The sequence below is a fragment of the Tasmannia lanceolata genome, unplaced genomic scaffold, assembly GCF_043159265.1.
Source record: "Tasmannia lanceolata isolate RefF3 unplaced genomic scaffold, GAP_Taslan_0.1 ptg000006l, whole genome shotgun sequence".
NCBI lineage: Eukaryota > Viridiplantae > Streptophyta > Magnoliopsida > Canellales > Winteraceae > Tasmannia > Tasmannia lanceolata.
Genome location: NW_027518683.1, coordinates 28,940,582 through 29,012,670, shown reverse-complemented (window position 1 = coordinate 29,012,670; position 72,089 = coordinate 28,940,582). Strand labels below are relative to the sequence as shown.

The window sequence follows — 72,089 nt, the reverse complement described above, 5'->3', positions numbered from 1 at the left end:
TTCGCAGACAGGTCCATTTCACAAACAGGTCCATTTCGCAGACAAATTAAATTTTGTTTAGCTCCCGTCTCGCTGACCTCCAGTCCCGCTGGCCGTGTCTCATTCGCAGACAAGCCAATTTCGCGGACAGGTCAATTTCGCAGACAGGCTGTATCCAACCGCCTTCCCAAGGCATCCTTTCCAAAGTCCCCTGCGGCATTCTTTTCAAAGTCCCCTGCGGAATCATTTCCAAAGTCCCCTGTGGCATTCTTTCCAAAGTCCCCTGCGGCATCCTTTCTAAGGTCCCCCGAGACATTCCTTCTAAAGACCCCTGAGGCATCCAATCCGGGTAACACCCTTGAGGCATCTGACCCTTCAAGAATTCAATCTTCACAAAATCATTTTTTGTTTTCCTTCTTTAACCAAATTTTCGGGGCAGGTCAAAATGCGTCGTCCTTCTGGCTTTGGCATTCGTGCAACAAGCACCCTCTGCCAAAGAGGGGCATCTGTAGACACCCTATTTTGACCTGACCCAAATTTCCCAAAAATTGAATAAATCCCAAAATTTGAGCCCCGAGACCAAATTGAAAGTCCTTCAGAATCAAGTTTCAAGTTTGCGAATCAATTCCGAAACCAATTCCCGAGATCGAATGAAAGTTCTAAAAATCGAGCTCCAATTGCGAAAGAGCCTGAAAAATTCGAAATTACCCACTTGGAAATTATTTCTCAAAATATTCTGAAAGCCCGAGTGATCTCCAAATCCCATTGATATCATCCGTTCCATCGCCCCGACCTTCCCTTTTATTTTTTTGGAATTTACAAAAATTGCAAAATACCTTGAGTTCTTGTATTGGCACCCCTCTATACAAACCTTGGTATTGGCACCCCTCTACACGAACCTCCCAAGTGCAGATGATGCTGACACAATCTTGCTTTGATATTTTCACTAACTTACCTTGTCTTTTAGTGTTTAAATCACGATTAAATGATCATTACATTCTCATGAGTTTAAATAAGAAAAGACGGGTGAGTTGGTGTCGTTATCAAAATACGAATGTGTCAATATCATTTCCCTAAGAAAAGATACAAGAGAAAGAAGTAATTCACTCTTCCCCTTTTCTTGCTTAAACCCTCCCTATAGCTAGAAAATAGGCTAAAGATGGTTGTTCGAGGAAGAAAGGGGAGGCATATATATTTTCCCTTTTTAGAAGAGGGGAGTGAAACAACCAAGTGGGGGTGCCCATTGATAGGAGGAAAAGGCAAGTAGAGCCTAATGGTAGGAGGTTGTAAAATCACCTTGTCCTAGGGGTATTTTGATAAAATGAGTGTTGCTTCCTTTGCAAGCAATAAACATGGGCTTTAGGATCTAAAAAATGAAGTGTAGGGCTTGGATTAGATTAGAGGCTTTTAGATTTTTAGGGTTTCTAGAAAGGCATTAGGGCTAGCAGAGAGAGGGGGATGGCTGAGATGAGAAGGCACCAAATGGAGGGTAGGGATTAGATTTTAAAAAAAATGATAAATATAAACCAAGAGAGGGGGCTCGAGGATTTTTCTGAAAAGGAGAAAAAGAGAGAGGCAGAGAGAGAAAAAAAAAGGAAAAAAGGGAGGACTTCCAGTCATCTTCCCCGTCGACTCCACCGGAGTTCCGTCCCCTTCCTGTAGCAGTTATCACCCCCTTCTTCTTCTTCCCCCATCTCTATCTACGAAACCCTTCTTCCACCGCAACCCTCACCTCTACAATTTTAGCCCCCACCACCATCATCACCCATTCAACCCATCCGAACCACCACCACACCCGCCAAACCTATCCCGGCCATTTCCATCTAATACCCAAACTCTCTCCTCAAACCACCATCCACAAACCCCACTCCATTACCGCTGACCATTAAACCCAAACCCAAACCCACCTCTTAAAACCCACCTCTATCTCCACCTTCATCTCTGCGAATCCGACCACCCTCATCATCTTCTCTCCTCAAACCACCATCCACAAACCCCACTCCATTACCGCCGACCATTAAACCCAAACCCAAACCCACTTCTTCAAACCCACCTCCATTATAGCCACCCCATCTGAGCATCGAATCCTATCTACCAAACCCATTTTCTGCCCATTTAAACCCCATTCCATTTTATCTTCTCCGAGAACCCTCACCGGAATCCGACCGAAACCCCATTAAATCCGATCCTCCTTTCTACCACCTCCTCCATTAAACCCCATCTCCTTTAATCTCTCATCCCCAGTGTCTTTGAAACCCAAAATCAATTCAAAATACCATCAAATCCGGTGAGTCTCCATTAGGTCCTGTGATCTACTAAATCCAGCCACCATTTGCTCCCTCTACGAATTCCGGCAATTTCACGGCTCCGATCGTCATATTCTCGTCATCCGATTAATGACACACAACACAAGAAGAAAAGAAGAAGAGAGTTTTGATTGGTTCGACTAATTCAGGTAATCTAAATTACTTTCGTTCAATACATATTTGAGTTGGGATCATGCCTATTATCATGGAGTGGGATTTGCATCTTGTTGTTGTCACTAGCGAGCTGTGTTCCCCATGCCCTAAAAATTCTAATCGGTTCTGTGAATTAGATTTGCTCTTCTCAAGATCCTCTTAAATTTGCATTTTACACCAAGCTTTATGTCTTGATTGTCTTGATTGTCTAAGAAAGCGAATTTTGGGTGTGGTGTTGCAAGTTTCTTCTAGTGCATTTTCTTCCCATGTGTAAAATCTAGCTCTTAGGACCATTTGCTTTTCCGTAATCTGATTTCAGGTGGTAGTTAACAGATTGGTGGTTCGTTTTGGTTGGATTAACGTGGTATATGATGAAGGTTCTGTTACTATCTTCTTTATGTCGGAGTCCAAACCCCAAGTGGATCTAGTCTGTGAGGGTCTGTGGTGATTGCGGGCAATTTAACCTCATGTGTTTATTAAAGCCAATGATGCCATACCAATATCCCTTTTCAAGGCCCTTAAAATGGTTGATTTCTACAAGAGTTCAAATCGGTTGTGACAAATTAATTACCTGTTACAATTTTGCATCTCTTACTCTTGGTAATTACATACAAAGCATAAGACTGATACCCTATTTTAAACTAGTTTTTCAAAATTTATTTGCTTAAAATCAGTCAGTTGTTCTTAGCCAAGATCGTTTCGGTTGATCTTTTTTCGAGGCAATCATAATGAGCCTCTCGTGGTAAGAACTAAAGTAGGTTGGATATGGTTATTAAGACGAGGCAGTGCTCATGCTAATACTCTTAGAGAGTAGTAGCGTTGGTATGGTGTTGTCTTAATAATTTATATGTAACTGTTTGATCTTTCCATCGCTCTTTGGTAACCTCCGTCGGGTAACGGCGATGACGGAATGATTCTTGAGCCAACCCTTTGCCCTTCACGTCCTCTTTCCCTTCTTGGGATTCTTACAAGGTATAGGGGTTTTCCCTTCTTTCTGAGGTCATCATTTCTTATAGGATTCAGGGGTTCTACCTTGTCTTCTTCTTGGGACTACTCTCTTCACGTTCCTTGGGATACTCTTTGCATTTCGGGATTCCATCGATTTTGGGAACACTTTGCACTCCTCTCCGGGTCAAGGCGACGACGGACGGAAACCTCCTGAGCCAAAACCCCTTTCAATCAAAGGGATAAACAAAAAACACATAAAAATCAAATAGTACAAATCCAAAAACTACAAAAATCGTCAAAAACATCAAAAACATTTTTCGAAAAAGCTGTTTCGAACTACGTTGGCTTGATCCCTTTTCACAGGGTACGTAGGTAGCTTGGGTCCACCCAAGTCCAGTCAAACCTTTTTAATAAATATTTTTCAAACATTTTCAAGCATTTCAAAACAAAAACAAAAATGGGCAAGGATGATGATCGTCAGGTCACTCAGAGTCCCCTTTTCATTCCATTTTTTATTTCGATCGTGGTTTTCCGGTTTTCATCGGTTTTCCGACGTTTTATCGAGTTTTGGGACGGACGATGACGTAGCGTGACCCCTTCACAGGGATTGTCCTCGCTGAGCCCAACGATAGGTCATGACGATCGCGAGACTTGTCCGATCTTCAGCAAATTAGGATCGCTGGGCTTGATTCCTTTTGAATCGCCCTCTGAGCCTATCGTGTGTTCCATTTTCTTTTTCCTGGCAGTTTTTGGTTCTCGCATACTGATGATTTTCTGATTCTTTTCTTTTCTTGCACCTTTTTAGCTTGTCGTGTGCTTGCCTCATATTTCTCATGCGTCGCTTCTAGTTTGTTTGCTTCTCAAACATGTGATTGATTGTTATTTTCTTAACCTTATCTCTCGCATAGGTTCGCATGTTAGTGTGATTACTTTACTGCTTTGGTTGCTTAGCTATAGCGTTTATTCATTTGTCTTATCTTGATTATCTGTCTAGATATAGATCTTTACTGCTTTCCTTTTCTCATTATATCGATCATTGTCTGTTTAGTTACAGCTCTGCATGTGGTTGTTTACTGCTTTATTAGATGCGATAAGTTATGATTTGGATGTTCATTTTCTTTGCCCATCCCCGGGTCATGCATGCTTAGATAGACGTTTTCTCGGGGATGATTGGTCCCATTTCACATGATTTTTGCCCAAGAGTCTTCAAAGTTAATTAAAAATGGCATAAGAGACCAAGTGCTTGTACTTGGGCGAATTGGGGGTGCTCTTCAGATCTTCCTCATTCGTCACCAGACACAGACCTTTGCATCTCTGGTTATCCGTTGCAACAGAGTATTTCATGGGGTTCCAGGGCCAGCTCCCCTGGATGGCGACTCTGAGTTATTTTAGGTGCGTCTTGGTTTCGAGGCTCCTGTCTCCGGATCAAGAGGTATCTCATACATATACATTCGCCACCCATGCTGTGAGTGGCATCATTTCGAGAGTTCCTTGGTAGAGCTCTCCTTCACATCGTGGAGGTCTCAGAGGATTGACGGGGGATCTCGCATCCCTCGCTCACCGTCCTCTCGGGATCGGGATCCACATAGAGGATCAAGAAATGTAGGCCAAAGGATATTGACATAGCGAGGAGGAGCCATGGGTTGACCCAAGGGGTATCACGAAGAGACTTCTATCCTCGGAGAGGGCATTGAGGGCGTAGAACATCTCGATGGTGACCAAGAGAGAGAGAGGGAGAGGGTCATGGCCTTCATTTTGCCTGAATGGATCTAATCACAGGGGTTGGAGTCAAAGGAAAAGACTTGAACACTAGCTGTGAAGGGAGACACTGTGAAGTTTTCCCAGATTGGGCAGTGGCCCTAGTTAGAGAGTTGGGAATAAGTGACAAGTGTGTGACCGTCGCTGCTCAAATCGATATCCAAGAAGGAACTTTGGGTGTACCATATAATGAAAACGCCCACAGTGGCCAGACCTTCGTTAAGCCCAATAACCAAGTAGCGGAATAAAATTCACAGGCCGATCAAAGAATCATCACTTCTTCGAGGGGGTCTTTATTATATCTCTGTCTGGAGGGTCGAATCCCAAAGTTGTTGCAGGTGGCCCGTCAGTAACCAGATTGACGCACAGAAGTTGAACGGGTATTAGCCCTTCAGGAATACCTAGAGCTGCTGTTAGAAATATACAGGCAACTTCACCAATATTTGAGGAGATCATGAACCTGATAATGGCCTTCATATTGTTGTAAATGGATCTGCCTTCACCAATCGCATAAATTATGGTACTGAAATTATCATCTGCTAAAACCATGTCTGAGGCCTCTTTTACAACCTCTATCTATTCCATCTAGGCCCATAGCAATACCAATATCAGCCAACTTCAAAGCAGGGGCATCATTTAGCATTCTAAACATACTAGCCTAAAGTTATTTGATGATTAAAACAGAGTGGGCTCACACCCTCTGATGATCCAAACACAGTGGGCTTGCATTATTTGGTAATCAAGCACAATAGGCCCACAATATTTGGTGATCCAAACAAAGGAAGCCACATTATTTGGCGATCCATGTCCTTCATTCATTTGTTGTGCTCTGTCTTAAACCTGGAAATTATTTCTATAAAATGGTCTTAATTATCCAGCCCATGATGATATTAATATAACTTTAGCTACAAGATTAAAGGGGCATTTCTTTACTGTGTTGTTTGATCTAAACCTTAAGAATCCATAGGATTAGAATCAGTATTATGGAAGGGAATTTGCAGGGCATACCTTATCTAATTCAGGTTTGATAAACGAATGACTTAAGTCACCCAAATAATATATATCCTACTATTCTTTGGGCTGACCTTACACAATAATGCCTTATGTAAATTCTTGCAAGGGTGTCATGACACTCAAGTCTGTTCTAATGAACTTTATAAAAGCACATGCATTGTAATAACGCTAAAAAGGAATAATTTGAACCTAGAATGTATATTAATGAGTATAGAAAATCAAACATGATTTATAAAAATACAAATACTATGATGAGGAAATTGCCGAAAAACTTCACTTACTTTTGCCCTTCCTTGTAAATTTCCTAAGATTATTCCAATGCTTCTGACCTCAATGAGATTCCGTCCAAAGGAGATAATGCCGATTCTTGATCCAATCCGATAGAAATCAAAGTAGCAATGAACAGATCCAAGTGAATCAAGCAAGCTTAAGCCAAACACACGATCTGATCTAAAGCTCTAAGTGACAAATCGACAATTTCTAGGGTTTCTAGCTAAGAAAACGAGGTTGGGATCTCTAGATCTAAAATTGAGGTTTTAATGGAATGGAAGCCTTAGGGTTTGCAATAAGCACAGAGGAAGAAGAGAAACTAGATGAACAAGATGACCAGATCAAGGTCGGTCGAAGATCGACAGGAATCCTACCGGATTTGCCAGAGAAGATGAAGTAGAGAATTAGGGTTTGAGTTTTTATCTAGGTTTCTCTCTCTCTCTCTCTATCTCTCTCTCTCTCTCTCTCTCTCTCTCTAAAAGCGTAAGAAAACCCTCATTAATGATAAATGAGGGTTAAGTTGGTATTTATAGTCAAAGTGGGATGATGATATTGGCACTACTAAGATTGATGGGCGCGCGGTTGCGCGAAAAAATGATAAGCGCGCAATTCGTCGTGTCCTATTCGCCCCCTGCCACGACCTCCTCAGGATAAGTCACCCCCTTATGCATTTGCACTACGGTTCCCATTCTACTTGTTCACTCGGCAAACTTGCTCGGATTTCGACGAAATTTTGCATGGACTTTGGTGGGACCCTAAGCTAGCCTAGGATGGAATTTGGGGTTATAATTCAATGATTTGATGGGGTTTTACACAAACAAATGGGATATAGGAGTTCAATCAAAATGGGGTATCTACACAACTAACCTTGCCTTAAACTTTTCTATAGTTCCATCTACTTTCATCTTCTTCTTGAAAATCCACTTATAGCCTGAGTTTGGATCCAGATCGTAAATCAACTAATTTTCAAGTTTTGTTACCTATGATTGAATCCATTTCATCATTTATAGCCTCTTTCCAAAAGGCTGCATCTTTGGATTTAATGGCTTCTTCATAGGTTTTAGGATTTGTCTCTATGTTTAGACTTAACATATTTGACTCAGAGATCTTATCTCTTGATCCTTCAACAAAGTATATCACAAAGTCAGGACCAAAGTTTTTATCTTTTCTTTTTCTTTTACTTCTTCTAATTTCTACAGGTTCCTTATTACTTTCCTTTTGAGGTTCTAATGAAGATTCTAAAGGTATAATCCATTAGTTTAGGAATAGATGAGAACCTATTCTAAAAAAATGTTGTATCCCTAGACTCGATAATGATATTTATATCTACGAGGTCATTCGGTTCTATTACAAAGAACTTATAGGCTTTGCTATGATTTGCATATCCTAAGAATATGCACTCAATACCTCTTTTTCCTAACTTCCTTTTGTTGAGTTTGGGTACTTGGACAATGGCCCTACAACCCCAAACTTCAAGATATCTTAAGTTAGGCTTCATCTTTTTCCAAAGTTCACAGGTGGTTACATGGATTTTCTTATTAGGTACCCTATTTAGGATGTGACAAGTCGTTAATAAGGCTTCACCCCAAAATCCCTTATTTAATCCAGAATTGATTAACATGGAATTAACCATCTCTATTATAGTCCTACTCTTTATTTCCGCAACACCATTCTATTGTGGTGTATAAGAAGCTGAAAATTCATGGATTATACCTTCATTTTCATAAAAATCGAGAAATTGGTATTCCCCTCTCTATCAGATTTAAGACATTTGATCTTAGACTCACATTAGTTTTTTACTTCTAGTTTGTAGGTCTTAAATTTATCTAAGACTTCATCTTATAGCCTAATAAATATACATAACAATATTTTGAAAAATCATCTATAAAGATCAAAAAAATACTTTTTGCCACTTCTTGTTGAAGTGCCATGTAAATCACATACATCACTATGTATTAGTTGTAATAATGTGGAAGACCTTTCTACACTAGGGAATAGTTTAGTAATCATCCTAGTTTGCATGCAAATCTTACCCTTATCTACCATATTTTCATCACATTTAGGAATAAGTTTGAATTTAACCATATCATGTATTTTCTTAAAGCTAACATGTCCTAATCTATCACGTCATAATGAAATAGAATCAAGCATATAAACAGAAACATTCACTTTATTGATGTTCATCTTAAACATTCCTCATACATATATCACTTCCCTACAAATGTTCTACCCTTGGAAAGTAAAAACCCGTTGGACTCAAATACAAGTTTAAAGCCATTCTTGTTAAGAAGGCTACCAGAAACAAGATTCTTCCAAATATCTTGTACATGGTATACATCGGTAAGAGTGAGGATTTTTCCGAAAGTGGATTCAAGTTTGACTTTCCCTTTGCCTTTGACTTATGTAGTTGAAGAGTTTCCCATATAGAAAATACTCCCATCTTCGACCGGTACATAAATCGAGAATGTGCTTCTGTCTTTGCAAACATGCTTTATAGCACCCGAGTCAATCCGCCATACATCTCTTCTCCTTCGAGGAAACTAATCTCGGATATCATGGTAACAAACTTCTGTTTGTTTCCATCTTTGTTTTCTTGAGTGTTCCATTTTTTATTGTAATATCGACACTCTTTCTTGTAGTGACCATGATAGCACCAACTTCAAAAATTACCTTGTTTTGATGATTAACAAATGCAAATTGATTAGTCTTTTACGGACTAATTGTTTGCCTAGAGTGTTGTGCTATGGACAGAAAATTCACAGGTTAATCTACGATAGCACCAACACACTGTGGGACCCGATCCCGCGAGAGGGGTCGCGACCGCGCGGTGCGCTACACTCTCTCTTGGTCTCTCGTACCCACGCGATTGGCGTGCGCTTTTTATTATTGATTTTAATTACCCAACCAAGCAGGCAGCAACCAAACCATAGGGTGCAAACAAACGTGCAACCCAGTACCCATAAGGGCAGGGGTAAGGCGCCGAGACTAGCAAGGTGTGATTTAATTCATCTTTTCCGTAAACTTGGGATCATTAAGGCAATCCGAATTCCACGCAAAAGAGAGTGACAGAGTCGCCACCTAGATGAGGGATCTAGGACCCATAATTGACCAGAAATCTAGACTCGTTACCTGGTTACAAGAATGGAAGGCATGGGGAGTTACCACCACATACACCATTCCTGCCCGATAATCGGTCTTCAATTCCAAAAGTTAACTCTTTTGAATTTCTTTTAAATGGCTCATTTAACTCTATATTAATGTGCGAACTACGTGACATGCATCCTAAGATCTAATTTCAATGTAATTCCTAAATGTGTATCTTGATTTTCTTAATTTGTTTGAATTCAATCTAAGTGAAAGTTCTCCTAAAATTCTAATTTCATGGAAAGTCCCAAGTGATTTAATTACTTTTAATTTAAGGATTAATATACAAAACCCCACCACTTACGTGTGGAGCCGACTCGGGCTTGGTATGCCACTCAAGTATCCAAGTTGCCTACATTTCCCAACCTCACTGGAATCAGAGTCGATCGTAGTTCGGTGCACCTGAACTAAACTACTTATGCCTAACTCATCTAAGATACCGATCTAGACTGGATTGACTGTTTTACAGTTTAAGAGAAATTATTTAGTTCAAGTTGAGTAGATTTTACTATCCTAGGACCAAAATGCCCCTATTTGACTGTTATACATCCAAATGCGACCAAAATACCCTCAGATTGGTTCACCCCTAAAGGAAAAAATAAAAAATGGAAAGTCTTTGTGGTCAAACTTCAAAAATAGAAACTTTTAAAATTTGGTCCTTTCGGTGAGCAATATTAAACAGGATCATTTGGTATCCCCTGAAAATACCCAAAATGCCCTCAACACTTAGAATTTCCAAATTAAGCGAAACTCCTGAGAAATTCTAAATTTAGCAGGTTTTCCAAAATTCAGAAAATCATTCATAATCTCTCAGACATATTTCGGGGATCAAAAGAATTACACAGGAAAAGACCAAATTACCCCGAGGTGCTAGAATTTGGCGAGACTAGGGAAAACTCTGAGAAATTCTAAAAATAGCAGATTTTCAAAAATTTATGAACGGACTCAAGATTTCTTAGACACAACTTAAGGACCAAATATGATATGTTTGAAAATGTCTAAAATACCCCCGAAGTGCAAGACTAAGAGAAAATCTTGAGAGATCTAAATTTAGCAGGTTTCCCAAATCTTACGAAATTACTCCTAATCCATCAGTCGTACCCTCGAGATGGTTTTGGACATATGAGAAATGATTGAAATATCCATAAGATGATGAAAATGTGGAAGCCCCATGAGTTTCTAAAAATAGCAGCTTTTTCAAAATTTGTAAAATCACTCAAGATTTCTCAAATATAACTCGGGGGTCAAACGAGACACATCGGGAATGACCAAAATACCCTTGCAGTGCAAAATAGGCAAAAATGAGGGAAACCCTGAAAATTCTAAAAATAGCAGATTTTTTTCATTTGCTTGGAAACTTGAACTTTCATCTTCCAGAGGCCAAAGGAACCCCCTAGAAACCTTCAGGATCGCGAATCAACTTCAAAACTCGCATAATGAAATAAAATCTACCCTAAAATGCATGGATGCCTAATCTAATGCTGAATACGGATTCAAAACTCGATGATACTACCGAATCTTTTACTTTTTAAAGCGTAGCAAAATGGGGGTGTCTACACACAGATGGCCTATGCTTGAAGATGAACTAAACAAAGGACAAATGAGTAAGAGCATACTTGGACAAACCATACCTTCGAGGATCAACCAAGGAGAAGCTCAACACAATCATCTAAAAGCATTGAACAAACAAAGAAAGATCAATGAAGGCCAAAGCTTGTGGATCAACAACTTACAAATGAGCTTGAACCAAATGGTGGCATCATCCTTGGAAGGTGTCAAGCAAAGAAGCTCAACCTTGAATATCCCAAATCAAGCCATGCACTCAGAGAGAAGATCAAGCAATGGCTACCTCAAGAGTTCATTCAAGAGTGGTAAAAATGGTAGATTGTATCACCTATCTCTCTTGTATTTTCTCTAGTCAAGGCACATCTTAAAACTCTTAAAATATGTTTTTCAAGTGTTGGTGGTGCACCAACATGTTGGGACCCATATGGCATTCCATCACATTTGAACAAAAACTAAGTTCCGAAAGCCAACCTGGACAAGCAACTAAATCCTATCAAAACTTATTTAAAATATTTTCAAATATTTTTAACAGATAGCTCTCATTTTTCTCATATCCGTAGAGTATAAGAACGTCGAAATCCGACAAGAAACGAAGGAGATATGAATTTTCCAAGTTTGACACTGATTGCTAGAAATCAAGTCTCAAAACTCCGAGAAATGCACCAGGTTAAAAAAAATATAATAATCTGTAACGGTCCACTCGGAGCTCCGAGCGCAGGCTCTGAGAAGACCGTTGGGGTGTCTAAAAAAGGCATATTTGACTCCCCTCTATATAAATGGACCTTGGGGCCTTTGGGAATCAACTCAATAACATAATCTAACATTCCTTGAGCATTTACAAAGGTATTTACATCATTCTAACAAGAAAATCATTCTCCCCTTTTCTCTTGTGCCTTAACTTTTAGATTGTTCTTGAGAGATCATAGGGCTTTTACTTGTTCATCTTTGCTTGAGTGAGAGTGAGTGCTTTTTAATTGTAATCAGCCTATCTAGAGGCAAGTGAGCAACATCCTTCTTCTCTTCATTATATTTGGCAACAAAAGGAGCCGTATTTAAGACCTTGGAGCTTGGACGCTCGGATTGTACTTGGCGGAAGGAACGCCATATTTAAGTTCCTTGGAAGAAGATAGTGGATTCCTCAAGAAGACAAAACTTGAGAAGAGTGGAGTAGGTCTTGGGTTAAGAGCGAACCACTATAAATCCTCGTGTCTCTTGTACGGTACTTATCTCTCTGTCTTCCTCACTCTTATTTGTGCTTGCATTTATACAGTTAGAATTGAGAGAGTAGTTAACATTGGTACTTAACTTGCTTATCTAATACCTTGCTGATTAGGCCCTGTAATCTTGTTAATTAAGTTTGCATGAATCATCACAAAGGGTTTGTCAAAAGAACTAAAGAAGAGTAGATCAACTAAGGTTCCATCAAGTGTTTGATAAAAGGCCTAAAGAAATCATTCATCCTTTTCCTTTATCGTGTTGTGGGATTTACATTATATTTCTAATCTTTAATCATCCACCAAGTATTTTGATAAAAATATTAAAAAAAGGAAATAATCAACTAGGGTTTTCAAAAGTCACCTAACAAGTGTTTGTCAAAAGGTCTAAGAGAGAATATTCAATTTAGCTTTTGAAAACTAACTAATCTTGCAAAAGTTTTTAAAAGGGTAAAATCTTTCATAAGACAACAAATTCACCCCCCTCTTGGGTTGCCTATTAGAATTTCACTTGGTATCAGAGCTAAAAGCTCTTATATAGATTTTTGAACTTTCAAATTTCTTCAAGAGAAAAGATCTATATTGACAACCTAATGGCTTCTAAACTTCCTTGTTTTGATGGAACCGACTATGGATGTTGGTCGATCCGTATGAGGTCTTATCTTAATAGTCTAGATAGTGAATTATTGAAAGTAATTGAAAATGATTCTGTATTAAACTCCAAATCTAAAAGAATTAGTTAATATGATAAAAGATTATATTGCTTGAACTCAAAAGCAATGAATGCCATATGTTGTGCCTTACCTTCTCATATGTTTGATAAAATAGCTAATTGTAAAAATGCTACAGAAATATGGACCTCACTTGAAAATATTTTTAATGTAAAATATTTCATGGCATTAAAAAACAACAATGAAGAAAATAATGATTTAGATAGGGATGCGCCTCTTACTATTGATGAACTTCTTAATGGATGTGAGAAACTAAATGATGCCTTAAATCTTGAAGTCTCCAAAAATCAAAAACTTAAAAACTCTCTCAACTCAATTTTTAAGGAATTTGAAAATCTTGAAAATGACTATCAAAAGTTGCTAAATGACCAAAAGAAGCTGATTGAAGATAACAATATTCTTGAAGAAAATTTTTGAATTAATGGAGGAACTTAAAATCTTGATGGAAAAAGAAGATGATGTAAAGACATCTTCATCTCATGTAATAAATCACTTGAAAATGGATATTGAAGAAATGAGATTGAAGAATGAAAATCTTGAGTTGGAAAATTATTTTCTACAAGAAGAAAAAGATAAACATGTTTGTATTCACTCTTGTAGATCATATTGTCCATCCCATCCATCTACTTACTCATATGCTTCTCGCGATTATTGTGGTAGATTTGGACATTACAAATCTAGATGTAGATTTAGATTTGTAAAAAGTACCAAGTTTGTTTGGGTTAGAAAAGATTCATCTTGTAGGACAAACTTGAGTGGAACCAACATGGTTTGGGTTCCAAAACTCCCAATATGATCTATATGTTACTTATCTTAGATTTAGTGGTATGAGCTTGAATTTGAAAATCTTTGGAAAAATGTAGTATAGATACCATGAGCTTATCTTTAATTGATTCCCATGTATCTATATGTGTATGAGCTTAATGATGAATATCCTTTTGAAAATATTCAAAGTCTATGTGCTTAAACTTATTTACAATAAGACTTTCACATGTTATACTTAATTATAATATCTATTGGACAAGGTTGCCTAGATATCCCATGTTGATATCTAGTTTATGTTTGTGCTTCAATGTGAAAATCATTTCAAAATATGTTTGCTAGATACTTTAGACTTAGTTTTGATTAAAAACACCATATCTAGCTATTTGTGCTAAAGTGTCAAATCTTATGAAAAATATACTTCTAGATACAATGTATACATCATAATCTATGTTTGTATCTAGTTTATGCTTCATGATCACATCTTTTTAAAGAAGTAATTTACAGATACAATAGGCTTGTATTGTTTGATTCTTATGTATCTATATGTACTACTCTAAGTGCACACATTATGACTTGTATCACTTTGCACTTAGTAGTCATCCACAAATGATAGCCACATAGAAAACTTAAATGTGAAAATCATAATCGATCTTTCATGAAAATCCACCACACCATTGCCCATGAGCTCAAGTTAAACTAATAAGTGCATATCTTTTAAATTTGGAACTCTTGATTGGACAAGTTTGGCATTTGCTTGATTGTTAAGTACTTGAATTACTATATATGTCATCTCTAGCAAAACTAAGTAGTTAAATACCATGTCTAGGAAAATCTAATCTTTTCTTAGACATTTTATATGCCCTATGTGAGTAAGCATAGTTACATATTGCCTTGCACCTAGTTGTCCTTCGTACCCTCTCTCTCTAGACTTTCCAATTATACATTAAATGGTTATCATTAAATGTAAAGTCTATGATGGGTTATATGTATGTGTGTTTCAAATACCTTAATTGGATATCTTCTCATGACTAAGTTGAACCTTGACTCTAATAGGTAATATAATATGTATTTTGTTCAAAGAGTCATGAAATTTTCTATATTGGAATACATGTGTCCAAGGTGGTTTGTATTACTTGATATATATATATATATATATGAGAAAACATTTCCTACACACTTGTGTAGGTAAGTTACCTACACACTAGCTTAAAATACAGTGGGGGCCCACATTGTTTGGGTGATCCAAACCATTCATTTGAATGGTCCTCACATAGATAGGGTGTCCACAAAAAATCAGATCCATAGGATCATCCCAACCATTCAAACTATGGAGGCAAAAAATGGACTAATTTGTGAAGGTTTATACACGTCCATTTTACCTCCACAAATCGTAGGGTTGGGATGATCCTATGGATCTGATTTTTTGTGGACACCCTATCTCTCTGAGGACCATTCAAATGAATGGTTTGGATCACCCAAACAATGTGGGCCCCCACTGTATTTTAAGCTAGTGTGTAGGTAACTTACCTACACAAGTGTGTAGGAAATGTTTTCTCTCTCTATATATATATATATATATATATATATGTTCTAAAATCCTTGGATCTCTCCCTCAATACATAAAAGAGTATATTATGTAGGGAAGTTAAAAATTTTGTCTAGGTTCAATGTATGAATCAAATTGAAAATATCTTTTGAATCTATAATCATATTTGGGCATTTATTCACTTTTGTGATTGATATACATACTTTGTGATGAGAACACTTGTCTCCCATACACTTTGGTTTTCTATGGGCTTATGCACCTTGTGCTTATGCCTTATATGTGTATATGTGGTTTGTGGATATATGAAATAGATGTTTGGACCTTGTACTTCATGTATCATGATCACCTTGTCCAAACATGGTAGACTATCTATGGATACTTTGATATGGATCATATCTTTCTCATGAGGTATACTCTCACCTTCATGAGCCATGGATATCTCTCTCTTAGACATGATACTTTATTGTCCATTCTTCTATGTCTAAGTTCTATAGAATTGAGCTCAAATTCTTTTATATATTCTATAGTTATCACCCCTTGTTTGATAGTACCTACATGCATGAGATGTCAAACCTAATCTTAAAAGTTATTCAATCAGTACTTATGCCCTCTTGAGGAAAATGTACCATCATTTTAATTAAAACACCTAATCATGTGGCCTTGTGCCAACATCTCAACATGGAAATGTATATACTTGTGTGATTTTCCTATCTAGTTTATATGATATATACTTAAGGGAAGCAAAATTTAAAATTGTAGAAATTGGTATCACATTTAGGGGGAGCATGAGCTTCAATTGCAATTCTTTTGTGCTAAGATTGTTTATCATGATGAGCTAGACTATGGCTATATTCTTATCATGATAAACCGACACTTAAAGTGTAAGTGTCATTGTAGCCCAAGGGTTAAGTCTTATTTGGTATCAATAGGAAAATATCCAAAATCCCTTGGAGTCTATGTGTTGACAACCCTTTGGATTCATGCATTGCATGATCCTTTTTCAAAGGGGGAGCTTTAAAGTTAATCTTGTCCTTTATGCCTTATCTTATGATTCTAAATATGTATATCATTTCTCATATGATAAGTACACTCATTTGGAGAATGGTTGCTCCATGTGTGTCATTTTGGGCTTGTCTTGTGTTCTTATTTTGGTATCAGAAAGCCCATAGTCTAAACCTTAGTGTTATATCCTTTAGGCCTTTGACTTATCTTGGATGATCATACATGTTATCATATATTCCAAGTATAAGTATTCCCATTCTAGAGCTCTATGTTGCATAGTCTCTAGAATTTCTTTCATAGGACTTCTCTTATAGATGATTATCCAATTTCCTATGAAAATATATTCTTATCTTATGCTTATAATGTGAGTCATTCTATATATCCATGATAAGCTTTATTGGACATGTATTCACTTTCACATCTTTGGCCTACTGTGTCATGTCATGCCTTAAATCATAGGTTTACCTAAGGCTAAAGAAAAATATTAAGGGAGAAAGCTAATTCTTGCTATATCTATGTTTATATGGATCATTGTGAGATGCTGACATTGTATATTATAACATTGCCCCATTAGTGGTGCTTTAAATTTGCTTATCTTAATAAAAAAAAATGGAGGCTTATCATGCTAGTTTTTTATCTTGCTTATTCTCTTTCATGATAAGTATATTATGAGCTTTATATTGTCATATCATTTATGTTTTATGGGTCATAGGGTGTATATGAATAGCGTTTATGTAATTCTTAACTATTCACAAAAAAAAAGAAGCTAAATGGCATGTCTCTTTGTTTTCCCAACATAGACTTGGATTTACATTTGGTATATTGTTCCAATGTTGTGTCTCTTATCATGTCACCTACACTTTGTTTATCTTGTTTTCATGATTAGAAACTAGGAGGCGCATCTAGTTTCAATGAAAATCTTTGATGATTTTTGTATTGTGCTTAAATGTTTACCTTCCCTCTTTGCTAATGCCAAAAGGGGGAGAATGTATGTAATTGATTAGATCCATAATCATATGCACTCTTGTACTATAATTTGTTAAACATAACTTATGCATATGTTGAAGGGGAGTAGTCACACTCAACTTGCTTATCTAATCCTCATAAGAGGATCCTCCCACCTCTCTAATCAATTTGGTTTGTTATCATCAAAACAAGGTGATTGAGTGAACCCATGAGGAACCCTTGGGCTAACAGTTTCTTTGAGTGTTCAATTTTTTATTGTGATATCGACACTCTTTCTTGTAGTGGCCCATTTTCCCACAATGGAAACAAGCTCCTTTGCGCTTCTTGTTCTTTTCAGAACCTTTGCATTGATGCATTCTCCTCTTCTGATTACTTTTCCAAGGTTCAGCAGGGGGATCTAATACATTGGCAATCTCCACCATATGGACTTTATAAGATAGAGGAGCAAGTTCTTCTTTATTATCTTGAAGTCTTGATTCTTCTTCAACTTTGAGGGTTTTAATCAAATCTTCAAGAGTCATTTCCTCTTTTTTATATTTTAGGCTTTTCTAAAGTCCTTCCATGATGGTGGTAATTTGTCAATGATTGAAGGAATGATGACAATATCATCAAGGTTAACCCCCTTGTCGATGTACTTGACTGATGACATGTTGGATCTCATAGATTTGATCCACTACCAACTTATCATCTGTCATTTTGTAATTTTAAAAATGACTTACAACAAATTTCTTGGCCCCGCCATTATCTGCAAGATTTTCACCTCCAAAGCCCCCCACAGTGCACTTGCCAATTCCATGCTTTGATAGATGTCGAAAAGTTTGTTCGTCATGGCATTGAGGATGTGGCCATTGCACAAGTAGTCATCTTGATCTCACTTTAGCGTCTCATTCTCCACTTCTGCCAGTTTTGGTGTAGTCAGAACGTACACCACTTTGAGAGTGATGAGACTGAAGTGAACTTTCTTCTCCTATCTCTTGAAATTGCCTTTGTTGAAGCGCTCTAACTTGATGAAGTCTTGAGTCATTTGTTTGACAGATTGCGCCATGAAGATCTCTAAACTAATATTGTCTTAAGATTCCCAGTGCGCTCCAACGGCTAGTGCTCGGGCGGGTGAGATCTGAGTCGTCGGATCTTGTGTAACGGCTAGTGGATGATGGTCATTGTATTGTGTCCCATTGCCCCGGCGGTCATGAGCCTAGAGGGCACGATCTGCATCGTGGATGATTGATCTAGCTGTTACGGGACTGGAGGGAGGTTTTACTTAGACCAACAGTCACTCCAGGATCGATCTGGATCATAGAGTCGCGGATGGGCACGTTCTAACAGCCAGAATCGAACTTGCTCTGAAAAAGTGCTCTGCAAGGGTGCAAATCAAACATAAAGGGTGCCAAAAACTGTATAAAAACATAAAAAAATGTTCCATTGCAGATATATACGAAATACACTTGTGGGTACTTAAAACTTTAGGAATTCCAAAGCAAAAACTCTCTTGAAAAGCCTTTCAAAACTATTGTTTACAAAATTCATTCTAGTATACTATTTTCTGAAGAAATAGTAACTTATATCTCAAATACTTGTTCCTTCCAAAGGTGGTTCTTAGGTTTATTTCCACTTGGTGCAAAGCGTCAACAACCATTTTGGTGCAGACTACACCGGGCTTCATTGTATCTTGGAGGCAAATTCGTGGTACCCCTGGCACACTTACTGGTGGGGACGAATATTGTCTTAAGGAAAGCAACATCGCACCTTGAAGCATCTCTTCTATTATCTATTTCCACCATCTCCACAACAAATTCTACAATAAGTCGTTGGTTTAGGGATCAATACATATCAGGCGTTTTATAAACTTAACACTACTCTATGATCCATAAACCCTTCATTTGTTAGGCAATGGCATGGATGAGCCATGCATTCAAATTATATTTGTTGAATCAATTAAAGGTTGGAATCGTCCAATGAGAATGGATTTTAACACATGGCTCATCCATAGCAAGACCGAATTATAGATGAAGGGTTTGGATCATAGAATAAGTTGGCTCCATTTCTACTTCTACTTGGTCATATTTGAGCATCTATTTGGGATGATAGATTTATGCTACTAATATTGACACTATCATATTTTGATAAGGGATTTGCTAGCGTCCATTGCAAAACCTCAGCTTGCTTTTTGTAGTCCTTTGGGAACTGTAATAACCTTTGACAACAATTTACATAATAAAAGAGGAGATGAGTTTGCAATGCAAATATCTGTAGCCTATAAGCATGGATATAGGGGTCCAACTTGGGTCGGGCTCAACCCGAACCCGACGGGTTCAACCCGATTTTGGCACAGGTTGGGTTGGCATTTCCTCGGGTTGGTAAAGGCAACCCGATTTAATTTCAGGTTGGGTTACGGTTGAGGCCTTGGGCAACCCCACCCGATTTCCGTCCTCTAATTTTATCGTGATTTCTTATGGTTAAGTTTTTTTTTGTCCAGCCCTATGTCAACCCAACCTGGCTCAACCCAAACTGATTTGGACAAAACAGGTTTGACGGGTTAGGTTAGGGTTGAAAGATTTAGAGGCGGGTTGGGTTAGGGTTAAACATCCTCATCCCGAGGTTCGAGGTTCGAGTTGGGTCAGGTTAGGGATGAGGGAATGTTATCTTGGGTTGGGTTAATGTTGGCGTCAACCCGATCCAATCCTACGTGAGTTGCACCCCTATATGGATATGGAAGTTGGAAGGTTCTTGGGGTAGGCGAGGCAGCATTTACAAAGCTGCAATTCAGTCCATTCCCGCTTCAATAAATTCAAAGAAAAAAAAAACCCTCTCCTCTCTTCAATAAATTCAAGGCCCCTCTCAGTTTAGAAAGGGAGTAAGTTATTTAATCCTGAGCCCTGTTTGTTTAACATTATAAAGTTTGAAGATTTTTTTATTGGATTCCAGGATTTTTTGGAAAAGTTTGAAGATTTTTCTTCTTCTGAAGTTTCTTATCTCCAGCCAACTCTTTTATACGATAATATCCCTCTTAATTAACCATAATCATATTGCTTTAAAATTGTCGGAAGAAAAAAATTTCCCAAGAATTTTTTTTCCATCAGAATGGTTTTCTTGCAATCCAAGTATCCAACTGAGAGAAGCACTGTACAGGTACACGTGGCAGCATCTACAAAGCTGCAATTCAATCCATTCCCGCTTCAATAAGTTCAAACAGATGACGAAAATCTCCTCTCTCACCATGCCACTCCCTGTTTCAATAACTCTCTCTTCTCTATCCTTCTCTTCTCTTTCTCCCTCCCAAAACAGAAACCCTAACCCTAACCCTAAAAAAATTCCGTCCAACCCTTTCCACAACCCTAAACCTACAAACCCACCTTGACCACAACACAGAGCAGCATAAGAAAACTATCATTTCGAATCTTTCGGGGAAATTAGGGTTTCAGAAGAGGGAAGTTTGAGATGGGTTTTTGACGATGCGAATAGGATTACGGTTGATAATTATCTCCATAGGGATTTTTTTTATCTCATTTATGTTGATTCATTTGGTAGTGATTCTTCATTTATGAGTTCTGCATTTTCTGCGCTGAAGATTAATTCGCACATCCAAACTAGCCCTGATATGATTTGATTATCAAAGGGAAATGATTCCTGAAAGGTGACACTCTCTTGTTTTTTATAATGTCACTACAGTTTTCTGGTTGACTGTTGTTCATAGCTTTTGGGGACTTCTAACAGCTTTTAACAGGAGCACCATTATTGTGGTTATTGATTTTGTATATGAAACTGTTACATGTATTCCATGGTTTGGATATTTTTACCCAGTGCTTTAGTTTAAACTTCTCCCCTGGGCTGTTAACATTATCAGCAATCTGTCACCACTTAATCAGATACATTTGAAGGAAAAAGGGTCATATCAAAAGAAAAGGGGTGCAGATGCAAATATCAGATTCTTATTAGATATATTTTTTCCACATCAAAGATCAATTGCATTATGATGAAAATAGATTAGTAGAATCTTCCAACGTATGTGTTCTTTCTCCTTTTGGTGGGAGTGATAGGGCTGAATCCCCATGGAGTTGGTATGGGCCCCATCGATTGCACCGATGAAAGCAGTGGGGTTAATTTCATGTGTTGGTGGGGACTTTCAAAGCTCATGAAAAGGATAATTTTATACAAGGCATATGTTTCCATGTATCTACATTGTTACAAGTTACCCATGATTTGCCAGTCTATCAATCAAGGAGTTGCCTTCCGTGTGTATATCTAGACCAGTTCCAAGGACTGTTTTTCTTCACCCATATCTTTGATTTAGACCATTTTTCTTATTTGGGGGTAATCTGGGATTGAAACTGTGGCCTCATGAGTTTGTTTTGAATGACATTCCAAATGAGCTGATCTGTGTAAGGCTAGTACCCCTACGTTAGTGGCATGAGCTTAGCCAGTCTCCATTGTCATAATCAAATATTATGTCTATCTTCATTTGATTTTGTCCAACCATCGAAGCTGGCACAACAAACAGGACCATGCTGTCCCTAGATTTGGAGGGTTTGACCATCTATCCCATGGTCTGATGGGGACACAAAAGGTCATACACGAATAAATCCCAACAGCAGACACCGATCCCGCAACAGGCACTGATCCCGAAGCAGACATTGATCCCGGGACCGTCACCACCACTCCCGGCACCACCGATCCCCCAAGAGAGAAGAATCCCTATGCCAAGTGCCTGCCCCTGAGCAACCTCCCACCATTGTTGGAAAGATCAACATCATAACGGGAGGGGCCTGCAACAGGAGGACCGACAACAGCCGGCCGACGAAGCGGAGGCGTTCTCATGGACTATTAGCTCCAAGGAAGCCTTTGACAAGCTTAAGCAGGCTATGAATTCAGCCCCAGTATTGGCACCACCGGATTTTACGTAGGAGTTTACCATTAAAAGTGATGCTTCAGGAGTTGGTATTGGAGCGGTGCTGATGCAAAATGGAAGGCCCATTGCCTTTACAAGCAAGGCATTATCACCGAAGCATTTGGGATTGTCTACCTACGAAAAAGAAATGTTGGCCATCGTTTACGCCGTTAAAAAATGGCGACCTTATCTCATTGGAAGGCACTTTAAAATCAAAACAGATCATCATGGTCTCAAGTTCTTCTTGGAGCAACAAGTGAGCAATCCCGTTCAGCAGCGCTGGTTAACCAAACTAGTTGGGTATGATTATGAAATTCCCATAGAATAACCTTGTAGAAGGGCCCTCATAGAACCATCGCGAGTAATGTCTTAGACAACATCCCTCCATCCGGCCAGAAGAGAGAAACTTTTGTTCCTCTCTCTCCATGTGGCCCACATGATTGGTGGGAAACACCAGCTTGCCTACCAAAAAAAAAAAAGATTGGTGGGAAAGGATTTACCTTAAACTTTATGTCCTCTTATTGTACTTCGTCACCTAAACTAAAACTCTGGAAAGAAATTGATAGAAGTATTAGTATATATTAAAGAGGTTCAGGGAATAAAACCATGTATACATGTCTTTGCAATTTGCTCCCCAGAATCCCCTTTCTGCTTCCTTTCAAAAGGATCAAATTTCTGTCATCAGCTAGATGGATTGGTTTAGTAATAGTACCACTGAGACTCTTGTGTATTTTACTCTCCTACTCTCCACCACAGTGTTGGGTATTAGTTTTCATTTGTAGTCAATGAAATTGTTGCTATTGAAATTCTAACAATGCTTATGCTTTTTGTACTCCTTTTTCCTTTTCATTTGTTTAGTGCCAACTGCCGAGTGAAAAAAAAGTTTGGATGTGTAGGTTCATTTGGAGATTTGTAGCTATTGTAAAATGAGAAATTTGGATGTTTTCAACTTTGACGACATGATGGTATAATAGGGGTGGATCATTATACTTCGTTTCTTCCATTGTTCCTTTTGCTCATTGGACTGGCACATTTTGGTCATTTCGGTCCAATTTAGATCAAAACTTTCATTCCGCCATGACTAAGGAAATTTTTTTTAATAGTTAAAAATATAAAAAAATCCAAAAAAATAAGAAATTGTTAGAAAATATAAGAAACAACTAAATGAACCATATATGTAAAAGATCCAACATTTAGTTAAAGAAAATCACTATCAGTAAGCCGAAATGCCTGTGTTGACTGTTGACCAGTGGCTGACAAGATGAAAAACTTTTAGTGACCAAATTATGAGATTTTTTTAGTTGACTTTTGGGATTTAATAATGTTTGGACATAATAGAAGTTATAAATTTTTAAAATTGGGAAAATGCTCCACCGTTTGGAAGTTAAGATTTTGACCTGGCCCTTTTTTCGAATTTTGAACTAGAACTAGAGAGTTGAGTTTTTATCCTTTTATATTTGGGTCTTGAAACTATTTTTAATAGATCCAAATGGGTATTCCCTTATTTACATGTAAATCTTAACTAAATGGATACTTAAATGATTTTACATGTAAATACTAAGAAGAGAAGAGAAAATGAGAAGAGAACCAAGAAGAGATAAGGAGAGTAGAACAAAAACAACTAAATGGACAAATTTCAAACGAAATCCCAAATTTTGGGAATTTCGGTGGATTTCATCCGAAATTAGACAAAATCCGGAACGAAACGAAATTATGGTCGTTTTGTTTCGGTTTTCGAACAAAACCGAAATGTTTCGGCCACAAAATTGAAACGAAATTGACAACTAAGTTCTACACAAAATTTGGTTAGGACTTGATTGGGTTTCTTGTTAGTTGATAAAGTCTTTCAAATTTTAAATTCTTTTCTTTTATTTTCTTTTTTCTAGTAATTTATTTACAAAATATTCTTGTTCGAATGGATAAAGAAAAAGAGGAAGAAGAAGAATGAGGGAGAAGATGGCGAGTCTCCACTAAAGGGCGCTCACATGTAATATGATGTATATATATATATATAAAGCCCAAAGTAGGGTTACATGTGTAAAGACAACATTACCCTCTACAATACATGTAATGACCATAATACTTTTCAACACCCCCTCAAGCTGAAGTGTATATACCATACAACTCCACATTCCAGTTCCAACTTCTTACAAAGAAAACTACAATACCCTTCAACAACAAACAACCATAACACCTATACAACAACAAAAAACAATAATCCCATACACATGCCAGCTTGGTACAACACTCCCCCTCAAGTTGGTGTGGTGAATACATAGTGAAAAACATAACAAAAGGAGCAACAACCACAGTGAGTATAATGGCGCAATCACACATCCAGAAGAACAACAGTCTCCTTCCTGAATTGTATATACCATACAACCCCACATTCCAGTTCCAACTTCTTACAAAGAAAACTACAATACCCTTCAACAACAAACAACCATAACACCTATACAACAACAAAAAACAATAATCCCATACACATGCAAGCTTGGTACAACACTCCCCCTCAAGTTGGTGTGGTGAATACATAGTGAAAAACATAACAAAAGGAGCAACAACCACAGTGAGTATAATGGCGCAATCACACGTCCAGAAGAACAACAGTCTCCTTCCCGAATTAGCACTAGCACCAGAGTGTTCAGCAAAAAATCTCCCCCTAAATCAGAGCAATAGCTAACTAATCAGCATACCAACAAGGATCGAACGGAGGCACCTCAGCGGGAAACAACAACGAACTACTAACAAAATAAGCATACGAAAAGCGAGCACAATGAACAACAGTGAGGTACCACGAGGATACATCAGCTGAATAACACATTCTCAAAAGAAGAACCTCGACCACCAGAAAGGTAAGAGGAACCAACAACCAACCAACAAACAGGGCTAACCCTCAACAATGGTCAACAACCATCCAACAAGGCACTCAACAAAGGGGTGCACAACAACCAACCAACGACGGCCAAAAAACATGTTGCCTCGGGAAACAACCAATGGGGCGCACAACAAAAGAGCGCACAATAATCAACCAACGACGGCCAAACAGCACGTCGGATGTGGAAACAACCAACCAACGATAGCCAAACAACAAGTCGCCTGGGAGAAACAACCAACCACCGATGGCCAAACAACATGTCGCCTGGGGAAACAACTAGGCCGAAAGCAACGCAAATGACCAGACATATAGCCACAAATAACAAGGCCGAACACAACGCTAACAACCGTGCATATAGCCGCAAACAATAACAATGTCTAAAGCAACGCTAACGACCGGACATACAGTCACAAACAACAAGGTGGATTGCAATGCAAACCTCAACAACCACAATGAATAGTTTTGTATTGCTTACATATGACGGTAGAAGCTTATTTTTATATTGTCAATAAAACAAATGTAGCAACATTCTATGGATCGATTAATACATAATTTAAAAATAGAGAAATAATTCATGAAGCTAACATGTTGAAAATTCTATTGGTTGATATAATATATTTGATAACAGAAAATTCACTAAATGATATAAAGAAAAGATAAGCGTACTGATTTTGACATGATTATGAATTTTTTTTTGGAAAAAGTAGTCTTTTTCTTCACCTGGAATCTCAAATCTAATCTCCCATTTTTTCCTTATCATCTAAACATTTTCTTTATTTATCATTTAGGCATTTGTTGAGGTGGCTGAGTAGTGGTTATCTTGAAGGTCCACTGAGGGATGACATCGGGAGGCCTAAACACACCGAGGAAACTCAAGATATAAGAATGGGTCCATCGATAGAGGAGGCTCATAGAGGAGGCTCACGGTTAGAGGAATCGATGCCCATAATGACTTGTTTTTAACCAGGAATTTTTCTAGGAACGGGAGACAGAACCTTTTTTATTAAGAAAAATAAAAGATAAAAGAGGAGGACATAAAACCATGCATCTAACCTATCATAATACAAGAAAAATAATAGGAAAAAAAACAATTATTATATTTGTAAGGAATACAATTATTACGTATATAAGGAATACATGGGTTACCCTAATCCCAAAAGACTGAATTTATGCTGGTGTCACAAACATAATTTGCCAATAATGAGCTCAGCATCTTACTAGGAAACGAAGATATAGATATTAGGGAAAATCATTTTCATCAAGTTTCTTAGTAGTTACCGAGTTAAGATGAACCTTCACCCGGTAGTAAGGCCCTATTTTGTCTTTCTCTGTGGATCCCAATACCAAGATATCGCTCTTTGATCACATTCATTTTCTTTGCAATTTCTCTTATCTCCATTCGTTCTCTTGGTGATTCTGCAGAACATACAATTCCAATCCTCACTAGCGACACCAAACACTCCTGCAATCGACGTTTCATATCCATTCCATTCCCAATATTGTTGGTAGCTCTGACTTCTTCATCTTCTAAAAGAAGTAATGGATCCATAATATCCATCACTTGTTCGGGAAAAGCAAACTCAGCAAATTTTCGAAGGCTTAGGCCATCCTTAAACATGTCATCCGTGGGGCTCTTTCCAATCAATATCTCCAATAGAAGAATCCCATAACTATACACATCTCCGGCCATGGAGACATGGCCACCAGTCCCATATTATGCAATTTTACACATATCTTATGCTTTTTTATGACAGAGGAATCACGATGCTGATTAGAAACTAAAAGAAAATAAGAGATCTGATTATGAGAAGCAAAAAGGAAAATTTTTTCTGAAAGCAATGAGAGGTAATAGAATGGCTTCTTCACATTAGAATACCGGTATCATGGAACATGTTTTGTGTTAAAAGAAATGCATGGCATAAGCAATCACAAACTATGGCTAAAGGGGACTAATGACTTAACTCAATGAAAGAAGAGGTGATGTTTATTTCAAATTAATGAATAGATAGATAAAGTTTAATGTCATGCGAGTGTGATTTAATATATTTTAAAAATCAATTCAAGATAAACATTTTCATCATAGCATCGTTATAGAAAGAGGACAGCTAGCAAAACAGAAATCCATTCTGTAAAATAGGAAGAGATCCTCTATCGAGACACATGTACGCGAATAAAAACAAAGAAGAGCGCTCAAATCCCAACAAATGCCAAAATATTGTAAAAATGAACAAATCGTCGGTCATTTTCACTCAAATCTTTATTTTTCAAAACAGAATTCTGTTTTAGAAATGTTTTCCTTATTATCAAGAATTTCTTCTAGTGAGCATTTTATATCTGCTGCCGGCCTGCAATGAAATGGTCTCTCTCTCTCTCTCTCTCTCTCTCTCTCTCTCTCTCTCTCTCTCTCTATATATATATATATATATATATATATATATATATATATATATATATATGAGGAAACTGTTGGTGAGTTTGGTGCACTTAAGCTCCCCAATCACATGGGTCCCACAACTCCATAGGTGATCCAAACCATTCATTTGCAAGGCCTAATCATAGATAGGGTGTGTACCAAAAATCAGCTCTATAGGATCATCCTAACCCCTCCATTTGTGGAGGACAAAAATGGGCAGATTTGTGGACAAACACTGTCTGTCCATTTTGTCCTCCACAAATGGAGGGGTTAGGATGATTCTATGGAGCTGATTTTTGGTACACACCCTATCTATGATAAGGCCTTTCAAATGAATGCTTTGGATCATCCTAACAAAGTGGGCCCCCATGTGATTGGGCGCTTAAGCGCACCAACAGTTTCCTTTATATATATATATATATATATATATATATATATATATATATACATAGAGAGAGAGAGAGAGAGTCATGGAAGTAAAAGAATGAGATATGGGTGGCCCACAACCCAAAATTCTTATATTCTTACGCAGAATTCTTATAAGCCTCAAAATTATCAACAAAAACCCTCTGATTTATGAATAATTATAAAAATCAGCAATTAATTGTCAAAAATAATTTAAAGATTATTTTAGCAATTTTGCCTTTTACTTAAGCAATGTTGAAGATCCAAAATGAAACAAATAAAGATGGAACAATAGAAAAGTATATGGCAATGCTACTGTTGTGTTGGTAAAAATGTCGAAGATCCAAAATGAAACAAATAAAGATGGAACCTTTGTGGTGAATTAATTTATGGATCTGGCAATGTTTTGAGGGTGTTTTTTTCTAATAGAATTTCCCATTCTTTTAATAATGCTTGAAATTTTCTTGATTTTTGACTAATTATCTGGTAGGATTTTCCTCAAATCCCAGCCATTTAGAAATCTTTTTTAGGCATAGGTACCAAAAGAGTAACCCATTTTTCATGTGACTTGCTGGTCTTATGAGAAATTATACGGTGCCGAATTGTGAAGTCCGGTGTGGGCACCAAATATCAAGGGCTGTACTTTTATCATACAGCCCACGCTGGACTTCATGGCCGGGAACCATATAAAATCTCCTGGTCATATGTGCAAGTCTACTTTTTGCATATGGATGGAATACTTATATTTAGGCTATTTGGAATTATATTCACTTTGATGAAAAAGGGACAGCAACTTATCAACTTACTATTTTGGTTGAGATTTTCTGACTGAGGGTCTCTTTGGATACCACTAAAATTTCCTCTTAAATGCAAATAAGATTGCTTAAAGTTAATCTTATTTGCAAATGAGACATTAAGTTCACTTTGGAAGCCATTAACTAAGGGAGGTATGATACTCTCTACAATAATTTGCATACAAGATTATATGCCAATGGTTTTTAGTGGTATCCAAAGAGGCCTTTAGGCTTCCTCGTGGTAAATAAGTGATTTTAAATTCCAAATATTCCATAAAACTCACCAAATAATAAAAAAATGAAGAAATGTAATGAAATTTTTACCTGGAGGAATGTACCCAATAGTTCCCTTTAACCCAATCGTGCTGCTTTGATCTTCAGAGGAGTTACCAATAATTCTTGAAAGGAACCTGGCTAACCCAAAATCGCCTAAGTGAGCATTCATATCTTCATCAAGAAGAATGTTGCTTGGCTTTAGATCACAATGAGTGATCGGTATATGGCACTCATGGTGAAGATATTCCAGCGCAGAAGCTATGTCAATTGCAATGTTTAGCCTCTTAGAGAAGTTTAGACTTCTCAATTGATGTTGCCCATCTACTTCTGGGTGCAGCCACTTTTCTAGACTCCCATTTGGCATGAACTCAAACACGAGAGCTTTGAAATCATTACCTCCAAAATCAATACTTGAGCAAGAAGTTAAGATCTTAATAAGATTTCGATGGCGAATGTTTCTCAGTGCTTCGCATTCATGCATGAAACTTTTTGAAGCTCCATGTAATTGAAGGTTGAGTACCTTCACAGCAACAACATTTTCAAAGCGCCCAAGAATTCCCTTATACACTGATCCGTAACTTCCCACGCCTATCAAATTGGCCGAAGAGAATCCATCTGTTGCTTTAAAGAGCTCTGAGTAAGAAACTTTTAAATGTTGACCCTCCTTTGCAGAAGTGGAAGAGGGTTTCTTCCTTGACTTTCTTGTCCAGTAGAGAGCAGCAATGACACATAGTATGGATACCAAACATTAAAACGAACTTATGATTGGGATGATTACTCTAGAAACAAAAGATTTGCCTCGTTTCTCATTAGCCAGGATGGGGCATGCAGGCAACTTTAATTCTGGGATACCACCACAAAGATTGTGGTTTCCAATGACTGAAATAGCACTTGCATTTCTAAAGATCCCTTGTTTTGGTACTTCACCCTCGAGGCTATTAAAAGACAAGTTCATATATTGAAAAAATTGAAAACCCTCAAGATACTTTGGAATATTTCCTGAGAAATTATTGAATGAAAGATCAAGCACTTGAATCGCTGTTAAAGTTTTCAAAAAAGGATGAATGGTTCCTTGAAAGGAGTTACCCTCCATATAAAGATTAATTAAGCTCTTACAATTTGCAAGAGTATTTGGGATCTCACCTGACAATTGGTTCCAAGAAATATCCAATTCAGCTAGATTCTTCAAGCTACCCACTTCCAATGGGAGGGAGCCAGTCAAAAAATTTTGAGAGAGGTTAAGTTCTATTGACAAAGTGGAAATGCTGATAAATTGTTTTGGTATGGTGCCATGAAGGTTATTCTGAGCAAATGACAACTTTAGTAGACTTTTACAGTTTCCGAGAGTTGAAGGTATTGTTCCTTGCAGGTGGTTTTCTTGTAGAAGGAGGGAGCTTAATCTAGTAAGATTGCCTATGGAGGATGGGATTTTTCCTGACAAACTATTTACTGACAAGTCCAAAATTTGCAGGCTCCGAAGCTTCCCAATTGAAGTGGGAATAATACCAGTGACGATGTTTTCATTGAAAGCAAAAAGTGCTAAGCTGAAGAGATTCCCAACCTGACTAGGGATGCTGCCAAAAATTTGATTTTCGCCTAATACTAGTTTAGACAGTTCAGTCGAGAGGTTGACTAGGGAAACGGGAATTGTGCCCCCAAAATGATTTGCTTGTATAAACAACACCCTTAGATGGCTACAGTTGGTTAAAGAAGTGATAAAACTCAAGTCATCAGATTTGCCACTTCCGAGCTGATTACCCCACATTAAGAGGATTTCTAGATTCTTTAAGCTTCCAAGATTTTCAGGCACCGGCCCGTGAAAGGAGTTGTTTGATAGGTCAAGCGCTCTAAGCCATGAAGCATTAGATATTGACACCGGAAAGCGTCCTGTAAATTGGTTGCTTGCTAAAAGTAGAACTTTGAGACTAGGAAGAGAGAGCCCTATGTCCGGTGGAATGCTCCCGTATAGTTGGTTTCCCGCCACCATAATCTTCTCTATAGACGAGTGATTATAAAGAGAGGAAGGAAGAGTGCCAGATAGTTCATTTATAGAAACAACTAAGGATTGTAGGCTCTCAATTCGGGCAATTTCATCCGGGATGCTTCCTTTCAAATGATTTCGAGCTAGATAAATAAGAGTTAGGGATGAAAGGTTTCCCAATGAAGGTGGAATGATTCCTGTCAGATCATTTTCAATTAGATTCAGCTGGAGGAGCTTTGACAGAGTGCTAAGCTCGGCAGGAATTTTCCCCGTCAGTTTGTTGTAGGCTAAATCAATGAATTGGAGGAGGGTACAACGGGTGAGATTGGCTAGAATTTTGCCTTCAAAGAAATTGTGGCTCAAATTAAGATATCGCAGTCTGAATAGACGACCAATTTCTTGGGGTATTTGGCCATTGAAGCTGTTTTCTTGGAGGTTGATTTCCTTAAGGAAGGTGAGGTTGGATATGGCAGGAGATATGGAACCACGTAATTTCTTCCCACTAAGGTCCAATGCAGTGACCCTTTGATGCCGGCGACCACAAGTGACTCCTTCCCACTCGCAGAAATGAAGAGTATGGTTCCATGAGGTGAAGGCTCCAAGAGTATCGCTGCTTATCCCATCCTTGAAGGTGAGCAAAGCGATTCGATCTGTCTCGTTTCCAAGTAAGGAGGCAGATTCCCCTCCTTCCGATGGTAATACATTTATGAAAATGATTAGATTTGAAGAGAGGATAAACAAATAAAACACACATAGACTCCTACCTGGTAGCTTCATTTGAGCTGGGAGTTCTTATACTGAACAAATACAGAATTTCTCTCTACCTCACTCTACTTGTAATGATATATATAAGAAATGTACATGCATTGTTGGTCCTAGCTTTTTACTTGACTTGAGTTGTCTGCACCAGAAGTCATGGATTGTTTAATACTTCACGTTATCATAAATTGGATGATGTCGGAGGCAAGGCCAGACAAATATGGGTCTTGAAATTTCTTCTCCTTGTCTGTGGGGCTTGATAAAATTATCCTACTTAATAGGATAAGAACCCTTTAGTACAAGGGATTTGATAGACAATTTCCCCAAGAGCCATTTCTCGTCTCTAATTTTTTAACAAATTTTGTTTTGGTCATTTAATTCATTTGAGGTGGCTGTGATCTCCTGCAAAAGTAAGCTTGCCTAGCAAATCCCTTTATACGTTACTTCGAAATTCCTTCAACACCAACCTTGGATTTAAATTTCGGTTTCGGTGGCCTTGGCCGAAACTGAAATTTCAGCCTAAATCACAAAATTTCGGCCAAAGTCCGGTACAAAAAAAACAATATTTTATTATTTACGAAATTTCAGCTATTTTGCTTTTAAAAACTTGAATTTCTCAAAATTTCGGATTTCGGACGAAATTTAAAACCATGCTTCCACCCACATCATTTAGATCAATATGAATAAAAATATACGAAATAAGACAAACTAAAATGCATATACGACAAAATAAATTGAGTGGTTGTGTATAACTTTGTGGGAGGCAATATCAAACCCACCCCCCACTCCAAAACCAAAAGCATTACCTACGGCGAAGGAATTAGTTACAAAGTCCTGGAGCTATCTCACTCAAACTTTAATGATACGTAGAAAAATGTAAGTATCCATATCTCTAGTGAGAAAGTCCTTGAGCTATCTCACTCAACTTTAATGATATATAGAAAAATGAAGTATCTATATCTCTGTCGAAGAAGAACCACTAGTCCTAGATGTTTTTTTCTCGAATTAGTTGACTGACTCAAGTATTGAGTGTTGCATACGTCGTCTTACCAACCTCGAAAATTGGATGAGTTGACTGACTTAAGTCATAACAAAAGAAATGACAAAAGCAAGAGTAGATTTTCTTCCCCGAGAAAAGTACGGAATAAGGGCACATGTTTCGAGGAATTGTGGATTTCGAGATTCTTCAAAATCGGGTGGTAAAAAGACCCTGATACCCTTCTGACATCGAAAGAGTCCTCCTTTTTATTATTGCCTATTAAATTGCCGCGCTTCACGAGGCTTCTTTTGATTCGTTTGAATGTGTATTTCAACCGACAGAACCTTGGGTTCGTTTCTATCTTGGCCGTCGGAAATAACTAGAGACGGATGGATGCTTGACACGTGTTGGAAAACTTTTTGGAACGGTGACAACCCAAAGTCAATCATTATCTTTTCTCACTTCTCTTTTGGCTTAGAACGGTAATGTTATTGAATATGTCTCTTTTGGCTTAGAATCTTTTCACTTCTGTTTTGGTCCTCACGTCTCTTTTGGCTGAGAACGCCGCCGGAATATTAAAGGGTAAGCCGGCGAAAATAGGGTGTATGCCAACGGAATTCAGGGTACGCCGGCGTAAATAATGGGGTACGGTGGAAATAGGGTGTACGCCTGTGGAATTCATGGGTACGCCAGCGGAAATAATGGGGTACACCGGCGGAAATAGGGTGTAAGCAGAAATAGGGTGTACGCCGGCGGAAGTAATGGGTACGCCGGCGTAAATAATGGGGTATGCCGGCGGAATCTCATACGTATTATAAGCCAAAAGAGAAGTGATGACCAAAAGAGAAGTGAAAAGATTCTAAGCCCAAAGAGACGTATTCAATAACGTTACCATTCAGAAAAATTTCTCTTCTTTCTCTCTCTCAAATCCGACCCAAATCAGCTGTCATTAAAGGCGTCACCGTTCAGAAAAGCTTTTTTACGACGTGTCAAGCATCCTTCCGTATGCAGTTATTTCCGACGGCCAGGATCCAATTGAACCCAAGCTTTTGTTGTTTCAAATACTCATTGAGATGAACCAATAGAAGCCTTGTGCAGTGCGCCAAACGTAAAGTGGTGAGATGAATTAGATGTAGGAGATTTTCTCTCCAAAAGAAAATAGTAAAATACTGAAAAAGGTGAATGATGAGGACCAACATACGAGGATTCCATCCTGATGATGTCAGAAGGGTATCAGGGTCTTTTTACTGCCCGGTTTTGAAGAATCGCCCGTGTTTCATTGTTGTTTTAAAAGGTACCCGAAATCCGTAATTACTGGAAACTATGGCACCCATTCCGTACTTTTCTCTTCTTCCCCTTGTAATACGGCACAGGAGTACTTTTCTCTTCTTCCCCTTTGAAATTTGGACTTCCACCCTCATACCAATTTGTTCTAAATGTAGAAAAGCATGTAAAATAAGACTAACTCAAATGCATAAACGACAAATTAAATTGAGTGGTGTGTAACATTGTGGGAGGCAATATCAACCCCCTCGTCCAAAACCAAAAGCATCACTTGCGGCAAAGAAATTGTTGACAAAGTCCTAAAGCTATCTTAATTCTTGGAGCCTAAGCAAATCGAGCTTAATCAATAAGCCATTAAAATCTTATAAAAAAATATACCCTAATAAATGTTAATACCTAATAAATGTTAATACGATATTGACACTAATACGAGTTTTGGGAACAATTGTCTAGGTCATCTAATTAAGTGACATAATTCATGTAAAATGCTCAAGAGGTAAGAAATAGGGTTTCACTGTACTTCCTCCGTATGTCCTCCTCCATGACCAGTAGTATCATATGGAACAGTAGGGGTGTCTGGAACCAAATCACTAGAAGATGGCTCACGTCCTTCACCCATATCACAACACAAGTTTGTGTCCTCGTCGAATCTTTCTTATACTAATCAGATATCTAAGATCTATCTTTGCTACTGAAAAGACAGAAAATTGTATGACCAACCACAATAGCAACTCCAGAATTTGGTAGCTATGGAATTAATAATCTACAGATCTATCTTCTTCGTAACTCGCAAGCTATGTGTGTGGAGATGCTTCATTTCCAATCATCCCAAAAAGTTTTTGAACCTTTGTCTATGAAATACACTAAATACGACCCCCAGCAAAAATTTGTCCATCCCCTTTTAATAGAAGGCCGTTTTTCTCCCCTTGTCAAAAGTGGATTAGGGCTTCTTAAGTCAAGTATAAATATCACCTTTTAGTGGATTTTTGCAAAGATCAACCTAACACTAATCGTGCAACAACCCAAGAGAACGACTTTTGTGAGAGAGTGTTGCGTGCTTTATGTGCCTCACTTGGATTTTATTGTTTTTAGATATTTCTTTCTTAGTTGTTTGATTTGAGTAGGACTCTTAGAAATTAGGGTTATCCAGATTAGGGGTTTTCTATAAATAATATGTACGCTTCCTTTCTTAGATCAATGAAGAAACTTGTTTGAGAAATCATGTTTTGTGCACAAAGGAGGACAACCTTTCCCTCGAAGTGGGTCAAGAGACTGATCTTCCCTCTAAGAAGATCAATTTCGTTGTGAACCAAATCGGGTTCGTAACAAGTGGTATCAGAGCAGTCGATCATGCACCATGAATACATATTTGGAGATTTTGTATTCTTTGCGCGATGATTTTCAGAAGATGAAAGTATTTGTTTAGAAAATGATAGAAGAGCAACGACGATTTGCGGAAGGCCTGAACAAAATCAGCATGCTGGTTAAGGAAATGTGCGAAGATGAAAAAAAGTAAATCGAAGAAAAGACAGATAGAAAAAGGAAACGACGAAGTAGAAAAAGAGGAGATCGAAAAGAAGAAGAGAGAAAAATCAGCCATAAGAAAAGGTAAGAAAGCCATAAAAGAAAGTGCGTCGCCAAAGAGTCTACCATTCCTCTTCTCACCCACAGCCATCTATGCATCAACATCCAAATCATTCCAGGGAAATACAAACAAGGAGCTTTGATGGACACCGAAATGAGATCGTTTTGAAAATGGAGTTGTCTCATCCATTGATGAAGATATACTGCAAGACAAAGAAAAGAAGAAAAGGAGGGGGAGGGAAAAAGACTTTCGAAAAATACGCAAGATCTGATTTTTCACCAACGTTGGGGACAAGGTTAATTTGAAGGGGGGAGGAATGTTGCATGCGTTATGGTTCCCACTTGGATTTTATTGTTTTTAGATATTGCTTTCTTAGTTGTTTGATTTGAGTAGGACTCTTGGAGATTAGGGTTATCCAGATTAGGGGTTTTCTATAATTAATATGTACGCATCCTTTCTTTGATCAATGAAGAAACTCGTCTGAGAAATCATGTTTTGTGCGCAAAGGAGGAAAACCTTCCCTCGAAGTGGGCAAGAGGCTGATCTTCAGTCTAAGAAGATCAATTCCGTTGCAAACCGAATCGGGTTCATAACAGAGAGAAGGTGGAGAAACCTTGGAGGCCGGAGATCGTAATCCAAGGTAAGATCTCCGTCTTAAGACGGTTTCTTGACTATTAAAACCCTATAAGATGATTCTATTGATAGAAAAGGTGTGTTTCGTTCATACTCTTTTGCTTAGGAGGATCTCAATTGACAATATGGGATTCCTTGGAGTTCATCTGATCATAAGACTTCCATCAAACCAAAGATCGCCTAGTTTCGATCTTTTAAATTGAAATATGTGATTTGTGACCTAGATCTTAATTTCGCCTCTGATCGCCATCCGGCAAGTTTCCGGCAGCTCGTAAGGAGTCCATCGGATCTAACTATGACCAAATCATAGGGTTGCAACTTGCGTAGGGTTTTAACCGACCCACATCGACCCGACCCGAAAATAACATGGGTCGGGTTTAGAAACCATCGATCTTGGGTTGGGTAGGGTTTTAGGTTGAAAAACCTCGCGTAGGGTTTAAAGATAAAAAAAAACCCAAAACCTGAAACACGACCCGACTCTTATGTGTATTGTAAATTTCTTAAATATCTCTTGAATTGCATGACAAATTATTTTCCAATATATGGATATAATTTTTTCATTGGGGTGATCATGTTTGTGATGTGCAAAAATATTTTACCTTCTTAGATTTATGCACTCGATGACATAAATTTAAAATTTTTTGGTGTGAAGTTTTCTACAAAATTACACTAACCTACGCTATACCGTAAAAACCCGGCCCGACCCGTAATACTATCTCGGGTGGAGTCAGATTTATGGATCACGGGATTTTCCATAGAAAATTAACTAGACCCTACCCGACCCTAGATAACTTCTCGCGTAAGGTAGGGTTCTAGAAAACCCGACTCGCCTGACCCGTGTTGCAACCCTACCAAATTGGATAATTGGTGGCAAAGTTATCGTTGTTCAAAGTGGTGAAAATTCGGAATTTCTCGGAAGGAAGGAAGATTCACCTTCCAATGGTGAACACCAACGTTTCAAAACAACACGCACACAAAGATGATGGATCTAGTGCATGTACCCGTTAACTGAAGAGATCGAGTGGAAGACAACATAGTAGATCAACGGCTCTGTCAAATTTAGAGCCAGTGGTGACCATCAGGTCCATGATGTCACAATTGGTCTCCTACAAGGAAAAAATCCACGTCTGTGCCTTCACACTAGAAGAGAAAATCAGAGAAAACCCAATATCTTTTCCTTACCTTTCTTTCTTTCTTTCTCTTTTCTCACTAGAATAGTAGTCTCGTCTCCTCTCAATTTGGTAGTTGATTTAGGGACCAATACATACTAGGCGTTTAAAAAACCTAAAACAATTCTATGATACAAACCCTTCATTCGGTAGGCAATGTCACGGATGTGCCATGCATTCAAAATATATTTGTTAAATGAATAGGCCTAGCTAGGCATCGTCCAATGAAAATGGATTTGAACACATGGCTCATGGAATAAGTTGGCTTCACTTCTACTTCTACTTGGTCATATTTTAGCTTCTATTTGGGATGATAGATTTAGGCTACTAATATTGGCACTATCATACTTTGATAATTGCAAAAACTCAGCTTGTCTTTTTGTATTTTAATTGGCTTTTGAGATCTTTTTGGGAACTGTAATAACATTTGACAGCGTTTACATAATAAAATAGAAGATGAGATTGCAATGCTAATATCAGTAGTCTATATATAATGTATGGATATGGAAGTTGGAAGGTCCTTGAGGTTGAGCATTTAGCTCCATTAGTTAAGACTTTTTTCTTCATCTGTTTGTCATCTCTGAGGTTATCCATGAGGTCGGAAATTCAGTCCCAGCTTACCTACCAAAAAAATGTTAGGAGGTGTAAGTTGAAATAACCATAGTTTTCAACCATAGGCCCTGTTCGTTTAAGATTATAACAACAGCTTGTGAGTTCAAAACCAATTATTGAACTCAATAGAAAGTGGAGAATGTTATACTTTTAAATGGACTGGAGTGAATTTATAATTCTCAGGCCCTGGTTGGATTCCTTTTTTTTTTTTTTGAAAAAGTTCGAAGAATTTTATTTTATTTTCTAAAATTTCTTATCTTGAGCCAACTCTTTTATATAATAATATCCTTCTAAATTAACCATAATCATACCAGTTTGCTTTAAAATTGCCCGACGAAATTTTTTTCCCAAGAATATTTTTTGGGAAATGATATCTGCGCCAAGGTGTTTCGATAAACAAGTGCTCCACTTAGGGGTGTAAACAAGTCGAGCCGAGCCAAGCTTGGCCCAGCTCGGCTCGGCTCGTTAAGCTCAAAAGCTCGGCTCGAGCTTGGCTCGGGCTCGACCCAGGCTCAAGCTCGGCTCGGCTTGGCCAGGCTCGGTGAGCCTTCCCGAGCTCGGGTTATATTAAGGGCAATGATATATTCACACCCCTCATCTTCCCTGGACAACCCTATCTAGTGTAATTTGACTACTCTTTTTACACCACCGGGGGTGATCCAAGTAACAAATGGGGTTCCAAAAAAGGAGTGACATATTTTGCCTCCCCCTTTCACTCCTGGACAACCCTTTTAGTGCATATATTAATATATATATTTAAAAATATTAAATCCTTAACGAGCCTTAACGAGCCGAGCCGAGCCTGGCCTAGCTCGGGCTCGGCTCGTTAAGCTTAACGAGCATGGCCAGCCGGCTCGGCTCGGCTCGGCTCGTTAAGGATTCGAGCCGAGCTCGAGCAAGCTCCCGAGCCCAAGCCAAAATTGCACCCTTAGCTCCATTTGTTTGTCGTGTAGTATTTAAAGGGATTTCAGAGGATATTACGGTTCTCAAAAGTAGGGGTGGCAATGGTTCGGTTTCGGTTTGACCCCCGGACCAAACTGAACCGAAATTTGAATCGGTTTGGTTAAACCAAACCGAAATCGAATTTTCGGTTCGGTTTCGGCTCGATTTCGGTTCAGTTCCGTCAATTATGATATCCCTTATTCATAATCATTGGAAATCTTTGGTTTCGGTTCGGTTTGACCCCCAAACCGAACCAAACCGAAATTTGAATCGGTTTGGTTAAACCAAACCGAAACCAAATTTTCGGTTTGGTTCGGCCAATTTTGCCACCCCTACTCAAAAGGCTCTTTAAACCCTTTAAATACCCATAAAAAAAAACCTTTAAATACTACACGACAAACAAATGGAGCGCTTGTTTATCGAAACACCTTCGCGTAGATATCATTTCCCTATTTTTTTTTCCATCAAAATTGTTTTCTTGCAATCCAACTGAGAAAAGCACTTTACAAGTACACGTGGCAACATCTACAAAGCTTCAATTCAATCCATTCCCGCTTCAACAATTTCAAACAGATGAGAAAAATCTCCTCTCTCGCCATGCCACTCCATCTTTCAATATCCTTCTCTTCTCTTTCTACTTCCCAAAACCGAAACCCTAACCCTAACACTAAAAAACCCTATCCAACCCCTTCAATAACCCTAACTCTCCAAACCAACCTTGACCACAACAAAGACCAGCATAAGAAGAAAACAGAAAGGGGTCTCGAATTCCAGACGAGGATTCCTTCCTCCGCTCTGAAAGCGCCATCGGCCGAGACCTCGGAATCCTCGCCGCATCTCTCTATACGAAATCCAAAGGAAATCTTCGAGTTCTCGATGCCATGTGTGGCTGCGGAATCCGATCCCTTCAATACCTTTCGCATGCCGAAGCTGATTTTGTATGGGCAAATGATGCCAATGAAGAGTATAGAAAGACCATCATTTCGAATCTTTCGAGGGCAATTAGGGTTTCGGAAGGGGGAAGTTTGAGATGGGTTGTGTAAAATTTTCTAGTAATTTCACTAAACTTGGATAAATTACAAAGAGAATCAATGGTGCTTACATAGAGCACTTACCTGATGAACATATAAAGAAGAATATAATAAACATGGAAAGAGATTAAGTGAGAAGGGAAAGAGATAATTTAAATCTAATCTAGTTACCTAATAAGCTTACCTACCTCAATTTACCACCAGATCAAATCAAATCTTAAATCCTAATTTATTAAGCTTGCTCCATCCAATCAACTTTCCTAATCTTCCACCAAGATGATCCAACGGTGGGATCTTCATACTCTAACATGCCCCCTCAAACGTATGTGGATTGAAAAATCAACATATGTTTGATTACAATAAAAAAATTCCCCAATATGAAAATAGAATCCTTTGATTTGAAGAACACTGCTGTATATTGATGATGAATATCCCCTGATGTTGTTGCCGAATCTGATGATAACCGATAATGATTGCCGAAGAAGACACGCTTGTTGAGTCGTGAAGAGGGCTTAAAAGCCAATAGATCATAGCCTCAATGGGACTAGATGATACTCAAGCCTCGATGGGCGAGTAGAAATGGGTCACTATGGACCAATGCCGGAATGGGCAAGAAATGGGTCGCAATTGACCAATGCCAGAATGGGCAAAGAATGAGCCTTGACGGGCAAGAAATAATGGGTCAGCAAGTACCGATCCTCATGAAATTTGATTCGCTCAGGCACGAACCTCTAAGAATTGGGGCCCCTCAACTGAGTAGAGTAACCAATTTCAGGCACGCACCTCGAAGAGGTACCTCAACTGAAATAGGATAAAGAAAAGGGATGGAAAAAATAAAATAAAAGAGGCGGCAACAAGTGACTCGCAACAAATATCGGTAATAAGTATCAACTTTGAAATTTTGGATAATGCATGGTAGTCTCTTTTTCCTTTGAAGTGTAGGGATCAAAAGAGAAGTGTGGCATCAAAGAAGGGGTAAGGTAAGGAGGTTAAAAAAAAAATACTAGATCCAATGGATCGGTGGGAACGAGGTGTGGCCGGGGGACGGACAGCAAGAACGGCCGTCCGCTGGAGAACGGAGCTTGAAGGGGTTGTGCTCAGGCCAACAAGATCGATGGCTCTGATACCATGTAAAATTTTCTAGTAATTTCACTAAACTTGGATAAATTACAAAGAGAATCAATGGTGCTTATATAGAGCACTTAATTACATGATGAACATATAAAGAAGAATATAATAAACATGGAAAGAGATTAAGTGAGAAGGGAAAGAGATAATTTAAATCTAATCTAGTTACCTAATAAGCTTACCTACCTCAATTTACCACCAAATCAAGTCAAATCTTAAATCCTAATTTATTAAGCTTGCTCCATCCAATCAACTTTCCTAATCTTCCACGAAGATGATCAAACGGTGGGATCTTCATACTCTAACAGGTTGTGACCCATTCGGATGCGAATAGGGTTATGGTTGATAATTATCTCCATAGGGATTTTTTTGATCTCATTGATGTTGATTCATTTGGTAGTGATTCTTCCTTTATGAGTTCTGCATTTTCTGCGCTGAAGATTGATGGGTTGCTTTATATTACTTCCACTGAAGGGTATTCGTTTGGCGGGCATCGGCCTCAGCAGTAGGTTTTTTCCCCCTTTTTATGTGAATTTTGATTGTTAGGGTAAGTAGAATTTGTTGGAAATTTCATAGGTAGATATTTAGGGAAATTAATGAGTAGAATGTGTGTATCTGTGAATTGTTGCAATTTTGTTTGAATGTTAAGGGTGCTAATGCTTTTTGTAACTTAATTTCGGGCTAGTTTGGATGTGTGCTCTATTTAAAACTTGGGTGCAATTAGTGCCAAAACTTGCAATATAAAAAGATTTTAGATTGTAATTTTACCAACTAATTGTATTTCCAAACTACCCCTATTATTATTTGATTGATGAAAAGGAATGGGATTGATTTCATGTGGGATTTCTATCTCATGTGGACTTTCAAAGCCCTAGGAAAGGATAATTGTATACCAGACATATGTTCCCATATTTCTACGTTGTCACAACTAACCCATGATTTGCCAATCTATCAATCAAGGAATTGCCTTTCATGTGTATAGCTAGACCAGTTCCAAGGACCGTTTTTCTTCACCCAGATCTTTGATTTATACAATTTTTCTTTGTTGGAGGTAAGCTGGATTGAACACATGGCCTCATGAGTTTGGTCCAAATGACATTCCAAATGAGCTGAGCTGTAGACTAGTGCTCCCATTTCAATGGCATGAGCTTAACCAGTCACCATTGTCACCATTGTCTTAATCAAATATTATGCCTTTCTTCATTTGCTATTGTACAACCATCGAAGCTGGCACAACAAATGAGACCATTTTGTCCCTAGATTTATTTACTGCTTCCATCAAAGTGGAACCTGAGCCAACCAGTTAGATATGTAGGGTTTGTCCATCTATCCCATGCTCTGATGGGGATACAAAAGCTCCTAATCAATCCCAATACCAAGTTAATTGCCGCATGGAAATACCTTTATAATAAACTTGTCGAAGGTCTCTCATAGAAACATTGAGAGTAATGTCTTTGACAGCATCCCTCCATCCTGTCAGTGTCAGAGAAAACTTATGTTCCATGTGGTTCACATAATTGGTGAGAAAGGATTTGCCATAAACATTATGTCCTCTTGTTTCTTATTGGTCGTTGTCACCTAAACCAAACCTTGGAAAGAAATTGACAGAAGTATTAGTATATATTAAAGAGGCTACGGAAATAAAACCATACATGTCTTTGCAGTCTGTTCTATAGAATTCCCTTTTCGCTTCCTTTCAAGAAGATCAAATTGTTGTCATCAGTTATATAAATTGGTTTAGGAATAGTACCATTGAGACGGTTATGTATTTTTCTCTCCTGCTCTCCCCACCTTGGTGTGGGATCTTTGTTTTCTTTTAAAACCCTAAACCTAAATCCTTTGTAGTCAATGAAGTTGTTGGAATTTTTTCCTTTTGTTGAGTGGCAAAGGATTATTTTAAGTAGAGAAAAAAGCGGGAGGCCCCACGACCGAGATGGTCATTACATGATAGCATAGATTGAAGTAGCACACAAATAGCAGAACAAAACCCTCAAGGAGGGAGATAGTTGAAAATATCTAAGCTCTCCTTGGATACCCCTGCTCTAGCCAAAATACCGGGATCACTATTTGCTGATCTTCTGACATGCTAGGAGGAGATGGATGAGCTCACCACTCGGTCTTAAATCTCATCAAATCAAGGAGCAAATCTCCAAGGGAAGGCATGACTCCTCGTTAGCCACCTGATAACACTAAGAGAGTCTCCCTACATGATCAATCGATCCACAAGACTGCCATCTAGTATCCTGATTCCTTGAGAACTGCTCTAACCTATGCCTCATTAGAATCATTGATCCCAACGGGTCCTGAAAAGCCCACCTCGTGAAATTGTTGGTATTATAACTCCAACAATGGTATTCTTTATAACACTCTTTTCTTTTCATTTGTTCAGTGCCAACCGTCGGGTGAAGTAAATTTGGGATGTGTAGGTTTGTTTGGAGATTTATAGCTATTGTAAAATAAGAAATTCGGATGCTTTGAGCGTTGAAGACATGATGACATGATAGGGACGGATCATTATACATGATTTCTTCCATTTTTACTTCACCAAATTTGGTAAGGACTTGATTGAATTTCTTGTTAGTTGATAGTCTTTTGAATTTTGAAATTTTCTTTTCTTTTTCTAGTAATTTGTTTACCAAATATGCTCTATAGAGACTAGTTCTTTTATTTTTTGAATGGTGAAAATTTATTAAAGAAAAAAAAACACCCAAGGCCCAAGGACTGAGATGCTCATGAGGGACACACAACGAAAAAAGGGAAAAAAGACACAGCTAAACTCATGGCGGAATGCGGAAGATGATCAAACACCGTTCAAAAAAATCTGATCAAATTGTAATTATTAAAAATTACTTGAACCCTTGAAGTTTGAGACCTATTCTTGGGACTTTTAGACAACCTATATCAGTGTTAGTTGCATGTGGAACTGGTTGATGATGTTGTATCATAGTTGTCAATTCTGTTTCGAAGACCATTCTGTTTGCCTCCTAACTTGGAATGTTTCGGAGTTATGTCTGTTTTGGTCTTTTGTTTTGGAAATAATGCAAAAAAGAAGAAGAAAAGAACAGAAAATAAAATATTTAGAAAAATTCTGGAAAACATAACAACAACAACCTAATGTAACAAATAAACACACATTTGACTAGTTAAGTCATCAAATGCACCTAGCGTTAACTTGGATCTTGATGAGCTAAGTTCGCAAAGTCTGACGGTAAATGCACCCCTATTTAACCTTTTGTGACCTTTTTCCTTAGTCATAATATCACTTCTTTTTTTGTGGGGGGACTTGGTAAATAAAGGTCTGATTTATCATTTTCCTTTATTAAAACATAAACTTACGTCTTGAACTTTTTTTTTCAAATCAATAATGGTTTCTGAGCGATATATATATTTATATAGGATATCAAATGCAGACTTTTGTCTTTGATTAGTAGGGTAGGATGGAGAGGGCATTCGCTGCTTTTAAGGGGCTGTCTTTAATTGGCAGGTCGAGGTAGCTGGGGGTTGGGCAGTCATCGGAAGGCTTGATCTTTGTCATTGGCGTTCACTCTTCACCTTGGGCTTACGGACAAGAGACTATACTAGTAGCTCACCATGGCAGTTCTTGGATAACAGATTTAGCAATCTGGCTTTCTCACTCTAAAGTGCCAGGTCCCAATCCTTAAGCCTCAATAGTTAACAAACAGAAATGATGAGCAACACTGACTCAAATTAATAATCCTCTTCATCATTAGCTCCCACATTAATGCAAGCAATGTTCCGTGAGAGACCACTGAAGATTTGGATTGAGCCAAGAAGAAACCCCTTATGTTTTCATGAATAATTCTGCGATTTATGCTAGTCGAAGACATGATTCATCGATCAAAGCGCCAATCCATCGATCAACGTGATTAACCATCGATTGAAGTACTCTAGCATTGATCAATAGATCTACCCCTCGATCGAGGGAAAGCGCGGAACAACTGCGAAAATTTATATTTAGGGTGCTGATAAATTCGCCCCCAAAATATCCGCCCCCTCTCTCTCTCTCTTCTTTTACTGGTAGTGAAGCCCACAACCCGCTACTCTCTCTGATATTCTCTCTCCTTTGCCCATTGCCTTCAACCCAAGGTTTTAATTTCAGTTTCGGAATGTGTTTCGGTCCTCACCGAAATTTCGAACAAATCTATCGAAATCAAATGAAGTAATATTTTATCCCGTACCAAATTTCGACGTAATCTCCGAAATTTTGGTAATTTCGGCTGAAATTTCGGGATAATATTAAATTATAAATAAAATCCAAATTTTTCGCGATATGCCTTAAATTTCGACCGAAATTTCTGTCGAAATTTTGTAACGTTTCGACTTTACGCAATTTCGGTTTCTGTCACCGAAACCCGAAATTTAAAACCTTGCTTCCACCCCATGCCTGTGTTTTTCCTAATCTTGTTTCCTTCATCACTCAGTAAGGTGAATAGTTGCCTATACTTAGAAACAGCCTCCATCTCCATTCCTAAAATAAGCATCAAATTGAGGAGAAAGAATAGACCAGAATAGAGGGGAAAGAGTTTATATATTTGAGGTTGGAGGAATAGTCACCCACATCGAATTATAGGTGTGAGACGTTGCTTAGTTATCATATCTTGATGGGTTGCTCTTAGCGTCAAGTGATCAGTGGTGGTGGATAACCATTTCGATGCCTGTGATAATGTCACACTGCTACTCGATGCAGGTCTTTTGATGTTGTGATTCTCTATCCATATTGTGCATGTTGCATATTTGTATGGTGAATGAAATTGTTGATCTGCTACATGATCAGGTGGTACTTGGCCCTCTAATCTCAGCACCGACGAAACAACTTGGTCAACTTGGTTCTTTGCCATGAGGACAAGCAAATTCACAACCCTAGATATGACCAATCAACAAAGGGACTTATCATGACTGAGTTTTCGGGTTGTTCATCTTCTCAAGCAAACACCTTGTGTTATCCTTGGTATATAATAGTTGATTGTGAAGATGGAGCAGGTAGAGGGTTTTCACACGCAATTGCTATGCACTTGAACCGAATAGATTGGTCATGAGGTTTCTACTGGTTAGGGCTCTGCAACATTTCTCTGTTTTGAATCTGATTCCTTGTGACTAGGGACGTTATTTTAACCCCTGGATCAAAGCCATGGCTAAGAGCTATCCATGAGTGGATAAGCTCCAGTTGAAGAAAATGGTTATCTTTAACAAGAGCCTTTAGTTGTAGAGGCCCAGATAAACTGATTGTCGGCTTCACGACCGGTAAAGGGGGGGGGGGGGGGGGGGGGGGAGGGGGGGTGGCGTGGGGTGATTTATCAGCCCCCTATTTTTAGCATGTTTTTATTTAGTTTGTTTCCTTCGCGAATTAGGAGTCTAATTTCATTTGAGCGATGCCATTATAAAAGCAAAAGCATATTCTAGGGTAATAGGGCAGATTATGATATGATATGTTTGAATTTAAGCTATGCCTAGAGATTTAAGCTAATCACAACAGCTTTCATTGCAAATTCAAAATTGATTTGGTTGAAGATATGAAAGATTCTTAGATGATTTTTTTTTTCCAATTTTCAATACTATGCTGATGAATATATATATATATATATATATATATATATATATATATATATATATATATATATGTGTGTGTGTGTGTGTGTGTGTGTGTGTGTGTGTGAGGAAAAGGATTGTACGCTCGAGTGTACCAAGCTTATGGTACGCTCGAGTGCCCAATCACATGTGGGCCCACTTTGTTAGGATGATCCAAAGCATTCATTTGAAAGGCCCTTACATAGATGGGGTGTGTACCAAAAATCAGCTCCATAGGATCATCCTAGCCCATCCATTTGTGGAGGTCAAATGGACAGACAGTGTTTATCCACAAATCTGCCCATTTTTGCCCTCCACTTTTGGAGGGGTTAGGATGATTCAATGGAGCTGATTTTTGGTACACACCCTATCTATGATAGAGCCTTGCAAATGAATTTCTTTGGATCACCACAAAAAATGTGGGACCCATGTGATTGGGCACTCGAGCGTACCATAAGCTTGGTACGCTCGAGCGTACAATCCTTTTCATCTCTCTCTCTCTCTCTCTCTCTCTATATATATATATATATATATATATATATATATTATTTATTTATTTTTTGTTTGCTTTTTGAATAGCACTTTGTTGATGAATATTACAAGGAGGAAATCTCTTATGAAGATTCTCCACCTATTTATGATTTATATGAAAATGATGATTACTATTAGAAAGAAGAATCATACGACAAGATAGCAGCAACCTATGACGATATTGAACTTGAAGGTGAAGATGACTGAATATGAAGACGAGGAGTCGTATGGGGACAACTGGACAAGTGTGAACGGTTTGCCATTAGAGGATCTTTTGTCGCGCTACGATTTAATTTCAATGACGATTCGATCCATGCGACTGTAGGCAATGCTAGGGTAATTAAGATGCCGGAAATTGAACACCAACCGAGGATGAATTTTCGTACATTGTTCTTGAGGAGTTACCACTTGGGCTACCACTAGAGTGTTCTCATCACAAAGATCTTATTTGCAACTCCATGAGCGAATTTGTTCTTTGATTTGGGGATCATTGTCATGATTTATTTGATGACTATCGATTAGCTTTGGATAAGTGTGATTTAAACTCAAGGCCGAGTTCTCTCCAACTTGTAGAGAATGATGCAGGGTAGCCCCTCAAGGGTTTCATGGATAATTCTGTTATTTCTGCTAATTGAAGACATGATTCATAGGTTGAAGCTTCAATCCATTGATCGAGGTGATTAACCATTCGTCGATGTATTTAAGCATCGATCGGAAGATAATAGTCATTGATTTAGAGAGCGCAGAACAACTTCGGAGATTTATTTTTAGCATGTTTTAATTTTAGTTTCTTTCTTTTTCTTGGATGCTTCTTCAATTCTGAGTCTAATTTCGTGTAAGTGATGCTATTATGAAAGCAAGCACATTCTAGGGTTCAATATATTATGTTTGATTTTAGGCAATGCCTATAGAGTTTTTACTTTATTTTGAATGAGAGTCGAGTTGGATTTGTCTCATCTTCTTGATTTCTCATATTCTTCTTGTCTATGTAAATTGCAAACCAGATTCTGTTCCTCAAATTTGTGATCCCCACTTCCACACTGGATCACACTTGCTCTTGAGCCTATTCATTGGCGCCCATTTACTTTCCCTCTTTTGCTGTAGGCGACAACAACTACGAGTGTTAATAGATCCAGGCGATTTCATTGAAATGGGATTGGACATCAATTTCAATTTGCAAATCCTCAAATTTGCATTTCAGGATCCAATTAGGATTTAGATTGAATCCAAACCTGTAGGCGCGATCCACTAATATGTTTGACATGTGATTAGGATTTGATGAATGAATTTCAAAAATGCCCTTATATGACTTATATACTTTAGCATACTTATAGGAGTATATTTTTAATTTACACGACATCATATAATCCGTCACCAGTTCAACTCCATTCTTTTTCCCTCGACTATTCATCAATCTCCAACCTGGTAAACCAAGCTCCATTGACCTTCTTGCCAGTTGCCACTCTGTGTCTGCAGCTCTCTCTCTCTCTCTCTCTCTCTCTCTCTCTCTCTCTCTTCGGAGGAGCAAGATGAAGGGTTACTAAAATAGTTTTATTGTGTAACTGTTGTTATGGCAGTAAAAGAGGATTTCCTTTTTATTTGTTGGATCTTGAATGGTCCAAATCCAAATGGACTTGGATTCAAGTACCAAAGGTGTAATCTGAGGAATTCCCCGATTAGTATCTGACCCAATAAGGATGCAAGCAGATCGTGATGTGGACATGGATGGATGTTACGAACCCGAATGGTTCGTAATGTGATTGATCTTCTTAGAGGGAAGATCAGCCTCTTGATCCACTTCGAGGGAAGGATCAATCCTCCTTTGTGCAAAAATACACAATTTTTAAGATTATTTCTTCATTTAATTATAGAAAAGCAAATGAGTGTTTAAATAAAACACTCAAGGAATGAACATAGAAAAATCTTATAATAACAATGGAAATAACTAAATAAAGACTAATCTAATCTTTTCTAGAATCCAAATCAATTCTAGTTACTTAATCCACCCTACTTGCTTAATCTACCGTACAAGCAATCCAATAAAAAGATCTTCAAAGATTTGACATATCCTAAATCCAAACTAATTTATTCTACTATAGTGGGACCCATCTAGGCACATAACATTCCACCCGTCTTGAAATCAACCTTGTCCTCAAGGTTGGGGAGTATACATTCGACATTTGGTGAAAAATGAGATTTTAGGCAGGACTTTCCAAAAATCTTGTCTCTTCTCTTCTTTTTTCTCGCTCTCTTTCTTCTTCTCTTCGTCTTGCAATTGGTCATCATTTCGCATGTCATCGCCAAGGGTCGCAGCAGCTCCATCTTCAAATGGATTTCGTCGTGTTGTTTATCAAAGCTCTTTTGCCATGTTTTCTTGAAATGTTTGTAATTTTGATGCATGGAAGATCGATGATGAGGATCTTCTTGATGGTGTTGAACGGTTTGAGAGGAGCGACGGATTTTTCGATGGTGAACTCGTTGAACTCGACTACATTGAAAATCAAAAACGACTTTCTGTTGTGGCTTCTCCACTTTTTCTTTTATCTGCTTTCTTTCTCTTTTCTTCTTTTCTCCTCTTTTTCTGTTTCGCCTTTTCTTTTTCACTGTGCAAGCCTTCTCAACGGCGCTCTCGTTGAACTCTTCCATTAGCTTCTGCAGACATGGAGGTTCTTCTATTTTCACACCAAGTGATAATGCCATCTTGTTGAAATTGGCATTCATAAACGCAAGTTGCCTTTTGAACTCTCTTGTCTCCTCCTCCCATCGATTCATTATTTCTTTGATTTTCTTCGGCATGAGGCTAGATCGAACTGTTCTGATACCAAATGTTACGAACCCGAATGGTTCATAACGTGATTGATCTTCTTAGAGGGAAGATCAGTCTCTTGATCCACTTCGAGGGAAGGATCAGCCCTCCTTTGTGCAAAAAGACACAATTTCTAAGATGATTTCTTCATTGATTTCCATTAAATGTAATATGTGCTTATATAAAGCACTTACAGATAAGCATGGAAAGATCTTGAAAGATCTTATGATAATAAGAGAAATAACTAAATAAAGATTATCTTAATCTAAATTACCATCCTAATATATTTTACCTACTAAATATATAGCATCCTAAAATATCCTAACTACTAAATATATCAGATGTAGTAAGATCTAATTTTATTCTCTAAAATACCAAAGTAATTTATTCCACCCAAGCGGGACCCATCTAGGCACGTAACATTTCACCCCCGTTGGAGATTAAGCACTGGCCAGTTGGTGAAAAATGAGATTTTGAGCCGGACTTTCCAAAAATCTTGTCTCTTCTCTTCTTTTTTCTCGCTCTTTTTCTTCTTCTCTTCATCTTGCAATTGGTCATCATTTCGCATGTCATCGCCAAGGGTCGCAGCAGTTCCATCTTCAAATGGATTTCGTCGTGTTGTTTATCAAAGCTATTTTGCCATGTTTTCTTGAAATGTTTGTAATTTTGATGCATTAAAGATTGAGGATGGGGATCTTCTTGATGGTGTTGAACGGTTTGAGAGGAACGACGAGTTTTTCGATGGTGAACTCGTCGAACTCGACAACATTGAAAATCAACGACGACTTTCTGTTGATGTAGCTTCTCCACTTTTTCTTTTATCTGCTTCTTTCTCTTTTCTTCTTTTATCCTCTTTTTCTGTTTCGCCTTTTCTTTTCCACTGTGCAAGCCTTCTCGACGGCGCTCTCGTTGAACTCTTCCATTAGTTTATGCAGACATGGAGGTTCTTCTATTTTCACACCAAGTGATAATGCCATTTTGTTGAAATAGGCATTCATAAACGCAAGTTCCCTTTTGAACTCTCTTATATCCTCCTCCCATCGATTCATTATTTCTTTGATTTTCTTCGGCATGAGGCCAGATCGAACTGCTCTGATACCAAATGTTACGAACCCGAATGGTTCGTAACGTGATTGATCTTCTTAGAGGGAAGATCAGCCTCTTGATCCACTTCGAGGGAAGGATCAATCCTCCTTTGTGCAAAAATACACAATTTTTAAGATTATTTCTTCATTAAATTATAGAAAAGCAAATGAGTGTTTAAATAAAACACTCAAGGAATGAACATAGAAAGATCTTATGATAACAATGGAAATAACTAAATAAAGACTAATCTAATCTTTTCTAGAATCCAAATCAATTCTAGTTATATAATCCACCCTACTTGCTTAATCTACCGTACAAGCAATCCAATAAAAAGATCTTCAAAGGTTTGACATATCCTAAATCCAAACTAATTTATTCTACTATAGTGGGACCCATCTAGGCACATAACAATGGACCTGATCCGAATTTGGCCAGTTGACACCCCTAGCAACGCTGCTTACTTTTCAGTAAATTGTCAACTACGCGCATCCTTGTTGAAACGGGCATATGATCCCACGTGACCCACTCCTGCATGACATCAATGTTTCTGTGCTGATGGGGTCTGAATAGTAAAATCACTATAACATTGCACCTTCCTCAGAACTTCTTCTTTTAGTTAAAAAAAGGTTGATATGGAGGCTATAATGGGGGCCGTTTTAGTATCTTCTATGCGAACGTTCTACTATTTTGCACAAAACATTATCGGTATATGTAGACACTTATTTGCAGCATCTTTTGCTCAGATTGATGGCATTTGCTTTGTTATTATCTGACAACTATATTGAACTAAACCTGTATTGTCGAGTTCCATGTCTGGATGGTGGTTACTTTTATTATGACGTTCACAGCTGTTTTCTTTTTCTAGTTCTTTAGCTTCATATGGAGCATACGTACGCCCTATGCCATATTCAAATGAGGTTGGTTTGCGAATGCTTATAGGTGGAGCTCTACGGGAAGCTCTTGCATTGGGCTACCAGATTTCACCACTGTTCTCTTATTATTCATACCACGGACCCGTTTTCAGAGTAATGCTCCGGGTCAATCATGGGAAGCTTCCTGTAAATAGGTGAATCTCAAAAAATTTGAACTTTTTTAATAGTTTAGTTGGTGCATTTTGTGGCTGACATTATATGGTGTTCTCATATTCTCTATAGGCACTATGGTTTCATCAGTTACTGCTATGATTGTGGAAGTTCACAAGAGTTCGCCTTTGATGAACTTGGGCAGATTTGTTGCCCGTGCAGCAATGGAAAGGTTTGCTTTGTTCTTTCAGTTGTGTTTGTAGATTGTATAAGCATTATCTTTGTTTCATGTCTATTTCTGGTAGCTAAAATATTGAATTGTCTAACTCTTGACAACATGCTGAATTTATGTCCAGGATTTCCCTCGAGTGTCCATGGCCAAGCATTTGGATGGTTCTAATATACCTGTCATACTTTCAAGCTTGGCCCTTTTCTCTTATGTTGTGACTTTAGGAGTGTTCGTTAACAGTAACGTCTCTACACATGATGACACATTTTCCACTTTTTGATTTCAGATATTTCAAAGGCAATTCATTCATTTTAAAGGACACTTCCTTTGGAGAAAAATTCCTAAACAGAATTAGATAAACATAAATGTCAATGTGTATTGTGAAAGTTTTTTTTTCTATTTTTTTTTAACATGCTGTCTTGGTGTGCTCAATCTCTGATGTGTGACTGTCTTACCAAAACTTGTATAGGCATTGCAACTACACCTGAAAATGAATTTTTTAATTGAAATGTTTATGTAGATGACATTGAGGCTTTCCCTCTTTTGCAATTTGGGCCCTAGGTGTGGAATGATGGAATTTGTGTTTAATGATTGCTTCCTATTTCCATTATGCAGTTTAGCAAATCTTTCAATTTGATATGCCATGACATCTAATGGAGATGGGTCTACTCAAAATTTGATAATTTGTTAATGTTTCTTAGTTTCGTCTCTAATTTTCTGTTGCTTCTTGTAGACACCCCATTTTGACCATACCCTAAGCCATCCAATTTTGTGCAAAAACCCCATCAAATCTTTGAGCTAGGGTCCCAAATTCCACCCTTAGCTAGATTAGGGTCCCAGCAAGGTCCCTGCAAAATCTCGTCAAAATCCGAGTTCGTTTGCCTAGCGAATGAGTCGAGCAAAGTCATAGGTCAAGTTCAGAAGAGGGGGGTGAGTTTATCCTGGGGAGGGCTGAATTTAGCCATATAGGACGCGCAAAATCGCGCGCCTATCATTTTTCGCGCAACCGCGCGCTAATAAAAACTGGTAGTGCCATTATCAGCCCCGATGTTTTCTTATAAAAAGTTAAAAAAAATTCATAGAAAAGGGGAGATTTTTCATTTTCCAGAGAGAAGGGAGAGAGTGAGAGAGAGAAAGAAACCCATTTTCTTTCGTTCTTCTTCTCCGATCATCTTGATCGGAGATCCGGCCTAATTCCGATCAAAATCCTAGATCTGCGCAGATTAGAGAGAGAGAGAGAGAGAGAGAGAGAGAGAAAGAAATCTGCAATTTGTCCTCTCCGGCATCTTCTCCGGCAACACCATAGCTCCGGTGAGTCTCTGTACCGAAGTAACTTACGATCGATCAAGTATACAAACCTGGTTCGATGATGGCAACAACACGTGTCCGAACACGATGCAGATTTACAATCCAAAAATCTCGTTCCAAATCACATTCTTCAGCGTTTGATTCAGATCTGTTCCATGGGAATTTACACCATGAAACCTTGCTTTAGAATTTTAATCTGAAACTCGTCCTTCTTCGGATTCCATTCCCTCGTCAACCATCTCTCCAATCGTGGATCCAAATTAGTCCGAGATCGGCGATTCCGTTTCCATTCTTCTGGAATTTTAGGGTTTCAACGTGCAATCGCTTCGAATCGCACATTTTTTTTCCTTCCTGATTCGAATTTGGGCCGATCTAGGGTTTCTGTAGGCCATTCTGTAATTTCAAATGTGGCATCTGAAATTCGGTATCTATCTGTGGAGCCGCAGATCGGAGAGAATACTTCTGAGAGGATTTACATTCAAAATGGTATGAATGTGAAGCCTCTAGTTGCAGAGAAGATTCAGAGTGGTGTTTTACAACAACAACAAGAAGAAGCTAAGGTTAATGGGAGTAGGTTTGGTGTAGATACAGAGAATTTAGGGGAGTTGGAGGAGGAGAATGTGGGGAGCCATAAGAGAGAGATAACAGAGAGCGAGAAGGAGAAGATGTCTATTGATCCCAGCAATTTTGCCGGAGAGGAGATCCCAAACAGGTACATCAACATATCCAGAGGCATTGTATGACTAAACTGCTTATTCATCACTCAGGTATGGCATATGACCTTTTATTTTTTATTTTTTTTAAAGTGCCATCTCATATCAGCAGCGAATTTACATTGGTTTAGCATGGGTAAATTAATGGTTAAGCATTGAGTTTTCACAATTTTATTCTTTTAAGATCAAAAGGGCCTTAAATGATTCATGTCTTGCTTGTAAACCTATTTCAGTTGTTTATGCCTTGTGATAGCAGATAGATTTGGCCAGCATAATGGGTTTACAAGGCTGGTTTATTGTTAATGCTTCTAGTTTTCCTTAATGTTTGAAGGTTAAATGCTAAGAAATGAGTCAAGATCTGTCAAGATTTTTTTTTTTAGATCTGTCAAGATCTGTCCATCACTGATAAGTGTTAGGTTTGTGCCTTAGGCCAAAGATACTTCATTAGGCTTACACCTTGATTCCCAGCTGATCATATTCTCTGACCTCCATTCACTATCGCCATTTTCACCGCCTAGTTCCCCTACCGCTGTCACTCTCACCTTTCTCCATTGGAACCTTATTTTCTTTCCCAAGCTATCATCACTAGCTACCCCTTCTTCCACGTCTATATGAAGAATAGTGAGTACAAGATAAGTTGTGATGTTTGAAAATGAATTCTGTATTTTTAATGTGCTTGAAGGAAATCATTTTGACAATATTCCTGAATATTCAGCTGATGGCAGTATTGGCCTTCTGAACTTTGAGAAATGTTATGAAATATTGTGCTAAGAGTAGCCGCTTGTTTTTTTTTTTTTTTTTTTTTTTTTTAGTATTGTATAATTCAGGCTGATTAATTACACTGAATTGGAGTGATATATATATTTTTATTTTAGTGAACTAATATATGTACAGCCGTATTTTTATAGAGACTCAACTTCGTGATTTTCACATTAACAGAATTGGTTTGGGTTATTGTGTATTCATGTTATAAACTTCATTCCCCCATTTTCCCATTGCAAAAGGGCGATGAAGGCGATAGCCTAAGCCCACCCTTAGAGGGATTTATTAGATTATGATAATATCCTCTCCCCTCTTCTTTCCTCTTATTTAATTTTGAGTTAGATTCTGAAGATAAATGGATTGTTCAGGTGAGATTATATCAAAGTTCATTATACCCATTCCTTTTTATTTAAATAAATTGTTAATAGGGAGAAGGAGATTAGATGACTACTCTATTCGATATTATCGACATGAGTACTGTCTGATCTCAAGGCGGGATTAGAAATATTATCATGTGTATATGATATCAGATGATTACTTTGGCATCATCTGATTTCATTGGAGTCCCCGTATTGGGGTTTGTGGTTGGTTTTGAAGTGTTTGATATTGTTTTTACTTTATTAGGCTATCCAGCGGCTGGTCTGGACTAATTAATGTTATTTATCATTTTATGATTGCTATTAGATTATATATTCTTCTTTGCTTAGCACATGATTTATTTTTAGAATAAAATTTACGATTATCTGGTAGCCTTTTCTTCTCTTTTTGATAGACTAACATAGTCTTATAGATTTCTGTTAAAATTTTGTAGATATTAGAATTCCCTCTCGTTGCAAGGGCGATGAAGGCGCTAGCCTAAGCCCATCCTTAGGGGACTCGCTTAGTCCAAGTAGCACTCCTCTCATTTATTTAAAGACTTGTCCAAGTCTTTATGGTGTGTATCCCCTAGAAATTAGAAATTCATTCATTGCAAGGGCAATGAAAGAGTTCTCTAGAGCCCTCTCAGGGAGACAGGCTATGTTTCAGACAGAGAAAGTTGTATCCTTTAGAGACAAGCTTTGTCTCGTTAGTGAGTCCATCCTTAGGAGACATGCCGTGTCTCGTCAGCACCTCTCTTGGAGCTCATCTTTTTGTCTAAGAGACTTATCCAGTCTCATTTTCTTGCTAAACCTCCTCTTTGTGCGTCTTTTGGTTTTGGGAGAACATCCTACTCGGCTTGGCAACATACCCCTTACCCTTATGGGTATTGGGTTGCACATTTGCTGCACCCTAGGGCTAGGTAGCTGTCCGGCCCGGCTGGATGTTTTACCTTTGCTAAATATGCGCAAGGTCTCTTTTTTCTTGTTACTTGTGAGTTTTATCTTAGCTTGATAGTCTCACTAGCACCCTTCTTTATCTCTTTTTCTTTTAGGAGACAGGCTTTGTCTCATTAGCACCTCCTTCTTAGAATCCTATTTTCAGAGTCAGTCCTTAGCCTAGGAGTTTGTCCTTAGCTAGAGAGTCTGTTTTTCTTTCAGGAGTCAGTCCTATCATCATAGGGGTTAGGATTTTATCCAACCTCTCATCAAATCTTGTGTTTTTTCTATCCGCTCTTGTAAGGTATAGGATGCTGTCCAACCCTTGCAGAGTTGTTATTCTGTTCATTTCCCTCCGCAAAGCATAGGATGCTGTCCAACCTTTGCGGGATATCAGGAGTCTGTCTTCCCCTTATGATGATAGGATTTGTCCCCTTTGAGTCAAAAATACTTAAAAACAACAAAAACATCTAAAAAACCAAAAATCTCAAAAATCTTGAGTCATTAGGAGTAGTTAGGAAATCTGTTCCGAACTACGTTGGCTTGATCCCTTTCAACAGGGTACGTAGTGCAGCTTGGGATCCACATCCCAAGTCCAGCCAAACCTTTAAAAATAAGCATTTTAAATCTTTCAAAATATTGTTTTTTCGAAAGGATCTTCCTCTAGAGTTAGGAGGTTGTCCTAGTTAGAGAGTTTTTGAGTCGGGAGTTGCTCCATCGTTCGTTGTTTGTTTGTTGTGTGTTTTATTTGTTTGTGTTAGAGTTAGGAGTGAGTCCTAGCTAGGAGTTTTACGCCTCCGTCCGGTCAGTTGGCGATCCACATCGCCAATTGATGACTAGGTCTAAGATGCGATAGATCCTACTGTTTTCTTAGGATATACAGCCTAGCTACACATAGATTATAGGAACCACCTGCATTAGCTTAGGGCTAACTTGCATTTAGTTAGGGCATATAGGGTGTCCTAAAATCTACAATCCATTGGAATTTAAATAATCACAAAAAAAAAAGCTTTAAAAATCAGTCAGGCCTTTTAGATCGAGTCTAGGATAGAGGTCTAGATGTCTTAGGCATCATAGCTTAGAATAGGTGCGAAGAACTACGTTGCCTTGATTCTCGTGGAGGCGGGGATACGTAGGCTTCTTTGGATGAACATCAGATCATCTAAAGACTCGGGCCTAGGTATAGATTAGAGTCTTAGGGTTGTTTGGTATCGAGTCATTTTCTATGTTTTGCAGTGTTTTCTTACTTTATTGCGCAGACCTTATACTTTTTTTGGTGTGTCATGCATGTGTTTGTTCATCAGAACTTAGACACCCATTAGGCATGTCACTTATAACCTAGCTATGCTTAGGTGACACATGTTTCTTTTATTTTATCTTGTGTGCCTTTGATTTCATCTCCGAGATATGCATGATTAGATAGACGTCTTCTCGGAGATATTCATTCCCATTTCATATGATTTTCGCCCAAAGCTCTTCAAAATTATTAAGTAAATGGCATAAGAGACCAGGTGTTTGCACTTGGGCGGATGAGGTGCTCTTTAGACCTTCCGAATTCGTAACCAGGCACGAACCTTATTTTATATCTCTGGTTATCCGTTGCAACAGAGCATAGTATGGGATCCAAGGCCCATTTGCCTTTTTCCTTGGATGGCGACTCTTCTTTGTTTAAGGTACGCCTCGAATCTGGGCTAGTCCCCGAATCGAGAGGTATCTCACCTTTGTATCGCCACTCATGCTGTGAGGGGCATTATTCTTTCGAGAGTTCCTTGGTAGAGCTCTCCATTCACGTGGATGATCCTGAGACTGTTAGCGCGTGGGGCACACGTCCCTGCCGCCTCTCTCTCGGATCGGGGTCCACACTTCTGTATAGGTTTCCCGTTCATTGGTTGTGTCAGGACCCCTTTGGACTGGATCGCTTCATAATGCTGTTTATGTTGCTGAAATGTTAAAATTAGCTGAACAATGTGGATGGGCATGTGCTGGCACTGCAAGCATGAATATCGAAAAGCTTTTGAAACAAATGATCGATGAAAGTGACCCTGAACTGCCATTTGGTTACATAAAGCTAGATGAGGTTTTTATGCTATTTCATTTTCTTATCTCTAGCTCATTGATTCATCAGAAAAAAAGTTTCTTGTTTACCTTTAGGGCACGTTTGGCTACCATGAATTTCTTTTCATGATAAATCGGTGTCTCCAAGTGGAGATGAGGGTGAAGTGGCTAAAAATCAGGAAACTAAAAACAGAAAACTAGTGTCTCCAAGTGATGAGAAGTGGCTAAAAATCAGGAAACAAAAATTTCTACTCAAAATTGGATCTACTTTTTCCTGATTGTTACCCTCTTAACATGCTCATCTCAATCGTGCCCCCTCAAATCTCTCTCTTTCTCCCACTGCCCTACCCCTCTCTCACCTTTTGGAGAGACCGATTTATCATGAAAAAAAATTGTTGGCAGACAGACATGGTTTAGTGTTCTGAACTTGCATTGTCTTTTAAATGAAATATTGCTAAATCCAATTTGTTTGCTTGTGATCAACAGGTAGCTAGCCGTGCAAAAATAAACTCTTCTCCACTCAGGACCATGATCATCACCTTACACAATGTAATCATCTATGTTTCTTAGTGAGAGAATTTTAAATGGAATCCTATCCACATGCTTACAGAGTAGAGCAGTCATAAATTTATACAAGCAAATGCTTTCTTTCTCATTATAATCGTCTGGCATGGAAATCTCCATAATACAGAAAGGCCCTTGATACTTTCATTATCTAAACTCTCCATTATTTAAACTCTGTTCTTTGGCACAAAAAGCTAATTGGAAATTGTTCAGCCAAGAAATTTTAAAATAGCCGGGGTGTAATCCAACAAAACAAGGGGTGTAAGTAGCAGCCCCTTTCAATAAATGCTAAATGCTCGAAATGTAGCTCATAAAATTTTATTTTAATCTTGGTTTACAGATGTGGTCAACCCATATCAAAGTCCTCAAAACTAATTTGGACTGAACAAGGTGTTGATCATAGTCTACTCTTAGTCAATGCTCATTTCATCCTGGATTTGAGCATGTATACAGATGCATTTCATTACATCTACGTTATGATTTGGGAAATTCATATTGCATATTTAAGCCCTGTTTGTCGTGGATTTTCAGAGTCAATTGCAAGTCCAAAACTGAATATTGGACTCAAAATTAAATGTAAATCTGAGTCCAATAATCAGTTTTGAACTCAATTGGTTCTCAAGATTCAAAACAAACAAGGCCCTACTGTACATTGTAATGTTTGCAATGTGGTTGATGCTATAATCTAGATGTAAATGTTTCTTAACATACAATAGAATCGGTCATGCTTGAGTCTGACTGAGTTTATGGAACCAGTTACGATGTTCAATTCTGTTAATTGGTTTCAGGAAGGATATGCTGCTAGCAGATCACACATTGCATCTAATGCAATCAAGACAAATTGCCCAATGGCAGTTTGTATTCAAATTGCAACAGATCTCTAACAGCGCTAAAAGCCACTCAAGGGACATTGGCGTCTATGTTTGTATTGGACAGAACCATTTGTCTCATGGTAATGTGACCGTTGCCTTCACAATGCTTGAGTGATCGAAAGTGAGCAGATTTGGCCTTGTGGGCTGAAAAGTTTTGACCTCACAACTGTAGAAAAGAGTACAAAATCAACATTGGCCAGGAGTTGTCTTTCCACAGGCATATTTGGGCCCACCCGATGTGTCGCAGGTTCAAATTGGTGGAAAAATTTAGGATTGCTTAATTAGAGGGCAAGTTGTGAGATTGGCAATCCGAATTTAGTGTCTCTCCCAACCATATTTTCTTTTGTCTTCTCTTCCACTAATAGAACTATAGCCTAATCAAACTGGACAGAGAATTTAGATTTACAGCTCGGTAGGCTACTCAAAATTTCCAAGCTTTCTAGGGGGTGTCTCAAATTAAGCCTGTGAATCCCCGGGACATTCAAATTGGTGGAAAATTTTAGGATTGCTTAATCAGAGGGTAAGTTATGATACTGGCAATCCGAATTTAGTGTCTCTCCCAAATGAAATAAGATTTTGCTGAATCCCAATTTGCAGGCATTCAAAATTTCTTCTGAATTTTCATAGTTTATCAAATAAATGATTGAAAGAGTTGGTTTTCATAAATCAGTTATGTCGAAAGACCAGACAAATATGGGTCTTGAAATTTCTTCCCCTTGTCGGCGGGCTTGATGAAATTATCCTATTTAATAGGATAAGAACCCTTTAAGTCAAGGGATTTGATAGACAATTTCCTCGAGAGCCATTTCGCGTCTAATTTTTTTAACAAATTTTGTCTTGGTCATTTAATTCATTTGAGGTGGTTGTTCTCTCCAGCAAAAGTAAGCATGCCTAGCAAATCCCTTTATACGTTACTTTGAAATTCTGTCAACACCACCCTTGGATTTAAATTTCGGTTTCAGTTTCAATTTCGGCCTTGGCTGAAACCGAAATTTCAGCATAAATCAAGAAATTTCGGCCAAAATATGGTACAAAAAAACAATATTTTATTATTTATGAAATTTCAGTTAAATTTTTTAAAAAAACTTGAATTTCTCGAAATTTTGGATTTCGGACGAAATTTAAAACCATGCTTCCACCCACATCATTTTGATCAATATGAATAAAAATATACGAATTAAGACAAACTCAAATGCTTGTACGACAAAATAAATTGAGTGGTTGTGTATAACTTTGTGGGAGGCAATATCAAACCCACGCCCTACTCCAAAACCAAAAGCATAACTTACGGCAAAGGAATTGGTGACAAAGTCCTAGTGCTATCTCACTCTAACTTTAATGATATGTAGAAAAATGTAAGTATCCATATCTCTAGTGACAAAGTCCTAGAGCTATCTCACTCAACTTTACTGATATATAGAAAATGTAAGTATCCTTATCTCTATCGAAGAAGAACCAGTAGACCTAGATTTTTTTTCTGACTTATGACTGACTAAGTCATTAAGTGTTGCATACGTCGTCTTATCAACCTCGAAAATTGGATGAGTTGACTGACTTAAGTGATAACAAAAGAAATGACAAAAGCATGAGTAGATTTCTTCCCCTTGTAATACGGCATACGATAGGAACCCCTCGGCTGTACTTTGAAATTCGGGCTTCTACTTTTCTCTAAAGAAAAGTACGGAATGTGGACCACTGTTTAGTGAAATTACGGATTGTAGCACCTTTTAAAACAAGAACAAAAAACAGGTTAATTTTCAAAATCGAACCCTGATGCCCTTCTGACATCAACAGAAACATCATTCAGCTTCCTTTTTCATTACTGGTGTGTTTCACGAGGTCCTTTTGGTTCGTCTGGTATTTGAACTGACAGAACCTTGGGTTCATTTCTATCTTGGCCGTCGGAAATACCTAGAGACGGATGGATGCCTGACACGTGTTGAAAAACTTTTTGGAATGCTAGCGGCTCTATATATAGTCGGTTTGGTTTGGATTTGAAATCTTTCCGTGAACCCAGAGTCCTTGGATTCCTTTAAATCTTGGCCGTCGCCAATATGAATAGACGGTTTGATCCACGACACATGGACATCAATATGAAACAGTGGCGTCTTCTAATAATACCCCTCTTTGTACCCATTATTCCCCTCTGTACCCATTATTTCCGCCGGCGTACCCATTATTCCCCTCTCTGTAACCATTATTTCCATCGACGTACCCATTATTTCCGCAGGCGTACCCATTATTCCTATTCCCCTCTCTATAACCATTATTTCTATCAGCGTACCCATTATTTCCGCTGGCATACCCATTATTCCCCTCTCTGTAACTATTATTTCCATCGGCGTACCCATTATTTCTGCCGGCTTACCCATTATTCCCCTCTCTGAAACTATTATTTTCATCGGCGTACCCATTATTCCCGCCTGCGTACCCTTGATATTCCGACGGCGTACTCTATAATCCGGCAACAAACCTAGAAAATCCGGCAGCGTACCCATTATTTCCGCCGGCGTACCCATTATTCCCCTCTCTGTAACCATTAGTTTTATCGGCGTACCCACACCCATTATTTCCGCAGGCGCACCCATTATTTCCTCCGGCGTACCCATTATTCATATTCCCCTCTCTGGAACCATTATTTCCATCAGTGTACCCATTATTTCCATCGGCGTACCCATTATGCCCCTCTCTATAACCATTTCCATCGGCGTACCCATTATTTCTGCCAGCATACCCATTATTCCCCTCTCTGCAACCATTATTTCCATCGGCGTACCTATTATTTCCGTCGGCGTACCCCTTGATATTCTGGCAGCGTACTCTATAATCCAGTGGCAAACCCAGAAAACACGGCAGCGTACCCATTATTTCTGCCGGCATAATGGGTATTTAAACCGACAGAACCTTAGGTTCGTTTCTATCTTGGCCGTCGAAAATACCTAGGAAGGATGGATACCTGACACGTGTTGAAAAACTTTTTAGAACGCTAGCAGCTCTATACGTAGTCGGTTTGGTTTGGATTTGAAATCTTTCTGTGAACCCAAGTCCCTTGGGTTCGTTTAAATATTTGTCGTCGCCAATATAAATAGACGGTCGGATCCACGACACGTGGACATCAATATGAAACGGTGGCGTCTTCTAATAATATGCCTCTCTGTACCCATTATTCCCCTCTCTGTACCCATTATTTCCATCGGCGTACTCATTATTTCCGCCAGCGTACCCATTATTTCCGCTTACGCCTTATTTCCACCGGTGTACCTCTTGATATTCCGGCGGCGTACCCTATAATCCGTCGGCGAATCCAGAAAATCCAGCAACGTACTCGGATTGTTCGTTATAGAAACCTATATAGATCTGAGGGTTGGGATCATCCAATGGACATGATTTATGTGGTGCATCTTATATATGTTGTGGCCCAACAAATGAACGGTTTGGATGATATTTTCACTCCCCATGCTCACATCCTTTAAGATTGTTTGGTACGTTTTTGGATGATATTTTCACTCCCCCAGGTTCTCATCTTTAAGATAACGATTGGACGTTTTCAAATCTCATCCATCTGGAAGGGCAACATACAAGGACTCTTATGATGTCAGAAGGGTATCATGGTCTTTTTCCAACCCGATTTTGAAGTTAAGCCCGTCTTTTGTTCTTGTTTTAAACGGTGCCCGCAATCCATAATTTCACTAAACATCGGCCCGCATTCCATACTTTTCTCTTTGCTCTAAATGTAGAAAAGCATGTCAAATAAGACAAACTCAAATGCATAAACGACAAATTAAATTGAGTGGTGTGTAACATTGTGGGAGGCAATATCAACCCCCTCCTCCAAAACCAAAAGTATCACTTGCGGCAGAGGAATTATTGACAGTCCTAAAGCTATCTTAATTCTTGGAGCCTAAGCAAACCGAGCTTAATCAGTAAGCCACTAAAATCTTATAAAAAACTATACCCTAATAAATGTTAATACGGCATTGACACTAATACGAGTTTTGTGAATAATTATGTAGGTCATCTAATTAGGTGACATAATTCATGTAAAATGCTGAAGGGGTAAGAAATAGGGTTTCACAGTACTTCCTTCGTATGTCCTCCTCCATGACCAGTAGTATCATATGGAACAGTAGAGGTGTCTGGAACCAAATCACTAGAAGAAGGCTCATGTCCTTCACCCATATCACAACACAAGTTTGTGTCCTCGTCGAATCTTTCTTATACTAATCAGATATCTAAGATCTATCTTTGCTACTCAAAAGCCAGAAAATTGTATGACCAACCACAATAGCAACTCCAGAATTTGGTAGCTATGGAATTAATGACCTAAAGATCTATCTTCTTCGTAACTCGCAAGCTATGTGTGTGGAATGCTTCATTTCCAATCATCCCAAGAAGTTTTTGAACCTTTGTCTATAAAATACCCTAAATACCACCCCTAGCAAAAATTCGTCCATCCCCTTTTAATAGAAGGTCGTTTTTCTCCCCTTGTCAAAAGTGGATTAGGGCTTCTTAACTCAAGTAAATATCACCTTTTAGTGGATTTTTGCAAAGATCAACCTAACCCTAATTGTGCGAGAGCCCAAGAGAACGACTTTCGTGAGAGAGTGTTGCGTGCTTTATGGGCCACACTTGGATTTTATTATTTTTAAAGATTTCTTTCTTAGTTGTTTGATTTGAGTAGGACTCTTAGAGATTAGGGTTATCCAGATTAGAGGTTTTCTATAAATAATATGTACGCCTCCTTTCTTAGATCAATGAAGAAACTTGTTTGAGAAATCATGTTTTCTGCACAAAGGAGGACAACCTTTCCCTCGAAGTGGGTCAAGAGGCTGATCTTCCCTCTAAGAAGATCAATTCCGTTGTGAACCGAATCGGGTTCGTAACAAGTGGTATCAGAGCAATAGGTCCCGCACCATGAATACATATTTGGAGATTTTGGATTCGCTGCGCGACGATTTCCAGAAGATGAAAGTATTTGTTTCGAAAATGATAGAAGAATAACGAAGATTTGAGGAAGGCCTGAACAAAATCAGCATGCTGATCAAATAAATGTGCGAAGATGAAAGAAAGAAAATCAAAGAAAAGACAAATAGAAAAAGGAAATGACGAAATAGAAAAAGATGAGAAAAGCAGAAGAGAGAAAAAAATCAGCGAGAAGAAAAGGTGAAAAAGCCACAAAAGAAAGTTCGTCGCCAAAGAGTCTACCATTCCTCTTCTCACCCACAACCATCTATGCATCAACATCCAAATCATTCCAGGAAAATACAACAAAGGAGCTTTGATGAACATCGAATGAGATCGTTTTGAAAATGGAGTTGTCTTATCCATTGATGAAGATATATCTCAAGACAAAGAAAAAAAGAAAAGGAGGGAGAAGGAAAAAGACTTTCGAAAAATACGCAAGATTTGATTTTTCACCAACTAGCCAGTGCTTACTCTCCAACCTTGGGGGCAAGGTTAATTTGAAGGGGGGAGGAATTTTGCGTGCTTTATGGTTCCCACTTGGATTTTATTGTTTTTAGAGATTGCTTTCTTAGTTGTTTGATTTGAGTAGGACTCTTAGAGATTAGGGTTATCCAGATTAGGGGTTTTCTATAAATAATATGTACGCTTCCTTTCTTAGATCAATGAAGAAACTTGTTTGAGAAATCGTGTTTTGTGCACAAAGGAGGATGACCTTTCCCTCGAAGTCAGTCAAGAGGCTGATCTTCCGTCTAAGAAGATCAATTCCGTTGCAAACCGAATCGGGTTCGTAACAGAGAGAAGGTGGAGAAGCCTTGGAGGCCGGAGATCGCAATCCAAGGTAAGATCTCTAAGACGGTTTCTTGACTATTAAAACCCTATAAGATGATTCTATTGATAGAAAAAGTGTGTTTCGTTCATACTCTTTTGCTTGGGAGGATCTCAATCAACAATATGGGATTCCTTGGAGTTCATCTGATCATAAGACTTCCATCAAACCAAAGATCGCCTAGTTTCGATCTTTTAATTTGAAAATATGTGATTTGTGACCTAGATCTTAATTTCGCCTCCGATCGCCATCCGGCAAGTTTCCGGCGGCTCGTAAGGAGTCCATCAGATCTAACTATGACCAAATCGTAGGGTTCCAACTTGCATAGTGTTTTAACCGACCCGCATCGACCCAACCTGAAAATAACATGGGTCGGGTTCAGAAACCATGGGTCTTGGGTTGGGTAGGGTTTCAGGTTGAAAAACCTCAGGTAGGGTTTAAAGATAAAAAAACCCAAAACCTGAAACACGACCCGACTCTTATGTGTATTGTAAATTTCTTAAATATCTCTTGAATCGCATGACAAATTATTTTCCAATATATGGATATAATTTTTTCATTGGGGTGATCATGTTTGTAATGTGAAGGAATAGTTTCCTTCTTAGATTTATGCACTTGATGACATAAATTTAAAGTTTTTTGGTGTGAAGTTTTCTACAAAATTACACTAACCTACGCTATACAGTAAAAACCCGGCCCGACCCGTAACACTATCTCGGGTGGAGTCGGGTTTATGGATCACGGGATTTTCCATAGAAAACTAGACCCAACCCGACCCTAGATAACTTCTCGTGTAAGGTAGGGTTCTAGAAAACCTGACTCGCCTGACCCCAGTTGCAACCCTACCAAATTGGATAATCAGTGGCAAAGTTATCGTTGTTCAAAGTGGTGAAAATTCGGAATTTCTCGGAAGGAAGATTCACCTTCCAAAAAGAAAAGCTCATACATGCATATACTTTTGTTTTTTGTTTTTTGTTTTCACGGGTTTACATATGCTCTTATCATCTATTTCTTTATGAAAGAGCTTGAGGTTTTGCAATTATTTGATTCCTTAAAGTATGCTCCAAGAGAAAACATGTATATTTAGTCGAGTTTCAACAATCAAACAAAATCTCTAACCTTTTTGCAGAAGACAAATGGAATTTACTTGTTGGTTTTTTGTCATGTTAGCTGAAGTGGATCGGAGTGAAAAAAACAACCGAGAGAGCTGCTTCATATCAAAACCAAAAAGTTGGTCAAATGGGCAAATTGAATGCTGATATTTTTAACAATTAGATCATCGTTGAATGTAATATATTTATAGCCAAGGTCTAAATTCGGCTCCTAGCGATAACCGTGGGCAAACAAAGATGCCGATTTTGGATCGAAAGCATCGGAGAAATCTAGTCCATCCATCATATACCAAATCAAGTGGTATTAGAACCACTAGATTATATGGCATCCAAACAGGATTTTGGATCAGGTGGTATCAATGGCACTAGATTATAAGATTATACAACATCTAAACCTACTTCTGGATCATGTGGTATTAGAGCAGCATTTTGACATCCACTCGGGACTGAAAACAATGGTGAACACAAACGTTTCAAAGCAACACGCACACAAAGATGATGGATCTAGTGCATGTACCTGTTAACTGAAGAGATAGAGTGGAAGACAACATAGTAGATCAACGGCTCTGTCAAATCTAGAGCCAGTGGTGACCATCAGGTCCATGATGTCACAACTGGTGTCTCCTCCAAGGAAAAAATCCACGTCTGTGCCTTCACACTAGAAGAGAAAATCAGAGAAAACCCAATATCTTTTCCTTTCTTTCTTTCTTCTCTTTTCTCACTAGAATAGCAGTCTCGTCTCCTCTCAATTTGGTCGTTGATTTAGAGACCAATGCATATTAGGCGTTTAAAAAACCTAAAACAATTCTATGATCCAAACCCTTCATTTGGTAGGCAATGTCACAGATGTGCCATGCATTCAAAATATATTTGTTGAACGAATAGGCTTGGCATCGTCCAATGAGAATGGATTTTGATAGGGTCCGGACTCAGCACTGAGGGAATCCGGACTCAGCAATCCGGACTCAGCAATCCGGACTCAGCACTGAGGGGTCCAAACTCAGCATCCAATTAGCTTCTGGCACGTGGCCCTCACAAGGACCGTTGGAAGGCCAACACCTGTCTCCACTAGGTGTCACACCTGGACCAATCAGGGACCTCCACCTGCCCTTCTTAGGTATGAAACCTGGTCCATACAGAGGCCACCACCTGGCTCACAACTACCACCTGTCCTAGACAGGTGGCTCAGAATCACTATAAATAGCCTTCACTTGTGCTAAGGTGAGGGTCCTGAAAATCTGAGAACCAAAACTCTAAGCTTTTTGCTCTGACATTGCTCTACACTCCTGCTCATACTGACTTGAGTGTCGAAGCGCCCGTCCGGAGTATCACTCCGGGTTGGTCCTCTGACCCTTTTCTTTCTTGTCTGTACTCTGTGCAGCGCAGGACTCAACCAGCCATTCAGCCGTGGCTCGTTAGCCCGGACCACCCAGCCCTACCATAACTTGTTACCGATTTTAGGCCTAACAGATTTGGCGCCATCCGTGGGACCACGCAACAAAAAGCTGTTCGAAATCTCACCCAGATAAAAATGGTAGGACAGACCGGCAAGCGAGCACCTCCGACTTCTCGGGCTACCCGGGCTACGGCCCCCCGTGAAGGACGAAGTGAGCGTCTGGCCTCACAGGTGGAGGTCGGGGCGGCCGTGGAGCGGACTTCGCCCCACTCGGACCGTTCAGATCCCACCCCGACCCCGAGGGAAATGAGGGCTCTTTTTCAGGAAATGACCGCGGTAGTTGCGCAGTTCAGGAATGCGGCTCCCGCACTCCAGCAACACCCCGTCGAGGTTTCTCGACCTGTTCAGAGGGGAGAAAGCTCCCGCAGAGAACGCGCGTCTCCACCCCGCGACCAAACTCGTCACTCCACCCGAAGAGACCACCAGTCGCGGGACAGGAGCGTGCGTCCTGAGCCTCGTCGACAGCATCACCGGTCACGATCTCCCTCCGTGCAGAAGCGGGGCAGCAAGAGAGACCCTATGCACGGAGAGGGATCGCGGCACCGGCGAAGGAGTCCCCTCAGCCAGTCCGGATCCGCAAGGAGCCCATCAGCCGTAAGGAGTAGACCTGCCCGTCTGGCCGAACAGAGGGATGATCCGATGTTGCTAAGAATCCAGAAGATCGATAACAGAATCGAGGAGCTGGCTAGAGATCATGGCCGCCCTGCTTCAAGGATCTTTAGTAGCAATCCCCCTTTCACAGATCGGGTACTCGGTGCGGCAGTCCCCTTGGGCTTCAAGATGCCGCAGATCCCGCAGTATGATGGGACCACCGATCCCGTGGATCATCTGCAGACCTTCAGGACCACGATGCTTCTCCACGGGGCGTCGGACGGGTTCCTTTGCAGGGCACTCCCCACCACATTAACCGGAGCCGCGAGAGATTGGTACTCACGGCTCAAGCCCAAGTCCGTTGACAATTTCGACGACTTCGGGGACGACTTGGCCCGGCATTTCATGAGCAGCAGAAGGCCTCGAAAGACGACGGCTTCACTGATGGCCCTGAGGCAGGAAGACGGTGAGGCCTTAAAAGCGTTCGTTGGCCGGTTCAACAGGGAGGCCCTTCAGGTACCCAACCTGGATCCCTCCGCGGCAACGAATGCTCTTCTGGCCGGAGCCCGGTCCACCGACTTCCGAAGAGCAGTCGCCCGGCGAAATCCGCAGTCCTTGGCAGATCTGATGACCGGGGCGGAAGAGTACATCTCCGTCGAGGAGACTCTCGCTGCCCTGGATTCCGTCAGCAAGAGAAGACCAGAGGAGAAGAACCCCACCAAGCAGCGTAGGGATGACAGACCCCAGAGGAAGGAGAGCAGTCCGTCCCGGAAGGAAAGGAGCTCCCCCCGGCCTCGAAAGGAGAGGAGCCCCCCAACGAGGGAGCGCTACACGCCCCTCACCGCGTCTAGGGCTCAAATTTTGGCAGCCATCCGGAAAGAAGACTTCATCCGGTGGCCGAAGAAGCAGACGTCGGAGGCAGGCACCCAAGACATGTCCAGGTATTGCCGGTTCCATAAGAGCCACGGCCACGACACCAACGCCTGCATTCATCTCAAGGAGGAAATCGAGCAGCTGATAAGCAGAGGGTACCTCGGGAGGTACTTAAAAAATAACGACAACAGAAGGGAGCGCCAGGACAACCCGAGACCCAGAGACAGAAGTCCTCGAGACGCCCAACCCCTGGGTGACCGCATCCAGGCTCCAGCCCCGGCCGTTCTCCCTCCTCAGGTACCTCAACCTCAACTCCAACCTCATGGTGTTATTGGTACCATTTCAGGAGGGCCGACCGCGGGAGGGACCTCTTCATCGGCCCGCAGAACCTATGCCCGGCAGGTCAACGCCGTCCATGCCTGCAGCAAGAGGGCCGAGCCAGAAAATGAGATATCCTTTTCGGAGGCAGATCTTGACGGTCTGATCCTCCCGCACGATGATGCCCTGGTCGTCACAATGCTAGTGGCGAACTGGGAAATGAAGAAGATCCTGGTCGACAACGGGAGCTCCGCCGACATCCTCTACTACCACGCCTTCGAACAGATGATGATCGGAGCTGACCGTCTGAAGCCGGCCAACTCAGATCTGTTCGGGTTCTCGGGAGAAGTTGTCAAGGTCGAAGGGCAGATTGAGCTTCCAGTTCTGATCGGGGAGCCGCCCCGCCAGTCCTTCGCAATGGTGACCTTCCTGGTGGTTAAGGCCAAGTCGGCCTATAACGCCATTCTAGGACGCCCCGGCCAGAACCTCCTCCGAGCGATTCCCTCCGCTTATCACCAGAAGATGAAGTTCATTACGCCAGGAGGCGTAGGTGAAGTCAGAGGGGATCAGCCCCAATCAAGACAATGCTATGCGGCAGCACTGAGAGGGAAGAATGCGTCTGAGTCTCTTCCAATCGAGCTGTACGATCTGAGAGACGAAGCGCAGGTCACAGTCAACCAGCCCGCAGAGGACCTCATCTCTATTCAATTGAACATCGATGATGAACAGAGGGTTGTCCAGATCGGCTCTGCCCTGCCAGAGGCCGCGCAGCAGGATCTCGCTCAGTTCCTCAGGGCCAATGCAGATGTCTTTGCCTGGACTCCTTCAGACATGCCCGGCATTGACCCGTCGATTAGCACCCACGAGCTCGGTGTCGATCAGACCTGCAAGCCCGTGAAGCAGAAGCGTAGACACTTTGCACCGGAGAGACGGAGAGCCATCAGAGAAGAGGTGGAGAGGCTTTTGAAGGCCGATTTCATTCGTGAGATCCAGTATCCGGACTGGCTCGCGAATGTGGTAATGGTAAAAAAGTCCAACGGGAAGTGGAGGACCTGTATAGACTTCACAGACCTGAACAAGGCCTGCCCAAAAGACAGCTACCCACTTCCAAAAATAGACCAGCTCATTGACGCTACAGCAGGTCACGAGCTGCTCAGTTTCATGGATGCTTTCTCGGGATACAATCAAATCAGAATGTACGAGTCTGACATCCCGAAGACATCATTCGTTACCGACCAGGGGACGTATTGCTATCGGGTGATGCCTTTCGGACTGAAGAATGCGGGAGCCACTTACCAGCGTCTCGTCAACAAGCTGTTCAAAAATCAGATTGGCCGGAACATGGAGGTCTACGTTGATGATATGCTAGTGAAGAGTAGAAGTGCTTCCAACCACGTCTCCGACCTCGAAGAGGCCTTCCAAGTCTTGAGGGAACACAACATGAAGCTTAATCCGACCAAATGTACGTTTGGCGTCGGAGCAGGCAAGTTCCTGGGCTTCATGGTGAGCCAGAGAGGAATAGAGGCGAACCCGGAGAAGATCAAGGCGGTAATGGAGCTGACTCCTCCCAGCACTATCAGAGAAGTACAGCGGCTGACCGGGCTGGTGGCAGCCCTGGGGCGGTTTATTTCAAAATCCGCCGAGAGATGCCTCCCTTTCTTCAATGCGATCAAAGGTATAAAAACCGCGCCCTGGACTCCGGAATGTCAAGCAGCGTTCGAGGAGCTGAAGCAGTATTTGTCCTCCCCTCCCTTGTTGTCCACGCCGGAGTCAGGAGAAGAGCTGATTCTGTACCTCTCAGCGGGACCCTTGGCGGTTGCAGCAGTACTGATCAAAGAAGAATCTAATCAGCAAAAGCCGATCTACTATGTTAGCAAGGTCCTCCATGATGCAGAGACCAGATATCAGAGAGTAGAGAAGCTCGTGTGCGCCCTCATTACGGCGGCCCGGAAGCTAAGGCCGTACTTCCAGGCGCACACAATCAAGGTCCTGACAGGACAGCC

At 39.4% G+C, this 72,089-nt stretch overlaps 3 pseudogenes across 2 annotated transcripts; 1 reads left to right on the top strand and 2 right to left on the bottom strand.

Annotated features, from left to right (window-relative positions):
* Positions 1–4,893: 4,893 nt before the first annotated feature.
* On the bottom strand, positions 4,894–5,787 carry LOC143878908 (calcium-transporting ATPase 1, endoplasmic reticulum-type pseudogene; annotated as a pseudogene).
* An 18,757-nt stretch (positions 5,788–24,544) lies between these two features.
* LOC143880213 (LRR receptor-like serine/threonine-protein kinase EFR) lies at positions 24,545–31,799 on the bottom strand (annotated as a pseudogene). Its single transcript, XR_013251592.1, has 2 exons — positions 29,062–31,799; positions 24,545–26,903 (listed from the first exon to the last, which is right to left on the bottom strand). The product of XR_013251592.1 is annotated as an LRR receptor-like serine/threonine-protein kinase EFR (transcript).
* Positions 31,800–33,514: 1,715 nt separating this feature from the next.
* LOC143878907 (tRNA (guanine(26)-N(2))-dimethyltransferase-like) lies at positions 33,515–60,476 on the top strand (annotated as a pseudogene). The gene is made up of 8 exons (XR_013251096.1): positions 33,515–33,541; positions 39,696–39,991; positions 41,425–41,621; positions 51,991–52,191; positions 52,280–52,379; positions 58,328–58,531; positions 58,996–59,058; positions 59,862–60,476. The product of XR_013251096.1 is annotated as a tRNA (guanine(26)-N(2))-dimethyltransferase-like (transcript).
* Positions 60,477–72,089: the final 11,613 nt, after the last annotated feature.